General features: G+C 44.1%; 1 protein-coding gene across 10 annotated transcripts; it reads left to right on the top strand.

Moving 5' to 3' along the window:
• Positions 1–33,495: 33,495 nt before the first annotated feature.
• On the top strand, positions 33,496–60,427 carry MCUR1 (mitochondrial calcium uniporter regulator 1). Of its 10 annotated transcripts, none has more exons than XM_043590783.1 (9): positions 33,496–34,078; positions 42,021–42,158; positions 45,624–45,727; positions 46,472–46,573; positions 48,056–48,097; positions 48,904–48,975; positions 52,967–53,020; positions 54,327–54,441; positions 55,749–59,241. In XM_043590783.1, exons 1-9 carry the CDS (start codon positions 33,640–33,642, stop codon positions 55,802–55,804), a joined length of 1,122 nt encoding a protein of 373 aa, XP_043446718.1. In that variant the 5' UTR covers positions 33,496–33,639; the 3' UTR covers positions 55,805–59,241. The 10 variants fall into 10 exon arrangements, with proteins under 10 accessions (XP_043446718.1, XP_043446724.1, XP_043446729.1 ...); XM_043590784.1 differs by lacking the exon at positions 55,749–59,241 and adding an exon at positions 59,456–60,427 and having other exon boundaries at positions 33,510–34,078; XM_043590782.1 differs by having other exon boundaries at positions 33,510–34,078; positions 56,007–59,241.
• The last annotated feature ends 734 nt before the right edge of the window (positions 60,428–61,161 follow it).

Raw genomic sequence — 61,161 nt, forward strand, 5'->3', positions numbered from 1 at the left:
AGCAGTGGGCCAGCCTGCCTCCCACCATTTGGCACAGCAAGGACACAAGAGTGCCCTTCCCCAGAAAGAAGTCAGCCATGAGCCTTTTTCTTATCGGGATCCACTAAACAAAAGAATCCAAACAGCAAAAAGCCTGGCCGTTCAGGCGGTGGCAGGAGCTAAGCAGAGGTGCAAACAATCCGACCGGAGCCAACTCTCCAATGTCAGAGAATTGTTCAGTGGAGAGTCCCCCCCACTGCTCTCAAAAACAAACAAATCGATTTTAAAATCCTTGAAGCCCAAGACAGCCAGCATTTGGATACAGCCATTCAGCTGGCCTCAAAGGCCAGTCCATGGGAGTCAGAAAAGCAGGGACCACGTTCTTTTGGTGCAATCTTTAGGATTTTTCTATATACAAGATCATGTCATTTTCAAACAGAGACACTTTTACTTCTTCCTTTCTGATCTGAACGACTTTTACCTCTTTTTCTTGCCTGATTGCCCTGGCTAGGACTTCCAGAACTACGTTGAATAGGAGCAGTGAGAGTGGACATCCTTGTCTTGTTTTGTTTTTTGTTTTTTGTTTTTTTTAATTTATTTTTTATTTTTTTTTCAACGTTTATTCATTTTTCGGACAGAGAGAGATAGAGCATGAACGGGGGAGGGGCAGAGAGAGAGGGAGACACAGAATCGGAAACAGGCTCCAGGCTCCGAGCCATCAGCCCAGAGCCCGACGCGGGCTCGAACTCACGGACCGCGAGATCGTGACCTGGCTGAAGTCGGACGCTTAACCGACTGTGCCACCCAGGCGCCCCTCTTGTTTTTTATCTTAGAGTAAGAGTTCCAAACCTTTCACCATGAAATGCCATGTTGGCTTTGAGCTTTTCATATACAGCCTTTATTATGTTGAGGTATATTTCTTCTATATCCAATTTGTTGAGATTTTTTTTATTCGTGAAAGAATATTGAATACTGTCAAAGGTTTTTTATGTATCTGTTGAGATAACTATATGATTTTTATTGTTCGTTCTCTTAAGTTGATGAATCATAATTATTGATTTGCATATGTTAAACCATCCTTGAATTGTAGGGATGAATCCCACTTGATAATGACGCATGATCCTTTTCATATGCTATTGGATTTAGTTTGCTAGTATTTTGTTGAGACTCCTTGCATCTGTTTTCTTCAGGGATATGGCCTGTAGTTTTCTTTTCTTGTAGTGTCCTTATCTGGCTTTGTTCTCATCATAATGCTGGCCCCATAAGAAGAGTTTGAGAGTATTCCCTCCTTTTCAATATTTTGGAAGAGTTTGAGAAGGATTGCTTGCTGTTCATTTTTCTTTAAATGTTTGGTAGAATTCACCAATGAAAGAAGCTGGCCTGAGATCTTTTCCACTGGGAGGAGGATAGCTCTATCATTTAGGTGCTAGGTGATCCAGGCTAAGTGATCCAGGGTACTTTAGCTCGAACAATTGCTAAGCTTCACAATTTTTACTTCAATGAGTACACTTTGGCTAAAGTCTTATTTAGCACAGTTTGTCAATCCAAAATTGAATTCAGAATTTAAATGTCTACAGGGCTACACAAATTCCTGGCACAGCGCATACAGGACCAGCTGTGACTGGCTAAAAATTCATCACAAAATAGCTAACAGCCCTCCAAAATCCAAATATTCACCTGCAAGGCAAGCAGGAGGGCAGGTGCTAGAGATGCTAGAAGCTTCCGTGACGACCCAAACACACACTGGATCCAGGGTCCTCCTGGGCACGTAGTAAGAATTGTAATGTTTTCAAAGTTATGGATCGCTACGTTCTTCCAGGAACACTTGTCAGAAAAGTCCTCAAAGAGGGGCATCGATGTCAGTTTTGAATTCACAAAGCCGCTTCCGAAGCACTCTGAGCTTTTCTGCCATCTACAATGCAAGCGCTAGGCAGAGACGATCCCTCTTGTCATGAAAGAGTTGCCAAATTACCTGGGATTTCGCACTCTGAGACCTAAAGACATACCAGCAGAAACATACATGTGCTGGGGCATCTGGGTGGCTCAGCTAGTGAACTGTCCGACTCGATTCTGGCTCAGGTCGTGATCTCATGGTTGGTGAGTGCAGCGCAGAGCCTGCTTGGGATGCTCTCTCTCCCTCTCTGCCCTTCCCTGCTTGTCTTTTCTCTCAAAAATAAATAAACTTTATTTTTAAAAAAAGAAATATACACGTGCAATGGTAAGTACAGTAAAACCTTGGTTTGCGAGCATCATTCGTTCTGGACACATGCTTGTAATCCAAAGCGCTCATATATCAAAATGAATTTCAAGAACCGTTGGCTTAGTTGTGACCATGTGATGTTCAGCATCATGTGCGACTCGTATGGCAAGACGTGGCTCGTTTATCAAGTTAACATTTATTAGAAATGTTTGTTCGTCTTGTGGAACACTCAAAGAACAAGTTCCTCGCAGTCTAAGGTTTTCCTGTATTTGTATTTTCATTGGGTGAACAGGTCGGTAGTTAAAGAGTCAATAAAATAGGTGGTCTGTCGGAAAGGAAGCTCAAAAGTTAAAATGGGTCCCACGTATTGTGAGCAACGTTATAACTCCAAAATGAACCTAAAGAAATAGAAAGTGCGTTTGTAAAATAGGCCAGAGTGGTTGAAACATCATCTTATATTCTTTGTTCTACAGTTTTTCTAAGGATTACACAAGTATTATTCTTCAGACTGGTAATACTATCACATCTTTTTTTTTTTTAATGTTTATTTTTGAAGAAGAGAGACAGAGTGTGAGTGGGGGAGGGGCAGAGAGAGAGGGAGACACAGAATCCGAAGCAGGCTCCAGGCTCCGAGCCGTCAGCCCAGAGCCCGACACGGGGCTCGAACTCACAAACCGCGAGATCATGACCTGAGCCGAAGTCGGACGCGTAACCGACTGAGCCACCCAGGCGCCTCGTTTTTTGTTTTTGCGTTTCTTTTGGTTTTTTTACGTCTTTCTTTATCAGTGGTGCGTATCATCAGGAGATAAGTTTTGCAAGCGTACGTAGTTTGAGCAATGCCTAAGCAGAGATGTGAATTTGCGGTATATGCGGGCGGAATAAGTGGATAGGTGTCCTGTAACTTGAGGGTCACAGAAATTGTATGTTGAAGTCCTAACTGCCAGTGCCTTAGAATGTGACTGTGATTGGAGATGGGGCTTTAAAGAGGTGTTTAGCGTTAAATGAGGTCAGATATGAATGGGTTCTAATCCAAAAGGCCTGGTGTCCTTATCAGAAGAGGCAGAGATCCCAGGAATGCACACACACACAGAAGAAAGGCCGGGTGAGGACACAGCTCTGAGAAGGCAGTCATCAACAAGCCAAGAAAAGAGACTTGGAAGAAACCGAACCTTCTAACACCTTGATCTTGGACTTTGAGCTTAAAGAACTGCGAGCAAATAAATTTCTGCTGTTTAAGACACCTGGTCTGTAGTATTTTCGTAGGGCAGCCCAAGCTAGCCAATACAGAAAGCCAGACTTCTTTCTGCCAAACAGCATCTCCATTCTGTCTGAAATTCCATCATCATAAATTCCTTTATATGAGCAGCAACTTATTTCATTTATTCACCAATCGTCTTCACCATCATCACCATCATCATCATCACCATCATCACCATCATCATCATCACCATCACCTTGTCTCTGTCAGGCACAATGTTATGCACTAACAATACGATGGGCAGCACGTAAGACACGGCTCCTGCCCTCTTGAAGGATAATAGACAAAAGGGTGATTATAATAACGTGGTAAGTGCAATGATATAGGATGAACACGATCACGGAAGTGCAGATGTGGGGCACTTCATTAGACTGGGGTGGTCCGGGAGGGCTTCTAGAGGAGTAGGAGACATCAGGCTGAGTGGGGGAAGGACTAATCCAGGAATAAAGGTCAGGAAATGAGAATTGATGGTGTATCATTGCACAGCGAAAGGGTGGGAGGGGACACAGTGGTAAAAGAGGAAGCTGAGGGGTGGGGGTAGAGAGTGATTGGGTCATCCAAGGAGTTTTCTGTGTGTGTGTTTTAAAATGCTTATTTATTTATTTATTTTGAGAGAGAGAGCAGGGGAGGGGCAGAGCAAGAGGAAGAGAGAGATTCCGAAGCAGGCTCTGAGCTGTCAGCGCAGAGGCCATCACCCGGCTCGATCTCACGAATCCTGAGATCGTCTCAGATCAGATTGTATCAATCCTGAGCCAAAATCAGATCTCATGAATCGTGGGATCGTGACCTGAGCCAAAATCAAGAGTCAGATGCTTACCCGCCTGAGCCACCCAGGCGCTCCATCCTAGGAGTTTTGACCCTCTACAAAGAGCAATGGGGAGCCATTGCAGGATCTAAAGCAAATGCATAAAAAAAATTTAAAAAAAAATTTGTTTTGCACAGAACTATCTGGCTGTAGAGTGGATTCGATGGAAGACAGGTTGCAGATGGAGAATCAGTTAGTGATGATGTGGTGACGTGAGGAGACCAAACCCAGGGCGCTTTCGGGAAATAGGGTGCAGAAGCATGGTGGCCTCTCAGAGGGAAACCATTGTGAGGACACAGAGGACCTCCCCAGCGTGAGCCACAGTTGACGGGCGGAAAGCAAGAAGACTTTGCCGTCAGTGGTGAAGTAAATGGAAGAGTCATTTGGGAGACTGGGTGGAGGGTGGTCCCCTTCCCAGAGAAAGGAGTAAAGCCCTGAGCGGCTGGATTCAGAACAAGGTAAGCACTTGCTCAGTGATGAGGCCAGTTAGCGTAGCTCCAAGCTAGGGAAAGAAATACGGCTGTGTTTTTGGCACCTTTTAATTGGAGATAAATGTTAACATTTTGGAGAAGATTCAAAGAGCCATTAAGAAGAGAACTAGCAAAATTATAAAACCAGTAAGTATTGTTTCCAGAAGCTGAAACAATACTCTGCTCCATAATGACAGGGAGGAAAAACAAAGTGTCCAAGGGGAGATTTACAAAGGCCAAAAGAAACGCTCCAAAGAGGAGAAAGGCATTTCTTTCGGTCACCAAGTATAAGCGGCTTGTTTTAATCAGCCAAAGTCTGAAGTTACAAGAGAGGGAAATATTGATATCAGTCATGAAAATATAATCTGTAAAGTGGAAACGTAACTATTGTGTTTAAGGAGACTACTTGTACGTTATTCTGTGGAATAGGTGTGTCTTTGGAAAGATATTGTGCCAAACTCCAAAAAAGAGAGGAAGAGACCGGAAGTGAGGGCACAGAACACCTTTCTAAAGAGGCAGAAACTGAAGGAAACAACAGAGGGAAGAGAAGGAGGAGGAGAAGGAGGAGGAAGGGGTAGGAAGTAGGAGGGGGAGGGGGAGGAGGGCAGGAGGGAGGGGAGGAGGGGGACCCGCACACTCACACACATACGCAGACTCCTACACAAACTCCCCATAGGTGCACACAGACGCCTCACATGCACACACAGCCGCTCTCACACACACATCCTCCCTGCTCACGAACAGACATGCTCATACACACACACGCACACACACACACACATGCTCGGACGTCCACACGAGTATCTTCGCATGCACACTCAGCCAGAAGGAGGAATTTCAAGGGCTTGCTAGCCAGAAGTAGCTGGACCACTCAGAGCCTCAAAATCAGTTTGTTACTGTTTTCCGTAACTACTATGAATTCAAGTGGGAAGCCAAGGAAACACCTGTTAACTATACTTGGAGAGAAAAAAAATTAGTGACCCAATCAGAATGCACCATCTCAATTTTTTTGAGAGAGAGAGAGACAGAGAGAGAGCACACAAGTAGGGAAGGGTCAGAGAGAGAGAATCTCAAGCAGGCTTCACAATGAGCACAGAGCCTGACACGGGGCTGGATCCTGTGACCCTGGGATCATGACATGAGCTGAAATCAGGAGTCGGACACACAATGGACAGACAGAGCCACCCAGGCGCCCTGCATCATCTTAATTTTAATTTCCAACTAGCAAGGGTCCTGAACCTTTCTCTTTAAAAGTCTCTCCCACGACTAGCCAAACCACCGGCTCTCCCTAGCGGAGAATACATGATAATGCTATTTGTGCCGGGGTGAGGGGGGTGGGGTGGATCCTTCTGGGGCTCTGCTTAAAGGAGCAGTGAGCCAGAGCAATGAGCCAGCATTGCCCAGGAATCAGACCCAGTCTGCTCACTAGGGAGCTGATCCTGTAATACCTCTGGATAACAGAAAAAGTTTTTGAAAAGAACATATTTTTATTTTATCACTGTAAATTTCTTCTTTGAAGTTAAGATCCTTTTTATGGTATAAACAACTCTGTCGCCCCCAGAAATATTTATTGAGGGACTCTACATATTGTTCCCTGGGACTTTCTTCCATTCTGGAGCTTATATCCCATTGGAGGGGAGAAGGGGGAGGAGACAAAAATCAAATGAATATGAAAAATATGCAGTAGGTCAGATGGTGGTAAGTCCGTGATAAAAACTTAGAAGAAAGGGTACAGATAAGCATCTCAGTTCTTTCTTCTGAGGTGGTTCTCCATCTTCTTGAGGTATATCTTTTAGAAATTCCCTTAACAAGGATCTGTTGGTAATAAATTCTCAGTGTTTATCAGAATCGTCTATATTTCAGCCTTCTTATTAAAGAATGGCTTTGCAGAGTATGCAGCTCTAGGTTGATAATTATTTTCCTCTAACACTTTCTTTATATTGTTTCCTTCTCCTCTGGCTAACCGCCTCCCCCCCTTCCCTCTTCCCCTCTCCCCCCCTCCCCACTCTTGGTTCCTCCCCTAGCAGTCTAAATTTGTTCTTTGTTGTGTAATCCATGGTTTCTCTCCGGCTACTTTAAGAATTTTGTGTTGTCTTGGATGCTTTACAACTTTATTACCATATGTCTAGTTGCAGATTTCCTTTTATTTACCATTCCCAGAAATGTGTCTTTTCAATGATCCCGTTTTCAACTTTGTTAATGTATTCCTTTATCGTTTCTTCATTTTCCGTGTCATTATTTGCCTCTTCTGAGTTTTGCTTCCTGAATTTTCAGCTTTTCTTTTTAAGACTAAAAATCTCTCATGAGATACCTCTTTAGTTATAGGCTTTCAGCTTAGTATTATCATTCCATGGTTGATATTTTTAAAATACCTATTGTGCTTTCTTCATTAATTCGTTGTGAGGTGTTTAGAAATGTATTTTGTAACTTTCTAAATGTATGGAGTTTTCAGTTGTTCTTGTTGATTTCTAACTTAATTTCACTGTCGTCAGAAAACGTGACCTTTAGGCGCCTGGGTGGCTCAGTCGGTTAAACTCTGACTTTGGCTCAGGTCATGATCTCACTGTTTGTGGGTTTGAGCCCCATGTCGGGCTCTGTGCTGACATATCAGAGCCTGGAGCCTGCTTCGGATTCTGTGTCTAACCTCTCTCTCTGCCCCTCCCCCTCTCATGCTCTCGCGCTCTCTCTCTCTCTCTCTCTCTCAAAAATAAATAAACATTAAAAAAGAAAATGTGATCTTTGAAATTTGTCAAGATGGCCTTTATGGCCCCTTCATGGCCAATTTCTGTGTAAGTGTTCTTGTAAAAAATATTTCTATTCTCCAATTCATGGATGCAAGACTTTATAATGTGTCAGAATATTGTTAGTAGTATTTTTGAAATCTTCCGTCCCTATTGATTTTTTGATCTCCCAGAAGTGAAAAGGGTTACATTAATATAGCTCCGCGGGCAGGCGGATTTGTCCATTTCTCCTAATGGCTTTTTCCTTTGTGTATCAAAGGAAATGAAGCGCACACAACACGAGTATTGTTATTTCTTTCCGGTAAATGTTTTATCCTGATGGAGAGACCCTCTTTCGGTCTCGTAACCCTTTCTGCCTTAAAGTCTGGTTTTTGGACCAGCTGGCTACGGCAGCTTTCCTTGCGTGAGTCCTGGAACCCAGCCTCTCCAAGTGCTGATTATACAATAGTTACTGTCCAACGGGGGTCCTTGAACTGACTCTAAGGATTCTCGGGTCGCAGGGTTCTTGGTGGAGTGTTTCTTCTCGGTAACTGGGTAACTGATCATGACTTTGCTCCCAGGAGCTCCGCCCAATTCCCCGCCCCCGCCCCCAGCCCTAGGGGCGGGCGGGTAAACAATTGAAAGCTAGTGGTTGTTGACAATGTTTCAGACCCTTCCGGGGATTTCAGATGCGTAAATCGTAGTTTCATCTAGCGGTGAACGTGTGCCGCTTGGGCCTCCCGCCGTCCAGGTGTCCGCGCCCCGCCCCCACCCCCACGCCGGGCACCTGCTCCTGTCCTCACCTGGTCCCGACACCGTGAGCTGTGAGCCGCTGCGGACATGGCCCTGGGAGCAGTGGGTGGGCCTCCAGTGCTCAGTGGCCTGTGCTCCGGGGACCACCAAGGGGTGGGACCCCGCACAGCAGTGCGGGGGACCTCCGTTGCCTCGGCACTCAGAGCTCCTGCTCCAGGAGAGCAGTGAGGAGAATTCCTCCGTGGTGGTCACTTCTCCTCGACAGTCCTTGCCCTCCCCGGTCGTTGGTGGTCCAGCCACCTACTTCACAGCCTCTTCATTCTCCTGGGACCCCAGAGCCTGGGGGGTAGATAATTAACCCTTGCCTGAGATGTGGCAGGCAGGTGAGCGCCCCCCTCCTCACCAGAAGGGCAGGGCAGGGGGAAGGGATTATTGCCATCATCAACTCTGATCCCCCGGAAGAAAAGCCACCTGCCCTCTCCTCCACCTCTTTATCTCTCTCTCTCTCACACACACACACACACACACGCACACACACCCCCAAGAAAAGAAGGTGAACCAGTTTTCCTCTTTTTTCTCGACTTTGCCCCATCAGGACAAAGTCTCTGCCCACAGCTCTAGAGGCTGGAAGTCCCAGATCAAGGGGTCAATGGGTTCCTCTCCTTGCCGGTAAGTGGCCGCTTTCTCCCTGTGTCCTCTCAACGTCTGTCCTCTGTACACAAGCACCCCTTAGGCTGTGGCCACACTAAATACGTGCCAACCATCTGTTGCCCATATTTAAGCCCCCTTCTCCCCCCCCATCACAAATATTGGTGTGAAGTTCCTTAACTGCTTCAAATGGGTTCCATAAACCCGTTTCCAGTGGATGAGCGCTGGTCAATAACATGTGGGAGTTGGGGCTGGGGGGAGGGAGATAAACCCTCCTCTTACAACAGGAGTAGCTCCACTCATGCAAAGAGACTGAGCCACAAGTAGACACCCGAGACTAAAATGTCCCTGGAATCACCCTCACCGGAAGTAAAGGGAAACCATGAAAGCAGGAGCCAGGGTGCCGGAGTTGGCTGAGCCCCAAGACCTCACCTTGGATTACGCGGGCTCACTGCACATTTTTCTGCCTGATAAGCATTAATGAGAGTTATCTCAGGAAGCATTCCACCAAAGTAAAACTCATAGCAGTTTGGCCCCCAGCGCGATTCCTCCTGGATATTTCTTCCCTACTTTTTGCTTCTTGCTGAACTTCGGGAGCAAAACAGAAGCTTGCCTGTCACACCCATCCCAACACCGTAGCTGAATAGGGTTTGTTTTCCGTGTATCCTCGTGGAGTCTCGTAAAGCACAATGAACGGCTGTGATGCCAATTCACTTCTGCACGGCGATGCATTTTCTAGCTCAGTCCGTCTCGTGCTGTTTCTTTCACCACTGCCCAGAGCTACTGGCTTCTTTTACGCAAGAGCCTCTCTCAGGCAACCGATCCCAAGTTGATTGGAATCCGCACACCCTCGTGCCAGTTAAAAGGGAAGGGATGCCTCACATCTATTAGGATGGCTACCACCAAAAAAACTTGGAAAACAACTGGTGTTGGCGAGGCTGTGGAGCGGTTCGTGAGTTCGAGCCCCGCGTCAGGCTCTGGGCCGACGGCCCGGAGCCTGGAGCCTGTTTCGGATTCTGTGTCTCCCTCTCTCTCTGACCCTCCCCCGTTCATGCTCTGTCTCTCTCTGTCTCAAAAATAAATAGACGTTAAAAAAAATTAAAAAAAAAAAGAAGAAGAGAGGAGAAAATGGGGAGTTATTGTTCAATGGTTACAGAGGGTCAATTTTGCAAGATGGGTAAGAGTGCTGGAAAGGGATGGTCGTGATGGCTGCAGGACAACGTTAATGTACTTCATGTCACCGAATCGCACACTGAAACATGGTCACGGTGGCAGATTTTATGTTGTGTGTGTTTTTATCATAATGTTTCCACTGAGGAAAAAAAATCAATAATCGAAGATATACATTTTCAAATGGAATATCTTTTTTTTTTAATTTTTTTTTCAACGTTTATTTATTTTTGGGACAGAGAGAGACAGAGCATGAATGGGGGAGGGGCAGAGAGAGAGGGAGACACAGAATCGGAAACAGGCTACGGGCTCTGAGCCATCAGCCCAGAGCCTGATGCGGGGCTCGAACTCACGGACCGCGAGATCGTGACCTGGCTGAAGTCGGACGCTTAACCGACTGTGCCACCCAGGCGCCCCTGGAATATCTTTTAAAAGAGAAGGAATGAAGTCAAGGATGGGATGGGGGCCGGGAGAGGCAGCAGTATCTGTCAAGCTTTGTTATGTGGCTGCAGTTAGAGGTTGCAAGTCAAATGACTTTTTTAGCCTGCAACAAATTACCCTTGTCGAAAGGGTTGTATCAAAACATCAATCACCCCTTTCACAGTTCCAAGGACGATACATCACCCAAGTTTGTCTCTCCTTTTCCTTTGCCTCTTTAAGCACACACATCGGCGTAAATCTTACCTTATCCAAACCCATTCACATTCCAATTCATGTACATCCCACTGGATGGCAGGTGCATGTAAACTGGTCAGAACAGGCCATTTGTAACATGGAGAGTGAGAGGAAGATGTTTGACCAGCCATTTGTCAGTTGGGTCAAAACATTGCCTTAGAACTAAGAAACGTGGTTTTTATGGCTTAGGAATATTTTCTTTTATTTTTTAAATTTTTTTAAGGTTTATTTATTTTTGAGAGAGAGAGTGTGCGTGATCAGGGGAGGAGCAGAGAGAGGGAGACACAGAATCCGAAGCTGGCTCCAGGCTCTGAGCTGTCAGCACAGAGCTCCGTGCAGGGCTTGAACTCACAAACCGTGAGATCGTGACCTGAGCTTGAAGACAACTTTCTGAGAAACTCATTCAACTCATTCTAAAGTCGTCCAAAAATTCATGGGCTGTAAGAATGGTATAATACACAGCAATGAAAAGTAATAAATTAGGACAATATATATTGATCTGAAGGTCTGTCCAAGGTATGATGCTAAGTGGGAAAAGAAAATCAAACTACAAAGTAATAAGACTAGTATGATTCCATTTTTGGAAAAGTCTCAATGAATATGGTATATAAATTATAATTTTTGACCATAGACAACATAGGGAATCTCAAACCTGAATTATAAACCCCTCTATAGCTAACTTCATTAAAGTAATTAATATTGTCATAACTTTTTTAACCAACAAGAATTTTTTTTTAAGTTTTAATGTGGAAAAGTTTTCCGTGGAATATAATGTAGGCATCAAGCAACTTTTGGACTTACGACATAATATTAAGATGCAAAATTAAGTTACTAGATGCTTGAGCCACTTAGGAAAATAATTAAGTAGATAGATTAAAGAGCCTCTATATTTTCCTTGCCTTGCTTATACAACTCAAAATATTTTCAAAGAGTTCAACTAAATTTAGTGTGTAAATACAGCCAAAATTTCCAAAGATCTATTTTTTGGAGAGGGAAAAAAAAAAACAGATACCAAGGAACCATTTCTTGATTTTGTTGTTTTGGAGGATGGTTCAACTTGCTAGAATTATATTAATTTTGGATACTGTGAGTTTCAGCGATCTGGAGCATTCAAAATGTCCTACCATAGGCAGGACTATGGTAGAATGAATACAATAAATGAAGTATATTAATAAATGAATAAAATAATTGAAGTAGAAGCAGACATAAGAGAATCTCAATTTCTTTACTAACAAGACAGTAAGCAAGGATCAGAAGTATGTAATTATTTTGGAATTATTCAAAATGCACGTGTTTGTTACCCACTTTGTCAATTCTTGAGATTTGCCTCAAAATTTTTAAAAGTTTTTATTTATTTATTTTTGAGAGAGAGCTGGCATGCACAATGGGGGGAGGGGCAGAGTGAGGGGGAGAGAGGATCTGAAGCAGGCTGCGTGCGGGACAACAGAGAGCCCCATGTGGGGCTTGAACTCACAAACCGTGAGATCATGACCTGAGCTGAAGGCAGACATTTAACCAACTGAGCCACCCAGATGCCCTGAGATTTGCCTCAAATTTTGAGCAAATTAGACTCTGTACTAAAACAATTAAATTCTGAACAAATTGGTGGTCCCATTACATCTGTAATTGCTATATAATCATTTTTTTAAAAATCTCTGGGGGCGCCTGGGTGGCGCAGTCGGTTAAGCGTCCGACTTCAGCCAGGTCACGATCTCGCGGTCCGTGAGTTCGAGCCCCGCGTCGGGCTCTGGGCTGATGGCTCAGAGCCTGGAGCCTGTTTCCGATTCTGTGTCTCCCTCTCTCTCTGCCCCTCCCCCATTCATGCTCTGTCTCTCTCTGTCCCAAAATAAATGAAAACATTGAAAAAAAAATTAAAAAAAAAAATCTCTGAATCAATAAAAGACTAAAAGTTCTCCTGTTGTTTGGATTAACAGTAATACTTAAAATTTTTTTATTGTATTGGCACAAGAACAGACACTCAGATCAATGGAACAGAATAGAGAACCCAGAAATGGACCCACAAACGTATGGCCAACTAATCTTGGACAAAGCAGGAAAGAATATCCGATGGAATAAAGACAGTCTCTTCAGCAAGTGGTGCTGGGAAAACTGGATAGAGACATGCAGAAGAATGAACCTGGACCACTTTCTTACACCATACACAAAAATAAACTCAAAATGGATGAAAGACCTCAATGTAAGACAGGAAACCATCAAAATCCTCAAGGAGAAAGCAGGCAAAAACCTCTTTGACCTTGGCCACAGCAACTTCTTACTCAACATGTCTCCAGAGGCAAGGGAAACAAAAGCAAAAATGGAACTACTGGGACCTCATCAAAATAAAAAGCTTCTGCACAGCGAAGCAAGCAATCAGCAAAACTAAAAGGCAACTGACAGAATGGGAGAAAATATTTGCAAATGACATACCAGGTAAAGGGTTAGTATCCAAAACCTACAAAGAACTTATCAAACTCAACACCCAAAAAACAAATAATCCAGTGATGAAATGGGCAAAAGACATGAATAGACACTTCTCCAAAGAAGACATCCAGATGGCCAACCGACACATGAAAAAATGCTCCACATCACTCATCATCGGGGAAATACAAATCAACACCACAATGAGATACCACCTTACACCTGTCAGAATGGCTCACATGAACAACTCAGGCAACGACAGATGTTGGCGAGGATGCAGAGAGAGAGGATCTCTTTTGCTTTGCTGGTAGGAATGCAAGCTGGTGCAGCCACTCTGGAAAACAGTATGGAGGTTCCTCAAAAAACTAAAAATAGAACTACCCTATGACCCAGCAATGGCACTACTAGGCATTTATCCAAGGGATACAGGTGTGCTGTTTCGAAGGGACACGTGCACCCCCAGGTTTATAGCAGCGCTATCGACAATAGCCAAAGTATGGAAAGAGCCCAAATGTCCATCGATGGATGAACAGATAAAGAAGATGTGGTATATATATATATATATATATATATATATATATACACACACACACATACACAATAGAGTATTGCTTGGCAATCAAAAGGAATGAAATCTTACCATTTGCAACTACGTGGATGGAACTGGAGGGTTTTCTGCTAAGTGAACTTAGTCAGAGAAAGACAAAAATCATATGGCTTCACTCATATGAGGACTTTAAGAGACAAAACAGATGAACATAAGGGAAGGGAAACAAAAATGTAAAAACAGGGAGGGGGACAAAACAAAAGAGACTCATAAATATGGAGAACAAACTGAAGGTTGCTGGAGGGGTTGTGGGAGGGGGGAATGGGTTAAATGGGTAAGGGTCATTAAGGAATCTACTGAAATCATTGCTTCACTATATGCTAACTAATTTGGATATAAATTTTAAAAAATAAAAAATAAAGTTAAATTTAAAAAAATTTATTATTTATTTTATAAATTATTTCTTATTACTTAAATACTAATGGGAAAATCTTACTGAGCATTAATGTAATAGCAATAATTTTGCCTCAAAAATTATAATTAGTGGGGTTTTTTAATGTTTATTTATTTATTTTGAGAGAGAGAGAGAGATAGACCATGTGTGGGAGAGGGACAGAAAGAGAGAGGGAGAGACAGAATCTCACCTGACAACACAGAGCTCTGACACAGGACCTAATCTCACAAACCATGAGATCAAGAGCTGAGCCAAAATCAAGAGTTGGACACTTAATCAACCGAGCCACCCAGGCACCCCGATAACTGATGCTTAATAAACTTTATGCTACCTAGAGATATCATATAATCAATTTTTTAAAATAAGAAATAAATTTTATAATAACTATTAAGAAAGCAACATCTTCTGCCTAGAAATGGGGCATAAAATGTCAGTTTTTAAATAAACAAGGAACAGTTCTAAATCCTCCTTTGACAAGCTAATGGTGCAGAAATGTATATTAAAGTTAACATTATCCATAATTCCCTAAACCATACTCAAGATAGTGCTGATGACATATATATATCTCTACTCCAAGAAAATGGGTGGCAAGTCCAATGTGAGGAATTTAGATCAATACAAATGAAAAATCTTATAACTTAATAATTACCAATATAATTACACCTTCATGTAGCATTAATCAAAAGCAATATTTTCAGGGGCGCCTGGCTGGTCAGTCAAAAGAACATGTGATTCTCAGGGTGCCTGGGTGGCTCAGTTGGTTAAGCGTCTGACTTGGGCTCAGGTCATGATTTCATGGTTTGTGAGTTCAAGCCCCACGTCAGGCTCTGTGCTGACAGCCTGGAGCCTGCTTCAGATTTTGTCTCCCTCTCTCTCTGCTCCTCCCCCCCCTCCCTCCCTCTCAAAAATTAACATAAGAGCATGCGACTCTTGATCTCGGAGTCATGAGTTTGAGCCCCACGTTGGAAATGGCGATTACGTAAACATTTTTTTAAAGAATATAAAATAGTGTGCTGTTAAGCTCTCCCAATTGCTTCAGTTTTAGATAAAAAGTTATCAAAACTCATCTACAAGTAAAGAAAACAGAATGCACTAGAGCAGCAGTTCTCACTCGGGAACTTGTTAAAAACACAAGTTCCTACCCACCCCATCCCTTGACCTGCCGAATCAGAGGGGAGTCGGGTCTGGCGATCTGTTTTTTTAACAAGCTCTCCAGTGATTCGGATGCATGCTACAATTGGGGAACCACTGGATAAACAAAAATAATCCAAAATTATTTATAAAAAACTATCCCATAGGACAATAGCCAAAAACAGCACTTCTCAGCATAGAAACCCAATGGTTGAAAAAAAATGAATAAATTGTTGGTATTTTCCTAACGCCACACAATACCAAAAGCCGTTGTTGCGTTAGAATACTGGCTTTAATTTGTTGTTTTCAGATTTGAAGTTTCAGAATTTGATCATGTAATGATGTATTCCATCAAATAATGCTATTTGTTTATTAGTAAAGTGATGTGCATATATTCAGTCAACCTAAGCTTGCTCAGCTGTGCAAGGGGTTGTGGGAGAATATTACTCAGCAATTGGAAATTACTTTGACTGAGGACCCATTTAGCTAATCATGCTACTGACCAACTCTTCACCTCCTTTAAACCAATGGTCACAACTCTCATACCCCAAGTGGAGGGATACCTCTTTTATGATTAATTGTAACAGCTAGCTAATGACCTCCTACAGCCAGGATTCTTTCATTCTCTCCAAATTTACCCGCGTTTTTTTCAAGTTAGAGGTCCCTTCATGTGTTTTCTTTTTTTAATGTTTATTTATTTTTGAGAGAGAGAGCGGTCGAGCTTGAGCGGGGGTGGGGCAGAGAGAGAGGGAGACACAGAATCCGAAGCAGGCTCCAGGCTCCGAGCTGTCAGCACAGAGCCCGACGAGGGGCTCGAACTCACAAACCGTGAGATCATGACCTGAGCCGAAGTCGGACGCTTAACGGACTGAGCCACCCAGGCACCCCTACAGATCTCTTGATTTGGACCAGAAAGACACTAGTAAAGTAGTGTCTCCAAAGTTGGAAGAAAATACTAGAACATGAATGATTGTAAAGAATAAGAACTGAAACCTTATTAATGTGTAGCATATGGCTTTGCTCTGCCCCAACTGGGCCCACAGGCGGTAAGATCACGTGCTGTATGTAGTAGGTAAGGGATCATGAAGGAAAAGTGGGATTTCTACCACAACAAGGATTTGTAGTAGCCTCATTCACTTTCAGAGAATTGCTGTGAATTACAGTTTACCCGTGCTAGGTAAGTCAAGTCAAGAATTATCTTACGCGAGGCGCCTGAGTGGCTCGGTCAGTTAAGCCTCCGACTCTTGGTGTCGGCTTGGGTCGTGCTATCACAGCTCGTGAGTTCAAGCCCTGCATTGGGTTCTGCACTGACAGTGTGGAGCCTACTTGGAACTCTCCCTCTCTCCCTCTTTCTCTGCTCCTCCCCTGCTCTCATTCTCTCAAAATAAATCAGCTTAAGAAAATTACAGTAAGTTAACTGATCTTTACTTAAGAAGACATCTTTTGTTATGGATAGAATTTGTCATTCCTAAAACCCATGTGTGGGAAGTCCTAACCCCCCCATCTCTCAGGATGTCACCTTACTTGGAGATAGGGTCTTTACAGAGGTAGCCAAGTCGAAGCGAGGCTATTGGTGTGGGCTGTAATCCAACACGACTGCCATTTGTATTACAAGAACTCTGGACATAGCCAAACTCGGAGGGAAGACCATGTAAAGAAGGAGAAGGGAGAAACAGTCCTCTGCCAGCCAAGAAGAAAGGCATAGAACGGATTCTCCCTTACAGCCCCCAGAAGGAACCAACCCTACTGACACCTTGGTTTTAGCTCCAGCCTCCAGACTGTGAGACAACCAATTTCTTTTTATTTAAGCCACTCTGTCTGTGGTATTTTGCTACAGAAGCTTTAGCAAGCTGAAACACCCGCCCACGAGTAAACTTCAGATGAAAGATGCTACTCATGGGGCGCCTGGGGGGCTCAGTGGGTTAAAGTGTTGGGCTCTTGATTTCAGCTCAGGTCATGATCCCACTGCTCATGAGTTCGAGCCCCGAGTCAGGCTCTGCGCTGACAGCACGGAGCTTGCTTGGGATTCTCTCTCTCCCTCTCTCTCTGCCCTTCCTCTACTCACTCATGCGTGCACGCACACGTGCACGTGCACTCTCTCTCTCTCTTTCTCTCAAAATAAATAAATAAACTTTAAAAATTAAAAGACATTAGACCGGGGGCATAACAAGAAAATGACAGAGCTGTTGCTTCCCTTGCACACGGTCTTTATTAGTCATAATTTAAGGTAAAAATAATAATCTTCTAATCAGAGATGACCCCAAAAATGGCCCCTCAAAGAATCAGAATTACCCAAACAATAACAAGAAAGACTTAAAATATGGTTGTTGAAAATTTGGATGATGCTGAGTACTTAAACCTCCAAAACTTCTGAGTCCCCCTCTCCAGGAGAAGCAACCATCCTCCCCGCGTAATGAGGCTGACCCTACCTTGCCTGCTTTTCTGGCAACTGCCCTCCTGCCCCACTCCTCTATCGCACCCCCAAACCCACATGGAGTCGGGGCCCCCCGTGCCCCTCGGGAGCCAATTAAGAAGACAGTTCCAAGAAAAACTGAGTCTCACAGCAAAAGGAAAGGCTGGCTTGTGGAGGTTCTGAACCCTTGGGGAGCGAGTGTGGACACAGATCCCCAAGAGACTTATCCCGAAAGGGAAGAGCTCAGCGCTGACGTCATGTATATGGTGACAATCCTTACCTGCGATTCCTACGCATGGTGCCTACAGTCTCTGCCGCTAGGAGGGACTCTCACTGCCTGCCCACGGGCCTGACTAAAACCTGAAGCCAGGGGCAGACTTGACCCAATGAAGCTGAGATGCCAGAAATTCCTCCCTATCACACTGAGGAAGGAACCCGAGGACCCAAGGAGATAGGAATGTGCAATGGATTTGTGCTCACCGGTCCCTGCTGGTGGCCCTCAGTGGGCCCAGAGGATGTGACTTTCATCAGAGCTTTGAGACATAGAAGAGTGAGAGATTGAGAGAGAGAGAGAGAGAGAGAGAGAGAGGGCCTATCTCTGTGGGAACCTTGATGGAGGCTGTCCTCTGTGTAACACGCATAAATTGAGAGAAGGGTCTGGCTTTGGATTCCAGTTCCACACCTCACCAGCTTAGCAGACACTAAACGGCTCCAAGTCTCGGTTTGCTCATCTTTGTTTTTTTTTATTTTTTATTTTCTTGAGAGAGGCGGCGAGAGAAAGCAGGGGAGGTGCAGAGAGAGAGGGAGAGAGAGAGAAAATCCCAAGCAGGCTCTACGGCCAGCACAAAGCCCCATCTCAGGACCCCGGGATCACGACTGAGCCCGAATCAAGAGTCTGACACTCAAGTGACTGAGTCACGCAGGTGTACTCATCTTTCAACGGGGATAGTGAAACCCTTTGAGGGGGGTGTGTTGACAAATACTCTCATTTGTTTTCATCAGATACGGTAAGACATGCAGACACAGAGATTATTGTAATGAAGAAAGAAGTTTATACTCACAGAGCCCTAGGAACAGGAGGTATGTCACGCAGGGACACATGGAGAAGCACCAGGGACAGTCAGGGGACAGAAGAGGGGTGAGAAGGGAGAGCATAGCTTAGGGCCTCTGTTGGGGTTTTCACAGGAAGGAGTGGGCAAGGCAGGGTACATACGCTGAGTAAGTTTGGGGCTGGGTAGTGTTTGGTTTTTTCCAAGTAAAACCAATACAATATTTTTAATTTATTTTTTAATATGATTTATTGTCAAGTTGGTTTCCATGCAACACCCAGTGCTCATCCCAACAGGTGCCCTCCTCCATGCCCATCACCCGCTTTCCCCTCTCCGCCCTCAGTTTATTCTCAGTATCCAAGAGTTTCTTGTGGTTTGCCTCCCTCCCTCTTTGTAACTTTTCTTTTTCCCCCTTCCCTTCCCGCGTGGTGGGACTGGATAGTTTGAATAACTTCAGCGGGCTCTGGGCTTTAGGAGTGGTCCTTAGTTGTCCCATATCTAGCCCTGGAGTGATTCAGGGCAGGGAAAAATTGGCTTGGTGTTTGAGAATTTGATAGAGGGGATGGTTAGAGTGTTGTGGCACCGGTTGGTTTTTATATCCAAGGCAAGCTCGCAGGGGACTTATTTGCTACCTCTCGGAATTAGCTAGCCCTGGGAGGCCCAGGTGGGAGGCCCCACATGCCAGAGCATCAAGAACACGAAAACATAAAAACAAAAAAACACGTAGTCAATACACAGGGCTACCATGAGATGGAAATGATGCAATCTTTGTAATGTCAAAGAAGAATATATTTTCTTTAAGACAACTAGAGACCAAAGCCTGAGCTCGGAAGAGTCCCGTGTTTCCGTCTGGTCTCTGATCCTTGAACCACACAGGTTACTCTTACACTCAGAGGACGTGGCCTCCCTGCAGGCCCTTCTCAGCTCTTTCTTGGCTCTCTGAGGGGGACTTGGGACATTTCCCCATGCCTCTCACTCAGAAAGTCTTCCCTGGCCCTGTGCCACATCCACTCCGTCCCTGTCACAGCTCATTGTCAGGAGAACCGGCAAGGCCGGCGTGCAGAGGGCACACAGGTGTCCTTCCTGCCCTTTAGAGACTGAATAGACAAACAGACAATGACCAGACCATTCAGAAAATTCAGACTCTGACCCACAACCCGCAGCACCTGCCCAGGAAACCAACCCCTTATCCACAGTGACCAGCCCCGGAAGTCGGCCTGCTCAAAAGCAGACCTTCCGGAAGTCGGACGCAACCTGGGGCAACAATCCGGGAAACCTAACAGTTAGCCCCAAATGGCCAGGACTCGTCTGATAACTGACGGCTTCGCGAAGGTTTGTCCCTGCTTCCAACTCAGGACCAATCAGAATTAACCAAATAGGTATCCCTTTCCAGTCACACAGGAAGCCCCCCCTTGTAGTTACCCTGCCTCCAGCCTCCCGGGGCCAACAGCTTCTGATGAGGACGCACCTGAAGGGGATCCTTTTTCTTACTCTCAAGCTTTCTCATGTCCCTGCCTGTCTTTGAGTGTCTTTCAAAACGCAAGTCAGCAAGGCCGACTCTTTCGCTACAGCAAGCTCTGAATAAATCACCTATGATTTCCTCATGAGGTTGGTCTTTTCCGTACCTCTGATCCCTAAACACATTCAGCTATATTTCCACACAGCCTCCACCGGCAGGCACGGCAGAGCGGACCAGGAATAGGCTCGGAGCCTGCTCATCCACCTTTGGCCCTTCTTCCAGCTTCCAGACATCTTCAGTTCCTCTGGGGAGGGAAAAACAACATGGCACAGCCAACATTCCTCCACGTCTGCTGTTTTTAGGGTGAATACTATGCTCTGAATGCTTAAACGACAGGGCATTCAAAAGCCCAAGACACTTTCAACGACTAACTCTGAGGCAATACTTAAAGGCTACTGTGAAACTCATAAAGCTGAAACTTGACTCTTGTCTTTATATCACGACTGTAACACCCCGAAGGAAGACAATTTAGAATTAACAGACTTAAGTGATAGAGCAATCAAGGGCGACATTTGAGCCTTAACTATCCTAACGTGAGCCAACAAACTTTGAAAAATGTGGTCAGGTAACTGAGGACATATAAATGCTAACTGGATAATTGATGACAGCAAAGAATTCATGCTATTTTTATCACGTATGGTAAGAGTGTTATGTGTGGGTTTTTAAAAAAGAATTATTTTCTTTTAGAAAACAGTGAAATAGGGGCGCCTGGGTGGCTCGGTTAGTCAAGTGTCCCATTTCAGCTCAGGTCACGATCTCACAGTTGGTGAGTTTGAGCCCCACGTCGGGCTCTGTGCTGACAGCTCAAAGCCTAGAGCCTGCTTCAGATCCTGTGTCTCCTTCTCTCTCTGTCCCTCCCCCCCTCCCACTCTGTTTCTCTCTCTCAAAAATAAACAAACATTAAAAAAAATTATATGTTAATCATGCCGTTTTAACCTTGGGGCCTTGCTAACCCAGAGGGACTGCCCCTCCCAGGATTAGCCAAAACCTAGAGACAGTAAATGACTTGCCTGGGAGAGTGCCTTTCAAGTGCAAAGCAGCAATCCAGAGCTCACACATCCCACTACCTTCTTTATCAGACTCACTCCCTCAGGACCAATATTCCCCTGTGGTAATCGCCCCAGGGCAGGTGCAGACAACGCAGGACAACCCTACCCCCAAAGCCCACTGAAATGATTCTAGATAGCCAACCCTAAGCCTGCTTACCCTGCCTTCCTGTTCCTCCCCCATAGAAACCACCATAAAGGCTCTGGCCTACATCTTCCCCTCATTCCCTGCTTCCCCTGAATGGCATACCCTACTCTCTTGGAATCTGTGAATAGAAAAATTATCTTTTCAATGGCAGGCATCTCCTTATCAGGATGAACTCACCGTACTTGAATAATAATAAAACCTCCATTTTAAAACAGAAGTCTATTTTGAAACTCAAAAGCTAAGATCTACTTTTATTTTTCTTTATATTGCGACTGTAACAAGTCTTCCTTAAGGGACTGAATTCGGAATGTCCTGTAGCCCGAGCTGGGTGACACAAGCTGGGTAGAAAAAAAACCCCATATCAGCAATTATCCCATGATAATGATAATAATGATAATTATCTTAAGTGCAGAGTAAGCATCCAGGAAATATTGTTGATTAACCAATTTTGTTTATTACCCAAGTACCTTAAGTAAGCTTTTCTTCGTTAATAGACAAAAATAAGTATGCTTTTATTTTCCTCTCCCCCCTGCCACTGATCAAGTGCCCCTAAGTATTTTTGACAGATTGAAATCCATTTTGATCTACTTACTGTTATATTTGTGGGATTCTTCTTCTATCCTCTATACATGGCTTCACTGATGTCTCAGAAGAGAAAATATTTAAACTATGCTTTCGTGAAAATATATTTATCGAATTTGTGTCGTGCCATTTCTTCCAAAGGAGAAATATTCAAATAAGGAATATTTAAGTTCAAAATAGCTATTCAGATAGATTCATGCAAGATTATTGGTTTTGGTAATTTTTTTTAGCTCCAAAGCTGGCTGAAGAAAGCCATCTAGACATGTTCATTTAGAAATAAGACTTGTATGCTGGAATAAAGGCCTATGTTTACAGATTTAAATATGTACATTTATGTATAATTATGTGAAGTTATAAAGACAAAATATAAAAGTTGTACTGCTGTGATTAAGCAATCTTGCCAATTCCCTAGAAGTGAAAAAGAAAAAAAAGAATGTAAGCATCTCCATTACATAAAATTTAAAGGGTGTATTAGCTTTCTAGGGCTGTTATAACAAGTACCGCTGAAGCCACAGAAATTAATTCTCTCACAGGTCCAGAGGCTAGAAGTTCAAAATCAAGGTGTTGGCAATGTTGGTAGCCCCCAGAAGCCTTGAGTAAGATCTGTTGCGTGTATCTCTCCTAACTTCTAGTGGTTGCCCACAATCCTAAGTGTTCCTTGACTTACAGATATGTCGCTTCAATTTCTGACTTCCCTCCCTCGATGTGTCTTTATTAACATCACCTTCTCTGTGTCTCTCTGTGTCTCTGTGCATTGTTTTTTATAAAGACCCCAGTGATTGGATAAGGACCCACCCTAATCCAGTATGATCCCCTCTTAACCAATTATACCTGCAAGGACCCTATTTCCAAATAAGGTCACATTCCAAGGTTCTGGGAAAACATGAATTTTGGGGAGACACTATTCAACCCAACATCAGGCAGAAATATAGATAAGTGAAAATACCTAGAATCACATTCCATAGCATGGAGATAGGGGCTAGGTCTGTACCTGGAATACAATATAAGATGTGGCATTTATCTGTATGATCTAAAATGAAATCAAATGTGGACTCAGATCCATAGCATCCACTTTTCCACAATTCACCTGCTAAGGACCTCTTCCTCCCACCCTGTTTATCCTAATTTCTAGAAAAATTAGGATCATTTATGTGGTAGGAATGATACCCAAGCGCCAAAGATAGAATGACGGACACAACATGGCCCCTGACCTCATGGACCTTGCCCTCTAATGCAAGAATGGATGTTAAATTGTTACATATATGGTGGAGGTAACAAAATTGTTGATAAATTGTTATCACTCTGCATAGAGGAGATCCCCAAGACCATCGTCACTAGGAAGACTCATAGAACTCATCACATGGTTGTATTCATGGCTGATTTATTACATCAAAATGAATACCAAGTGCAATCAGCAGAGGAAAAAGGCACACGGGGTGAAGTACAGAGGAAACCAGGCACAGGCTTCCAAGGAATCCCTTTGGAATGACACAGGATACGCTTCATTCCCCTAGCGACAGGCTGTGACCACAGATGTGAAGTCTTGTCTACTGGGGAAGCTCATTAGAGACTCTGTGCCCAGGGTCTTTTTTTTTTTTTTTTAATGTGTATTTATTTATTTAGGGGAGAGAGTGTGTGAGCGAGGCAGGGACTGAGAGAGGAAGAGAGAGAATCCCAAACAGACTCCGAGCCATTAAGCGCACAGCCTGATGTGGGGCTCGATCCCACAAACCGTGAGATCATGATCTGAGCCGAGATCAAGAGTGAGTTACTCAACCAACTGAGCTACCCAGGAGCCTCGCCCAGGTCTTTTTAGGGACTGATCATGTAGACAGACTCTGCTTGACATGTGCCAAAATTCCAGACACCCAGAAAGAAAGCAGGTGTTCAGCATAAGCCATATTGTGTATACAAACAGCTTAGGCACAGTGAGCTAGTCTTGTCACTTAGCAATGAGACCCCTCCTGAGATCTAAGTTCCCAGACACCACCCAAGGACCAACCTAGTAAGCAGGACTTTCCAGGGACTACGGTTTAAGCTTGCTCTATTAACTCTTTTCTGCATACCCTGAGACACAGTGGGTCGTGTCCAGGGTCAGCCAAGCTCCCTAGAAGATCCGGATGCCACAGCCCATGGGATCTAAGAGGTCGTTGCCCTGGAGTCCCATCTATCCCACTATGCAGTCACCTTTATCCCTGACAGATTCCCTATTCTTACCTGGAAAAGGCAGCAATGAAAAAGGACAAAATGGAGTAGAAATAGGGAGCAAGGGACTCCTTGTTCTGAGTCCAGCCCAGTTTAGAGGAGCTAATGAATGAAGCAGAAAAGGTAATTGGGAGTGGGGTTGGGGGTGCTCTGGTAGGCCTGCTGGGTCTCTCCTGGGCCTTGCCATGGAGTTGATTTAGTGCACATGTCTCAGACAGGTAATCACGAGCTAGATGAGATGTATTGGTGGTTGTGTGATGATTGATTGTTTTCCTAACATATCGTCTTTGAAACAATGTAACAAAATGGTGCCGATGGCATTATGAGAAATTACACCTGGGACCTAACTATTAGGTCCAAATGGGGTTTGCCATCCTTGAATGTTATTTTGCCTGAGTTTCCAGATGGCAGTTGGGGCTATAGAAGAATTGGTAAATCCCTATGATTTAAAGGACTTGGCCCTGGTTAGGCAGGATTGTATGACCATCAGCCTAGGGCATCTCTGATGAGAAAACTGGGCACTGGGAAAGCCATGCTCACAAAATGCGGTCCATCCTGATGGCTTCTGACCTCTTCACTAATATGGATTTTGTGCTTGCCACACTCACCTTAACATTTATACAGTGTATTGCCAGGTCTCATTCTTTCCAGAACTCAAACCGCATAGGTGGTGACACCAGGGAAGTCAGGATCTAGGTAAGCTCCTGGTTACAACTGGCAGAACCTGGAAGTGAATCAATATGCAGAGGCATTGAAATGACATTGATAAGCACTTGGAGGCAGCAGCGAGATTTCCAAGCTTGGTTTTTGTCAATTATCAGAATGAGAAGAAGTAGATTGTAGTATTATTCACTAAGGAATCAAATGTGTGTGTGTGTGTGTGTGTGTGTGTGTGTGTGTGTGTGTGTATTTTCTTCCTCTGGCAATGTAAAGAAATCTCTCTTCCACTTGTAGAAGAGCTGTGAGTTTCCTTCCAGCATTCATTCTCCCTTTCTTTCTGATAGTACTATAACCCCCAGGTTGTAGTGAGGTTAAGGCCACTCCAAATAAAGACTGTATTTCCCAGACTCTCTTTCAGCTAAGGTTGGCGTTTTAACGATGGTTTGGCCAATGGGATGTAAGCAGAAGTAATGTGTCCAACTTCCAGATCACATCCCTAAATGGAAGAGGCACACTCTTTCCTTTTTCTGCCTGCTTAGAATGCCAGAATGAGAGCAACGCTCTAGGAGGAGTCAACCAGTTCAACACCACAGAGACACAGAACCCTATACTATTCAATTCCATTTGTGGGTTTCTGTTTTACATTTATTTATTTTTGAGGGGGGGGGCAGAGAGAGAAGGAGACACAGAATGCAAAGCAGGCTCCAGGCTCCAAGCTGTCAGCACAGAGCCCGATGTGGGGCTCGAACTCAAGAACTATGAGATCATGACCTGAGCCAAAGTCGGACGCCTAAGTGACTGAGCCACTCGGGCGCCCCATGTGGGTTTCTGTTTTAGATACGGAACCTATACCCTAATAAGTCAATATAGCTAGTGTATGGGGCTTCTCAAGATGCCTTAACAAAATGCCATCGATGGAGTGGCTTAAAGAACAGAAAAACGATTGCTTATACACGTGTTTTATATTTTGTTGGTAAGAAAGTATATTTGTCAAGTGTAAGGGAGGAAAAACTATTTTCCCTTCACCCATCTTCTTTTTTTAAGTCTATTTATTTATTTTGAGAGAGAGACAGTGCGTGTGAGCGCACACACACACACACACACACACACGGATGAGGGGAAGAGAGAATGGGGAGAGAAAAACCCAAGCAGGCTCCACACCATCAGCACAGAGTCTGATGTGGGGCTTGAACTCAAACCATGAGATCATGACCTGAATCAAAGTGGTATGCTTAACCGACTGAGCCACCCAGGCACCCTTAAATTAATACATTAAATTAAATTAAATTAAATTAAATTAAACTTAATTTAATTTAATTTAATTTAATGTTCATTTATTTTTGAGAGAGAGACAGCACACAAGTGGGGGAGGGACAAAGAGAGAGATGAGGGGACACAGAATCCAAAGCAGGTTCCAGATTCCGAGCTGTCAGCACAGAATCCCACAGCGGGGCTCAAACTCACAAACCACGAGGTCATGACCTGAGCTGAAGTCGGACACTTGGTCAACTGAGCCACCCAGGTGCCCCCATCTTAAGTTCTTTGGTTGGAGTCCATCAGTTCAACTGCTAAAAGAAAAGATCTACAAGCGAAAACAGACAAGTTCATTCACAAGTACAGAGGGCACACACAGGAGTGGTCAGAGATGAGGAACACATAGGAGTGGTAGAATTTGGGCTTGTACAGCATCTTAGCAAAGAACAATTATTTTGGGGAGAAGTGGTAAGACAAGCAAAAAGCGCTTTGAGCTTCTAGGGGCAGCAAATTGTGAGAAGGCAAATCTAAGGGGCAGTAATGATGGATAAGGGTAAAAAAGGTTTATTATGTAGGTAGGTTCCTCTGATTCTACTTCTCGGCTGTTACTGATCTAGAGTTCCCTCTGGGGATTAACTTCTTTCTGGTAGAGAAAGGGGAGGGGACACCTTTACAGATCTATGTCCTATGTGTAGGCAAATAGGGGAAAAGCAGAGAACTTTTCTCGTATCGACTTCCTCTCAACTGCCTTCAGTTCGAAACAGTTCTTATGCCGAAGTGGCATATTTTGGCGTGGCATTTATTCTACTAGCCCTCACATAAAAGGAGGTTGGAACATGTTTTATTTAACAGGGTCTTGGCTTGATTTATAACTTCTAAATATCTGGGTATAGAGGTAATGGGTCTTCATTTGTTCTCTTGCTCTGGTCTCTACAAATGTCAGAGGCAGACTACTTATAAGAGTAAGCAAGAGAATGGGTATAGCAAAGACTTAAATGATTCCCAAAGAAGAAGGCTTGAGGTCATACAAGTAAATGCAGGAGGAGTAAAAACAGTAAGTTATTCAAAAGAACAAAATAGATATGGAAAACAAAAGTGATTCAAAATATGGATAGTTGTCCCTGAAATAGAAACTCAGCTGGGCACCTGGTGGCTCAGTCAGTTGAGTGCCTGACTTTGGCTCAGGTCATGATCTTGCAGTCTGTGGGTTCAAGCCCCGAGTTGGGATCTGTGCTGACAGCTCAGAGCCTAGAACTTCCTTCAGATTCTGTGTCTCCTTCTCTCTCTGCCCCCACCCCTCCACTCTCTGTCTCTCTCTCTCTCTCAAAAATAAACATTAAAAAAATTTTTTTTTTAAAATAGAAACTCGGGGCGCCTGGGTGGCGCAGTCGGTTAAGCGTCCGACTTCAGCCAGGTCACGATCTCGCGGTCCGGGAGTTCGAGCCCCGCGTCGGGCTCTGGGCTGATGGCTCAGAGCCTGGAGCCTGTTTCCGATTCTGCGTCTCCCTCTCTCTCTGCCCCTCCCCCGTTCATGCTCTGTCTCTCTCTGTCCCAAAAATAAATAAACGTTGAAAAAAAAAATTTAATAAATAAATAAATAAATAAATAAAAATAGAAACTCAGCCAAGGGATAGGAAAATTATCAAAAATATAGGGAAAAGAAAAGAGAAACTGGTTATGTCTCAACCTTTCCTTCAGTCCTCTAAGTTATCATCATATCGTTCAATGGCAATTCTACTGTCACGTACCTTTCTTTTTTTTTAAGGTTTTATTTTATTTTATCAAAAAAAATTTTTTTAACATGTATTTATTTTTGAGAGACAGAGTGAGACAGAGTGAGACAGAGTGCTAGCCGGGGAGAGGCAGAGAGGGTGGACACAGAACCCGAAGCAGGCTCCGGGCTGTGGGCCTTCAGCACAGAACCTGACGTGGGGCTCAAACTCACGAACTGCCAAATTAAGATCTGAGCCAAAGTGGGACGCTCAACCGACTGAGCCACCCAGGGGCCCCTAAGGTCTTATTTGATTAGTAATCTCTACGCCCAGTGTGAGCCTCGAACCTACAACCTCAAGATGGAGAGTCATATGGTCTACCCTCTCAGCCACCCAGGCCCCCCTGTCATATACCTTTCTTACGCTACCTTACACATTAGTTTCTTATTGCTCCTCCCTCTTAACTTACTGTTTCCTACCTGATAATATTGCGAGAAGGGCTAATGTAGTTAATATTCTATGTAAAATAAGAACAAATGGGCACAGAATGAGTGTCCAAAGGCCTCTGCGTGGCATAAAGGGCTCAGGTTTGACGTGGGTAACTGACGCTACTCAGAGTCACCCTCTGCTTTTGGTTTCAGGGCTATATGCTTCCACTCCGAAATGGCCAGAAATCTGGCTTCCCTAGAAGGGAAGAGGAAGGAAATAGCAAGGAGAACCCCTCTATTTCTGTCAAGTCCCTATCTCAGCACACATTAGAAGCTTCTTTCACTGGGGTTTTTGCCTCTTAGGGAAGCACTAAGGAGAAGCATCTCCCCCTCTCCCCACCCCTGCAACCTACTCACACCCTTCTAACTGAAATGAGTTTCTTGTTAACTATGTAAAGTTAGGTCATTGTTTCGGGGCACCTGGGTGGCTCATTCAGTTAAGCTTCTGACTCTTGATCTCAGCTCAGGTGGTGACCTCACAGCTTGTGTCAACAAGCCCTGTGTTGGACTCTGCACTAACAGCACAAAGTCTGCTTGGGATTCTCTCGCTCCCACTCTCTCTCTCTCTGCCCCTCCCCCCCACATTCTCCCTCCCTCTCTCTCTCTCTCTCTCTCTCAAAAAAATTTTTTTGTTTATTTAAAAATAAAAGAGGGCAATTAGGTGGCACCATCAGTGAAGCATCCAACTCTTGATATCAGTTCAGGTCATGATCTCACCTGCACGTCATGAGATCAAGACCCGCAAGGGGCTCTGCACTGACAGTAAGGAGCCTGCTTGAGATTCTCTCTCTCTGCCTCTCTCTCTCTCTCTCTCTCTCTCTCTCTCTCAAAATAAATAAACATTTAGGTCATCATTTTTTTTACTTTTTAATCCATCCAAAAATGTCTGTCCTTTTATAGGTGTGCTTAGGCCACAGGCTGGCAAACAATGGCCCCTGGGCCACGTCCAGCCCAGCACCTGTTTTTGAAGAAGAAGAACACGTGATAGAGATTGTATGTAAAAAATTGTAAAGTAAAAAATATTTACTATCTGGCGGGCCTGCGGGTGGCTCAGTTGGTTAAGTGTCTGACTTCGGCTCAGGTCACGATCTCGCAGTTCATGAGTTCGAGCCCCACGTAGGACTGCACTGACAGCTCAGAGCCTGGAGCCTGCTTCGGATTCTGTGTCTCCCTCTCTCTCTGCTCCTCCCCCACTCACACCCTGTCTCTGTCTCTGTCTCAAAAATAAATAAACATTAAAAAAAATTTTTTTTAATTGAAGAGAAAAAAACTTTGTTGACCCTGGTTTAGATCACTTACATTTAATGTGATTATTGATATGTTTAGACTTAGGTCTACCATTGTATTATTTGTGTTTAGTTTGTTCCCTTTGTTTGTTTGTTTTTTTTAATCTTCTCTTTCCCCTTTCCTGTCTCTTTTTGAGTTATTTGAACACTTTGTATTATGGCATTTTATCTATCGTGTATTTTAACTCTATCTCTTTGGATAATATATTTATGGGTTGCACTAGGCATTATAATATACATATTAACTTTTCTAAGTCTGTTTAGAATCTATTTAGAATTAATATCTAGCACTTGAACTGCAATATAGAAACCTTACCATCATATAAATACATCATACATTACATATATTATATACATTACATCATGTATATATAATAATGTACACATACGATATATAATGGATATCCATACCCATAACCATTAACCATAAACACTGAAAACCCCACCAGACACTCATAATTTTTGCTTTCAACCATTAAACATATGTTAAAGAATAGAGGAGAAGAATAGTCGATTACATTTATCTAAATATTTACTATTTCTATTGCCCTTCTTTCATTCCTGATGTTACAAGCTTCCTTTTGGCATCATTTCCCTTCTACCTAATGAACTTCCTTTAGCAATTCTTTTAGAACAAATCTGCTGCTAAAAAAAAAGAAAAGAAAAGAAAAGAAAAGAAAAGAAAAGAAAAGAAAGAAAAAAATTGTCTTCGTTCTCTTTCATCTAAGAAGAGGTTTATTTCAACTTCATTCCTGATGGAATTTTTGCTGGGTATAGAATTCTGGGTTGACAAGATAGGCTGGAAGGATGCCAAAGGGGGAAAAACATATCCGTGAACTCAGCATCGGCTTGGTGGCACTTGGACTTTTTGCCTTCACTGACCCGTTTGCTACTATTTATTTTTCAGAGTCCTCAAATACCTGCTCTGGGCTTTGTGTCCAGATTTTATAGCTGCACTGAGTTGAAGAGATAGGGTGGGGTGTGCTAACTACTTCCCCCCTGGAACCAGAATCCTCTCCTCGCCCTTTGTTATTCTTCCATGAGGGAGAAGAGCTAATCTGAGTAGCGGACGCTGATCTCCCCTGGTCAATGTTTACTGGTAAATGAGGTCATTATGGTAAAGGTCACACTTACATGCTCGGCATCTTTGTTTTCTCTTTGACCTGCCGTTCATGAGGCTCCTATTATTAGTCAGGATAGGAGACACAAACCCCGCCGTAGCTGGTATAAACAAAAGCAGTTTGTCGGTTTTTAGAAATAAAAATTTCAGTTTCAGGTTAAGCTAGAACAAGACATTTCTCTTCATCTTGCCGGGCTGTTTTCTCCATAAAGGCTTCAGTCACAGGCCACGTGGTAACCCCAAGAGCTCAAGGTTTAAAACATCCTACACCTAGATATCGACAGAAAATAAGACCTTCTCCTTCCCAATAACTCTTAGAGAAATTCTAGTATCGAAGCTCATTGACTCTTAACCGGTGACATGGCCACGCCTATGGCCTGGAGAGAGGTTGGCCTACCCAAACCACATGGACTGAGCAGGGACCAGCGTCACCCCATGGAAAGCTGAGGTGCTGACACCAAACACAAGAAGGTGCTTTGGAAAGCAAGTAACATGTGTCCCTGCTTTATCCAAGGAAAAGTCGCATCCAACCTGTAATTGGTACTGACATTTGCTAGGCTTCAACCCTATACCAGGCACTGTGCTAGGCACTTTACATATGCCACTGCATTTAATACTGACAATAACGGTTTTTAAAACAACATGGAAAGGTACTCTCAGGGGCGCCTGGGTGGTTCAGTGGGTTAAGCGTCAGACTCTTGCTTTCCGGCTCAGGTCATGATGTCATAGTCATGAGATCAAGCCCTGTGTCAGTCTCTGAACTGAGCGTGGAGCCTGCTTGGGATTCTTTCCCTCCCTCTCCCTCTGCTTCTCTCCCCCTACTCACTTGCATTTTCTCTCTCTCTCTCTCTCTCTCTCTCTCTCTCACTCAAATAATTTTTTTTAAATTTTTTTTAACGTTTATTTATTTTTGAGACGGAGAGAGACAGAGCATAAACGGGGGAGGGTCAGAGACAGGGAGACACAGAATCTGAAACAGGCTCCAGGCTCTGAGCCGTCACCCCAGAGCCCGACGCGGGGCTCGAACTCACGGACCGCGAGATCGTGACCTGAGCTGAAGTCGGACACTTAACCGACTGAGCCACCCAGGCGCCCCGCAAATAATTTTTTTTAAAGGTACTCTGGATATCATTATTCATCAGGAAAATGCACATTAAAATCACAATAAGGTAGCATTCCATTAAGGACTGAAAACATGAAAAGTTGGCAAGGATATGGAAGAACTGAAACTCATCTATTGCTGGTGAGAGTGTAAAGGGGTCTGATTACTCTGGAAAACATTTCGGCATTTTCTGTACAGTTAAATTACACTGAACATATGAATCATCAGTTTGACTCCTAGGTTCTTTCCCAAGGGGATGACGAAGATTTTTGTCATTAACCAAACCCTGCTCAGGTTCCACAGAACTGCTTTCCAACTAGGCCTGACTTTCAGACTTCCCTGTTCCTCTCTGTATGATCCAATTTTAGCAAAACTCCCGATAAATCAATTCAACCAGGACCTTCCATCCTCCATACCTGATCACCCTGATGGGCTGTCGGCAAGAATCCTGTTAGGTTGGTTTAGCCAGAATCCATCTTCTGATGTTTCCTATCCCCACCCTGTTCTGTGGCTATGAATTCCCGTCTGTCCCTGCTGTGTTTGAAGTTGACCCCAATCTCTCTCCCCCACTGCAAAAGTCCACAGTAGTGCTCCCTAACCTATCAAGATAGCCCCCCACCCTTGAATAAAAGTTTTCCTTACTGTGCATCAACAAGTGTCATTGAATAACTTTTTTCCTTTAACAAGGGATAAATGCACATATCCACACAAAGATGTGTATAAGAATGTTTATAACAGCCGTGTTCATAATAGCCCAAAACTGGAAACAAACCGCCACATGCTGTCAATTTATGAACATAAAGGCTGTTGATACACTTTGCTAAATTGCTTTCCCTACCAGTTCTACAAATGTGTAACTCCTACTAACTTCTTATGGAAGTGTCAACTGGCACCTTAACATGTTTAGTTATTTGTATTTTGATAGCTACTTAAACCTTCCTTCCACCCCTTTCAACGCCATATACACTTCTCTCTTACCAGCACTTTACAGCTCTTAAGGCTCATAAAACATGCTTTCCTTCCATGATGTATGTGGACATATGTAAGTGTGTAAGAAAACTCCTGGAGGACAAGGACAACTCACTTTTCTTTCTCTCTCCAAGCCTTGAGCTTTGTGCGTTTCATTCCTTCACTCAGGAAACACCGAGTTCACACAAGAGACCGACCTGTAACCGAGACAGGTGCGCTAGGCATTCAAAAAGTTCACTGAACTGAACACCACTAGTGTCAGATATCCTACGCCAGTAGCTCTCCGTTAACATACAAGCCCCACGTTTTAAATTCCCCAGATTGTGTACTAATCCGAAAACAAAAGCTCTGAAGTTTATCCTTTAAAATGTATTGACTAAGTAAGCGCCGCTCCCTCGGCCCTGTTAATTCCTTAACGTGCACACCACACGCTGGGGGACTTCGGCCAGAAAAATGACCAGGGCGGCCTGGTGGTGCGGGGACTTTTCAAGGGATCCTGAAGGGCGCCACGGTCATTAATTTCTTTGTAAGGACACCAGAACACTGAATACGCAAATCGTGGCAGCCCGGCAGGCAACCCAGATCCCGGAGCGCCCGCCGCCTCCACCCTACTGAGCTGGTCCGGGGCAAGTCACTCTCGCGGTGCCTGGGACCGTGCCCCGCCCCCGGCCCCGCCCCCCGGCCCCGCCCCCTGGCCCCGCCCCGCCTCGGCGCGCGTCCGGAGCCCGGCAGCCCGGCAGCCCGGCAGGAAAGGGCGGGTCGAGGCCGCCGCCCACGCTCGCTCCTGCAGTCTGACACGGGCCGGCGCCGCGCGAGGGGCGGCATGAGCGCGCGCCCGGGCCGGTGACCGCCGTGGCGATGGAGTGCGGCTTCGTCGCGGGCGGGAGGCCGAAGCGCCCTACGGGCCGCCGGCGGCTTCTGCTCTTTCTGCCCTCCGGCCGCTGCGGAAGCCCGGGCGGCCGCGGCGTCCCGGCGCGCCACTGCCTGTCCGCGCTGCCGGGGGCTTTGGGGGCGCTGCGGCCCCGCGCCCCGGCGGCCCGCGGCGGAGCGTCACGTGCCTCCCCGCTGCTCCTCCTCCTGCTCGTGCCCTCCCCGCGCCTGGCCGCCGCCGCCGCCGCCTCCCCGCGTCGGCCCCTCGCGGAGCGGGAGCGGGAGCGCCCGGGGCCCTCCGTGCCCCCGGCCGGTCGCGGCGGCGCTGGGAGGTGCCTGCGGGGCCTCGCCCCGGGCGTCGCCTCGGCCGCGGGCCTCCTCCACCTGTGCCGCGGCCGGGTGGCCCCCGTCGCTTCCTCCAGGAGAGGTGAGGGCCGCGCGGCCGCGGGATGCGGGGGCAGCTCTGGCTTTAACCTCCCGAGCTGGGGCAGGGGGGAGGCTCGGCCACCCACAGGTCGGGTCTGCCGAGGTCGCCGGGCTCCTCTGCTGGGGCGTGGGGACGAAGGTCTGTGTGGTGCCCTGCCCTGGTGACCCGCGGTCGCCTGGCCTTGGCCAGCCGGGAAGAGCCGAATGACGCGGAGTCCCGGGCACCAGGTGTGTGGCGCGCTGTTGGCTCGGGCTGCAGGGAGGACCGCGCGCTGGGCTGGGAGCCGGTGCTCCGGGCTGCGGGGAGCCGCCGCGTGGGCGCCGCTGACTCGTGCGTCCTGTCGCGCCTGGGGTGCGGGCGGCTGCGGGGGTCTGCGAGCTTATTACCATTTTATTTCCGACTCTCATGGATTTTTTTTTTTTAGGTTTATTTATTTTTAAGAGAGACAGTGGGCGGGGGAGGGGCAGGGAGCGAGGGAGACAGAGAATCGGACGCAGGCTCCAGGCTCTGAGCTGTCAGCACAGAGCCCGACTCCCAAGGAACTCACGAACGGTGAGATCTGACCTGAACCACCCAGGCGCCCCCCCCCCCCGTGCCCCCCTACTCTAACGGGTTTATTAACTCCTTAACCACTAGTTGCCTGTTCTGTGTTTCGCACTCTTCTGGGTCCTTGGGATGTATCAATTGACAAAACCTCGGGTCTTCACTCTAGCAGAGGAGATGATACAGCTTGATAGCTTTAACTTACACATACACATATAATTTACATATACGTACATAAATACTGTAGGGGAAAAAAAAAACAGAGGTGGTAAGGGTTAGAAGTGAGGGGGGCCTCCAGCTATGGATTTAAATGGGGTTATCAGAATAGGTTTCATTCAGAAGGTGGCATTTGATTAAATTCTGGAAGGTGAGGGCAGTCACTGCCCTGCATAAAGATTAGGGAAGTCCAAAAACAGGCTCAGTTTACTAGACAGCAAATGGTTGATTACTAGGTCCATCATTTGTGGGCATCTTTATTAATTAGCAAAGGGCAGAAATATCACTTTGGGTGGGCTATACGTATGAGTCGGTAGCCATCAGTAACTACACTGATGGGTATTTATTTATTTATTTATTTATTACGTTTTTCTCAGTAGAAATGCCCTGTGAATGTTGACCGCGTCTAAAATTTGAGAATGCCTGTGGCTGGGGGAGAAACTGATTGGGAGAGGAAGAAAGTGAAGGGAGGAAGCTTTATGTATTAAAGGGTGGAGAAAGAGTCGTGAACTCTGTCAGTGTCCTGCAGTAATTCTGAGTTAGAGATGGCTTTGGTCTTTATTTCAGTGCTTTTGCTGCTTTCTTTCTTTCTTTTTTTCTTTCTTTTTTTTTTTTTTGACAGGCTGGTAACTTGTGATTTATTTTCATTTCATAATTCAAGGTGCTGGGGCAAAGGGGAAGAGCCTTTTCTCATCAGTTTTCTGAGAGTGTGTCAAGGAGGAGGTCCTGTTGGGTTAGTCTCAAAGGATCTCATTCTTCACAGTGAGAACGGATGCCTAACTATGGGGAAACAGACAACACACACTTAAGGAGTGTGTGTGCCCATTAACTAGCAGCATAAGTTTTGGTCCTTTGCCTCCAGCCTCATGCTGGGTTCAGTACCAGAGCTACTGAGACTTGAGGATGTTACGAATAGGAAGTTTGTGCCTGGCTTCCTCCTCTGTTCAAGGCCAACTTTGGGCTGCTTTTGTATGTATTTTTAATATCCTTTTGATGGCCTGATGGTCCCTCCAAAGGAGAATTCCACATGACACTTTAGCATAGCTGCCTTTACTTGCTTCCTGGTTATTGGTAGGAGTTCCCAGTTCTTGGGCCTCACTGTGTTGTCACCATAAAGGAGAAAAAATGAGTCAGAGGTATTCCACATGCCAGAATATTGGTCGTCCTCAGGCTCTGCCCTTTGACAGAAGGCAGGACATGCAGCTTCTGTCAGCAGAGGTTGGCCTGCCAAGTGACAAGTGGCCAGTCCTTTTCTCCACTTTTCAGATGGCAGTACATATTTTGCGACCGAAATAAATTCCAGTTGTTTTCGGACGAGAAAAAAAAAATCTGCAGTATCGAAGTTTGGAATTAGCTCTTGCTTTGAAAGTAGTTGTGATAGTTTAGTGTGTGTGTGTGTGTGTGTGTGTGTGAGAGAGAGAGGTTTTAAATCACACAAGTGATTATTTTTGTTGGTTAAACAAGAAATTCGATACTAGAAAACTCCATCACTCTTCACAAGCCCCCTCTAGACTCCAGTGTTTTCAACTCGCGACCCATGGGACAGTTCAGCACAGTTGAAAGATGGGTGGGGTAACCTCTAGAGAGCCCCGTAAGAGACTCGGTCATTCATTTGTCCACCCCCACTGTTTCTCGAGCTAGGTCTGTTCTGTGTCAGGCAGACATTCGGGGTCTCTTCTCACAGAGGCCACTTTTATCTCAGGACTGGACAGAAAGGATGAAAAAAGACCAGATTTAACTGAGCAACTTAATGTAAAAAAGAAAGATCATTGGTGAAGAGGTGAAAGGAGTTGATTTCAAATTTTCTTTCTAGACAGTCTCATAATCCAGATCATAGAGTTCCCTTAAAAAATTTCTGGCGGTACCTGGGTGGCTCAGTCGGTTAAAGCATCCAACTCTTAATTTCCATTCAGGTTATGATCTCATGGTTCAGGAGATCCAGCCCCACGTCGGGCTCTGTGCTGACAGTGCAGAGCCTGCTTGGGATTCTTTCTCTCCCTCTCTCTCTGCCCCTCCCCTGCTCACACTCTCTGTCTGTCTCAAATAAATAAACATTAAAAGAAAAAAATTATTTCTGGCCTGCAGCATGCCAGGCCTTCTGCTAGATGCTAACAACGCGAACGTGACTAAGACTGGCTGCTCTTGGGATGTTTGGACTAATGGATGATACAGATGTGGGAATAATACAGGGAGTGCTGTGATCGAGCTGTCTGAACTGGGCCGAGAACACAGATAAGGAGCAATCAAGGCTGCCCCCTGCCCTGGGTGGAACTGGCAGACAGAACCATACAGAGTAGTGTAATGCTCTGCCCGGAACTTAGTATGTGCTTAGCAGATTGTAAAATTAAATGAAAAAGCGTAAAAAGGTTTCGTAAAATTTACCAGTTGAAAAAGGGGGGCAGAGCAGACTTAAGGTTGGAGTACCAAGGTTATGTAAGTGCAGGAAACGGAATAGCTTAAGTGGCTGGAAAGAAAGCTGAAAGGGCAAGTGTGGGCTAAATTAGGACAGGCTCTGTATTTGTATGCTTTGCCAACGCCTTTTTTTTTTTTTAAGTTTATTTATTTTGAGAGAGAGAAAAAAATACGAGTGGGGGAGGGGCAGAGAGAGAGGGGAATACAGCAGGCCCTGTGCTGACAGCAAAGAGCCCAGTGCTCATGGGGCTCACACTCATGAACCATGAGATCATGACCTGGGCCGAAGTCGGACACTTCACCAACTGCGCCATCCGGGTGCCCCTTGCCAAGGACCTTATACTGTAGCCTAACAGTTCTCTGAAAGGAAGGGCCTTTTTTTGTTTGTTTAACCCTTAAGCTCACACATACATATGATAGCTGTTGCATTTTGTATTTCATCCGTCTGCAAACCGCGCTTGGTACAAAATGATTATTGGATTTCTTGTACCTGATCCCGACTGAGCCTCTTTCCAAGGTGGGAACCACTGCTGTAGCTTACGGACAAGCATCAGATCTGTGGGGTCCTGTCCACACCACACTTTTGCTTACGTGCAGTTTCCTTTAAAATGTTTGCAGGTGAAGGATTGACTATAGGAGCTGAACTGTCTTTCTAGTCACTTAGGGATCTTACTGAGAAAACCTTTGAACTCTGAGTTAGTAGTGACTGTTCTTTCTTTTACCACCCTTCTCCAAACCTGGCATCGTAGAAAAGTAAGGACAAATATGAGGCAGTATTTTCACACAGCTATGTTTATTACATTTAAATGAAAGGGTTTTTTTTTTTTTAACTTTTTTAACATTTATTTATTTTTAAGAGACAGAGCATGAGCAGGGGAGGGGTAGAAAGAGAGGGAGACACAGAATCCGAAGCAGGCTCCAGGCTCCAAACTATCAGCACAGAGCCCGACACGGGGCTCGAACTCCAACTGTGAGATCATGACCTAAGCCGAAGTCGGACACTCAACCGACTGAGTCACCCAGGCGCCCCTGAAAGGTTTTTTTTTTTTTTATATTGTTCATCTTTTTTTTTTCTTTTGCTGTCAAAGTGTCTTTTATAGTATGATTGTAATAGTAAGGAGCTGTTATGTTTAAATGTCCTTTTTGACAGAATTACTCATTGGCATTGCAATTGTTACATATTTTTTAAAACTATTTTCATGGTTCATGAAATACAAAAGCCAGGGAACTTCGAAACAAGTTTACAAAATGGGTTGGATCTGTGGCTAAATGCACAGAAATTCATAGAAAAGATAATATACAAATTGTTAAGACACCTCTCTCTAAAGATAGGCTTTTACAGAGACATCACAAAGAATGAAAACTATAGACCAATACCTCTTATGGATAAAGACACAAAAATCCTCAGCAAAATACGCAGCAAATCAAATCCAGCACTATGTAAGAAAGGAGTATATACATCGTGACAAAAGGGGATTCTGTCCCAGGAACAGCAGGTTCGTTTAAGATCTGAAAATCAATTCACGTACTGCACCGTATTAAAAAAATAAAGAAGAGAAACCACATGATCATCTCAAAAGACAAAGAATTTGACAACATTCAGCACCCCTTCAGATAAAAAGGTGAAAGGCATCTGTGAAAAACCCACAGCTAACATCATACTTAATAGTGAAAGACGAATACTTTCCCACCAAAGATCAGGAGCAAATCACCATCCATCCAACATTGTACTAGAAGTTCTGACCTGGTCAAGACAAAAGGCATCCAGATAAGAAGTAAAACTATCACTCTTCATAGATGACATAATCTTGTACATAGAAAACTCTAAGGAATTTGCTAAAAAACCATTAGAGCTAATTAACCAGTTCAGCAAGATTGCAGGATACAAGATCAAAATGAAAAATGTAAAAAACAAAAAACAAAAAACAAAAATCAGTTGCATTACTCTACACTAGAATGAACAATCTGAAAAAAATCTAAAAAACAATACCCTTTATAGTAGCATCAAAAAGAATAAAATACTTAGGGATAAATTTAACATAAAAACCCACAAAACTTATATTCCACATGGTTGAAAATCTGTGTTTAACTTCTGACTTCCTGAAACTTTAACTGGTAATAGCTTGGCCAGAAGCTTTACCTAATAGACAGTTGTGTATAATATAATATTTTGTCTATGACGTGTGTTCTATTCCATATACTTATAATAGTGTAAGCTAGAGAAAAGAAAATGTTATTAAGGAAATCATAAAGATGGGGAAATACATTTACAGTACTGTACTATAAAAAATCTGTGTATAAGCGGACCCATGTGGTTAAAACCTGTGTTCAAGTGTCAGCTCTTCTGTGAAACCTACATAACATTATTAAAAAATTAAAGACATAGGGGCGCCTGGGTGGCTCAGTGGGTTAAGCATCTGACTTTGGCTTAGGTCACGATCTCACAGTGCGTGGGTCCGAGCCCTGCGTTGGGCTCTATGCTGACAACTCAAAGCCTAGAGCCTGCTTCAGATTCTATGTCTCCCTCTCTGCCCCTCTCCCACTCGCACTCTGTCTCTGTCTCTCAAAAATAAAGAAACAGTAAAACCAAAAAAAAAAAAAAAAAAAAGAAAAGAAATGGGAAGACATCCTATGTTCATGGATTGAATTTGTACTCCCCCAATTAATATACAGATTTAAAACAATCTCTCTCAAAGTGTCACGTGTCTTCTTTGCAGAAATTGGTAAACTGAACCTAAAATTCATATGGAAATACAAGGGACTCAGAATAGCCAAAGCAATCTGGAAAAAGAACAAAACTAGACGACTCTTCCCTGATATAAAAACTTATACTACAGAGCTACAAGTAGTCAAGAAAATGTGGCATTGGTATAAGGACAAATATAAATCAGTGATATATAATGGAGAACCCAGAGATAAGCCGTTATATTTTCAGCCAATTGATTTTTGACAAATTCCAAGATAATGCTGAAACAACTGGACATCCACACTCAAAAGAAGTTGAACCCTCATCTCACACCACGTAAAAGTTAAATGGATCAAAGACCTAAGTATGAGAGCTGAAATTATAAAACTTTTAGGAAAAAAATACAGGTGTAAATTTTTGTGTCCTGGAATTAGCTAGTGGTTTCTGAGATATGACACCAGAAACACAAGGAACAAAAAATAAATAAATTGGATTTCATTAAAATAAAAACCTATTGCGCTTCAAAAGTCACCGTCGATAAAGTGAAAGCCAGCCCACAGAATGGGAGAGAATATTTCCGTATCATATAAATGATAAGGAACTTTTATCTAAAATGTATAAAGAGCTCTCAACAACCGACTCAATAATAAAAAGATAACCCAATTTTTTTTTTAATGGACGTAGATATTTCTCCAAGGGAGATATACAGATGGCCACTAAGCACATGAAAAGATGCTCAACATGAGGCATCAGGGAAGTGCACATGAAAACCACAATGGACTATCCCTGTGTTTATTGCGGCATTAGTTACAACAGCCGAATGACGGAAGCAGCCCAAGGGTCCATCGGCTGATGAATGGATGGAGAAGATGTGGTATAGATATACATTGGAATATTATTTAGTCATATAAAGGATAAAATCTTGCCATTTGCAAAGACATGGATAGAGCTAGAGAGTACAGTGCTAAGCGAAATAAGTCCTGTGATTTCACTCATATTTGGAATTTAAGAAACAAACAGAGGGGAAAAAAGGTGAGAGAGAGATAAGCCAAGAAACAGACTCTTAATCGTGGAGAACAAGTAAGTAAATACCATAGTTGAAGAGACATCTAAAAAAAATAATAATAAAATAAAATTGCAATGGGATACCACTTTATACCCCCTAGGATGATTATAATAATAATAATAATAATAAACCAATTTCAAGTATTGAGGATGTAGAGAAATTGTATCCGTCAGACACTGCTGTTGGGAATGAAAAATGGCATAGCCCCTTTGGAAAATAGCCTGCCATAACCTCATAAGGTTAAACACAGTCACTAGATGATGCAACAGTTTGAATCCTGGGTATATACCCACGAGAATTGAAAACTGGTTCACACAAAATCTCATACACTAATGTTCCCAGCAGCATCATTCCTAATAGCCAGGAAGTAGAAACAACTCAAACGCCCTTCAACTGATGAGTAGATAAGAAAAAAATTGGTATATTCGTGAAACACAATGTGATTCAGCAATAAAAAGGTATAAAAAGTGCACATAATTACAAGGTGGGTGAACCTTGAAAACCTCACCTAAGTGAAGGAAACCAGTCACAAATACCACATCCCTCATGATCTCTTCCTATGAAATGCCCAGAGTAGGCAAATGCGTAGAGACAGAAAGTAGATAAGGGGTTGCGTGGGGGTCAGGGAGTAGGGAGATTGGGGCGTGATAGCTAAAGGGTATAGGGTTTCTTTTTCGGATGATGGAAATGTTCTAGAGTTAACTGTGGAGAAGGTTGCAGAACTCTGGAATTATAGTAAAAATCGCATTGAACACTTGAAATGGGTGAATTGCATAGTATGTGAATTACATCTCAATAAAGCCGTTTAAAAAAGAGGGGTGCCTGGCTGGCTCATTCAGAAGAGTGCGCGACTCTCGATCTTGGGGTGGTGGGTGTGAGCCCCACTTTAGGTGTAAAGATTACTTTTAAAAAATAAATGTAAAAAAAACCGGGTAGGCTTTTGAGGTATGCCATGTTCTTTCATGGCTTTCCTTTACCACCAGGTCCTGTTTTGAGCTTTATTGTGCTGTCCTTTCTAGAACTAAGCCTGTCTGCTGGAAGCCTGCAGCTGGAACACAGGAGAGATGTGGAGCACAAAAGGAGGGAGTCCACCTCTTGTGGGAACAGGAAGCTCTATTTCGACACCCATGCCTTAGTGTGTTTACTCGAAGAAAATGGTAATCCTTTGTGCCAAGCTCAATGCCACAGAAAAAAAAAAACGCTGTAAAATATGACTTCTCATGATCTTATCTAATTTCTCATATTATTCTTTGACTTGTAAGTCTACAGGTAATCTTTTGGTCACTCTGTGTTTTTTAAGTTCTTATTTTTTGCTTAAGGACATTTTCGCTTCATTGGTACAGTTGAGACTTTTCCCATCCATTTTCTCTCTGTCTGAGAGAAGTGTATTTTAAAAAAATTATTTTAATGTTTATTTATTTTTGAGAGAGAGAGAGAGAGAGAGAGAGCGAGCAGGGGAGGGACAGAGAGAAAGGGAGACCCAGAATCCGAAGCAGGCTCCAGGCTCTGAGCTGTCAGCACAGAGCCCGACACAGGGCTCAAACTCACAAACTGCGAGATCGTGACCTGAGCCGAAGTCGGACGCTTAACTGACCGAGCCACCCAGGCGCCCCAAGAAGTGTATTTTTTATAACATCATTCTAGAAGTACAGCGTTCTAGATAAAAATTTAGACACAAGTTAGCAAAAGTCAGGAATGGTTCCTGTGACAGCTGTCTGTAGCATAGAAGGGGTAGCTTTATTACTATGCATGATGTGTGCTTTGAAGACTTTCATGAAATTAAAATTTTCCTGAGCAGCAATTGCTAATAATTCTAACTTGTGGCATTTTTAAATAGTCTAATATTCTCCCTTATTGCTGTTCATTAACATGAAAGGTAGCTCTAACATATATGACATTTACTGAAAGTGCCTTCAGTACGTAGGTAACATTCTCTTTTATTTATGTTTTATTATTATTTTTTAAATGTTTATTTTTGAGAGAGAGAGAGAGAGAGAGTGTGTGTGTAAGTGGAGGAGGGTCAGAGAGAGAGTGGGGACAGAGGATCTGAAGCGGGCTCCAGGCCCTGTGCTGACAGCTGTGAGCCCGATGTGGGGTTCGAACTCACAAACTATGAGATCGTGACCTGGGCCGCAGTCTGACACTTAACTAACTGAGCCACACAGGCGCCCCACATTCTCTTTTTGTCTCATCTAGACCGACACACCAATTCTCATTCTCTGTACTGTGACCCTTTACTACACTGTGTGGCTGTTTCTCCGGGCTACCCTGTGCTTCACTTGCCCAGGACACGCGATGGTGTGAGTTCTGCTGTGCTTGGGCAGGGGAGTTAGAAGTTCTGGGTTCAAGCTCTGCCCGGGGCCCCGCTGCACAGCCAGGCAGCTCTGTCATTCTTCCCAGTTTCCGTCTCTTCATCTAATCAGTAGCGTCAGCACAATACGAATTCCGAAGATCTTTTTGAGAATTAAAGGAAATACCGTGTACTTGAACGCACTTTGGAGAAACGGTCAAGCACTGTATCATAATTTTCACCACTTTGCTTCTCAGAGTTGAAACGTTAGGCCTTTCTTTCACCAAACTGTCTTTCAGCTCAGAATTTGAAAAAGAAGAGCATAAGTGAGAAGAGAGGCATAAGAATTGTCTTGATAAGCAGAAGTCTTCCTACTTTTTCCTTTTTTGGATGGACCTCGTGTGCTTGCATTGAAAGTAACCCAACGTAAAAAGACACGTTCAAGATAATGGGGAGGTTTCGCTCCACGCAGGTGCGTGGGGTTGCTGAGGAAGCGTCACAAATTTTGCTAAGTGGCAGGGTAGCTGCAGTGGCCTCGAGATGGCCTCAGAGCTACGTCCCGCTAACAGGTGCGGTTTATTTCCCCTCCCCCCGCATACAAGTCGATTTAGTTAGTTTTGATAAATAGAAATTGTTCATGTTTAAAGTGTCTTATTCCGATGGATGTACTTCCTGCTTTTCTTGTTTTCAAACCTTGACCCCTGAGTGTTTGCATCTCTCAAGACCGGTGTTGGGAGGAACCCACTGCAGTGTAGGGCGCGAGGCCTCTTAGAGGAGCGATATGGGTCCGCCATGCCGTAGGGTGAGGCCCAGAAGGACCCGTCCAGGAACGCCCCACCCTCTGTCCTCTTCTCCAAGGCTGTGTCTCCTGCTTGAGAGAAGTTCCGTCCGTCTTGCAGCTTCCCTGACCCTGATCGTGTATTGGTCTGTCCTTCTCACAAAACGTTGATTTGTACTTGGTAACCCGGCAGGTTTTTAGGCCTAACTTCTGCTTTTTCTTATCCCTTTCTCCTCCCACAGCTGCCTATAAATTATAAGGTTGTGCAGTTGATCATCAGCATTAAGTTCTCCTCCGGTTTCTCTTTCTCTTTTACTCATCGCTGCCAAACTAATTATATTTAACTGGGAACCTGTCATAAAGTTTCAAAACTTGCGAGACGCATTTTCATTTTCAAAAAATGGGGAAGGCAGAAAAGAAACAACAAAAAAACTGTCTTGAATCCCAATACCCCAGAGCTAAACAGCATTAACATCTTGGTGGGTAACCTTTTAGATGATTTTTCTAAATGTACATGACCCACGTGTTGAAAATTTAAGGATTTCGTGTAAAGTGAAGGGAGTAGGTCTTTGGAGGTCCTTTTTTGTTTCTTTCAAGTCTTGGCCTTTGGTTTTTAAAAATTTTACTCCCATGCTTCACCTGATCCAAATTGTATCAGTTATAACTTTATTCAGAGTGCCTTTAATTACAATGATCAGTAGATTCTTCCGTAGTTCTTATGGCTGGAAGTGTTTAATAGAAAAAAAATTACTTTCCAGGGACTTGGTTTTAAGCATTTTTATTAGGATTTCCAATGTGAAATGTAAATTACCGTCTACAGTTATTGGAAACAGTAACACTGCTGAGTTGAATGTTTATATAATTTAATTCAGTATCATTTACTGAGTAGCACCTGGCCCCCTCTCCACAAGTAACCCAAGAGACTTGTAGAGGAAACATAAAAGAATGATTTTGTCTTTTTAACCTCAAATAAATTAACAGCTGAATTACTAGTTATCTTTATATGGTCAGTGATTTGACGGATTTATGCAGGTTATAAAACAGTTGAACTTTCCTACTTAGGTAAATTATTCTTTACTAACATGTACGTTTTAAAATTCAGGAAAACATGTCATTCTAGAAAATGTAGACCACACAGAGAAAAAGAAAAATTACCTAGGGTCTTTGTTAAATTACAAAAGCAGTAAACTGCATCTGTAATTTTGAGTCTTGCTTTCCTTCCCTTGACCCCACACTTCAGGCTTCCTCTTTGTCATGAGACATTCTCTGGAAACACGATTTTTGACAGCTGGGTGGGATGTTAGAGGACACCAGCCCAACCCTTTATCTTACTTGGGGAAATAGACTCCGATGTGTCATGCTTGTCCAGAGTGACAGACACATCACAGACTCTGGTCTCTTCACCTCCTGCCACACTGGGCTTTCTGAATTCACTTTCTCCCTTTCTTTGCATTGTCTCCCTTTCTGTGAAGGGTTTTTTTCTGGGTTTTGTTTTGTTTTGTTTTGTGACAAACGGAGTCTCCAGAGTGTGACTGTCTGTGTGTGTTCGCTTAGGGTTTACCACCCAGCAAGCAGAAATCACTGTCTCTGCGTTGGTCAAGATCACCGATGCCAATATGGATATCGTCTACAAGGATATGGTCACCAAGATGCAGCAGGTTAGTTGGGGCACTGTAGCAAATTTAAAGTCTGAAGCTGGGATGTTATTTGTGATATATATTTTTGGATAATAGTCTATTGAAAAGCATATGGTACTTTTTTTTCAATTTCTTTTTTTAATGTTTATTATTTTGAGAGAGAGAGAGACAGAGCACGAGCAGGGGAAGGGCAGAGAGAGAGGGAGACACAGAATCGGAAGCAGGCTCCAGGCTCCGAGGTGTCAGCACAGAGCCCGACACGGGGCTCGAACTCACGAACCGTGAGATCGTGACCCGAGCCGAAGTCAGTCACCCAACCCACTGAGCCACCCAGGCACCTCTGAAAAGCATATGGTACTTTTAACCAGTAGTTGAGAGGCGAATGATTCCAGTGGCATAGAAGATATTTATTTGAAGCTCTTTTGTCCGCCGTTGTAGAATCGTGCTGGAAAACTCACTGTGCTTGAAAACAGACTCTTGCAGTCCACCAACCATACGCAACAAATGGCGATCTGGCCAGCACTGTGGCGGCGTGTTCGTGAGCCGCTGGCCCTCAGACTGCCACCCTTCTAACCGTGGCACGCTTGATGATGATACTGGACTTGGTCTTTACCGTTTTCCTTTCCCCATCGATAGAGCACGGCCTCGCTGCGCTGCTTTTCTCACGTCCGGTTCTTCTGGTTTCTCACAAAGATGATACCAGGTAGGAGGCGGACGTCCTAGGCCCGCCCAGGTTATTGATCTGTTTTGTTTCTCTCTTCCTAGGAGATCACCGTTCAGCAAATCATGTCTCAGATTGCTAATGTGAAAAAAGATATGGTTATTTTGGAGAAGAGTGAATTTTCAGCCCTCAGAGCAGAAAATGAGGTAACACTGAAGAGCCCCTCGTCCTTACAAAATAGTATCGAGACGTTGAGACCCAACACGCAGAGACAAAGTGCACGATAGACGTGTCTTCACCAGGTGCCCGCTACCAGTCAGGTCGAGAAGTAGAATGTTACTGGGACCCCAGAAATCTGCTGACCCCCACCCTGCTAGGAAACCACTAGCCTGGCCTGTGGCACCGTTGGCCAGTTTTGCCTTTTCCAGAACCTCATCCGGGGGAAGCATCCGTTGTGGCTTGCAGCAGCAGATTTTGCTCTTGTCCACTGTCTGTAGGGTCACGTGAATGTGCCACATTATTTTCCTGTGACGTACAGGAGATTGACCCCTGAACAACGTGGGTTGGAACTGAAGAGGTCCACTCACACAGTTCAGTGAATGTGTATCCTCTTCCTTAGGATTTTCTTTACAACATTTCCTGTTCCGGGGCACCTGGGGGGCTCAGTCTGTTCAACTTCCGACTTCAGCTCAGGTCATGATCTCACGGCTTGTGAGTGTGAGCCCCGTGTCGGGCTCTGTGCTGAGGGCTCAGAGCCTGGAGCCTGCTTCCAATTCTGTGTCTCCCTCTCTCTCTGCCCCTCCCCCTGCTCACACTGTTTCTCCCTTTCTCTCTCTCTCAAAAATAAACATTAAAAGATTTTTAATAACATTACCTTTTTAGTGGCTTACTTTATTGTAAGAAGATAGTATATAATACATATAACGTGCAAAATATGTGTCATGTTATTGGTAAGGCTTCCAGTCAACAGTAGGCTATTAGTTAAGTCTTGGGGGAGTCAGAAGTTATATGCAGATTTTTAACTGTGTGTGGGTCAGTGCCCCTAACGCCTGCGTTGTTCAAGGGTCAAGTGCATATTAAAATTGTTTCCAAATTTGGGTTCTCTTGACCAAGTGGTGCTGTAAAGAATCCTGTGGTTTGTAAAGTGCGGCCCGTGCTGTGTTTGCATCCTTCCTTTTGTTTTCAGTCCTCGTTAGAGTTCCGTAGAGGAAGTCCATTTATTACCGCTTCATCCTAGTCTTGTAAGAAGCCTTCTAGCAAAAGATTCCTTCTTTTGCTAGAAAATGGTAAAGTTTGAAACTCTCACACTTGTCCTTGAAATCAGCTTGTTTGAAGGCAGAATTCGTTCAAAGTTGAAGGAGGTATTAAAGAAAGCAGGGCCTCTGGAGGCAAACATGTATGTTGAAAACAATTGCATTATTGATTTTATGTAACTTTCGAAATGAATTAAAACTGATCTCAAGATAGGCACACGCGTGGTCTTACCCTCCTGGCCTGACAGATTTCTGCTGCAGGGGCTGTTCGGGTCACATTTCATTCTGAATGCGGCGAGGTTCGTGTTCAATGAGAAAAGAATCAGGAAAACTCATGCACATACGTGTCCTGATGTGTGTGTTACCAAGTTTTGTGTATTTTTTTTCTAACCTTCTAAGCGTACCCTTGACTTTTTTTTTTTAATGTGTTTTTAGAAAATAAACCTCGAACTACATCGGTTAAAACAACAAGTAATGGTAAGATCCTCGCTCCTGCTTGCTTGTTTGCGCTTACATAAACATAGTAATAAATATAATGTCAGAAGCCCTTTAATTCTATGTTAATTATTTGTGTAATATGTCTCAGAAGTACACATTGGAAGATTTAGCTAAGAACATAGTCACGGAATAAGTTAGTGATGTCTGTAACCAAATTCGTTAAGAAAATTGTGTTCTAGGATGAATCGGATGAATTAAGTCATTTTTAGGTTAAAAAATTCTTAGGTAGCCACTTGGAACCTCTAGATTCTCTTAGAAGAGACTGGCCTTGAAGAATTACCTGTGGTTTTAAATGCTTACTGTGCCAGCTGTATGATTTTTTTCTTTTTTAAGTGGAAAGGACATGGATGTTAAGGAAGAAAAGGTTCTGGTGAGTGTCAGAAAGAAGGCTTTATTTAAACCAGAATTTAGTATTTTCCTTCTTTGAGCCCAACTCTGCTTTCCAGAGTGGTCCGGGGAATGACTTTTGCCACGAATTCCGTAAAGAGATTACACTGGGAATCTTGAGGTTAAAGGTGACAGTAACCCCCCCTGGACTGACTTGAGCATAAAAGGGGATTGTTTGTGTATACGACTGGGGACTCCCAAGACAGGCCTGAGTGCAGCCATGGCTTGGCCAGGGACGGTCCTCCTGTCTCCGTATCTCTGAGAGCCCCTGGCCCCGCCCCGTGCCTCAGCCGTTGGCTCAGGAGAGAACCAGCAGGGTCACCATTCTAGGTTTCGCACTCCAAGGTTCCCCTTTCTCACTGTGGACTTCTTTCTTTCTTTCTTTGCCCTCCTCCTAGGATGAAGTGGTCAAGGTCCGGACAGATACCAAACTAGAGTTCAATCTAGAAAAGAGCAGAGTGAAGGAACTGGTATGTCCTTTCTTTAAAAACCGAGTGCGAATTCATTTCTCCGCAGGATGTGTACTTGGTCAGGTCTGAGTTTATTTACAGCTCAGCAGTGGTGGCACACACTTACCCAGGTATTGTTGGTAGGCAGTTTTCGCTTTAATTCTGTTTTTGGCTTACAGCTTAAATTTGATGCTTTCCAAAATGGCATTAAAATGCAAATTTTGGAGGGATGCCTGGCTAGCTCAGTCCGTAGAGCCTGTGACTCTTGATCTCAGGGACACGAGTCCAGGCCCCACATTGTATGTAGAGATTACTCAAAATCTTTAAAAAATCTTTAAAAAAAAATTTTTTTTAATTAAAATCTTGGTCAAATCAAGTTTGAATCTTATTTCAGAGAGACTAAATTATGTGTTACTTGGATGTTACCAAAGAAACCAAACTCAATCTCGCTCTATTTAATCTGACTTAAACCTCCACGGGTCCTGATTTCTCAAAAGTTAAGTTGATGATCTGTCTTGAATATTAAATTATTAATATCAAATTCTACACTGAAATTCAGGATTAAAAAAATATTTCCATGTAAGCTTTTTTTTTTAAGTTTATTTATTTTTGAGAGAGAGAGAGATGCAGAATCCAAAGCATAGTCTTTTTTTTTTTAATAAAGACATCTTAATGACTTTATTGCATTGTTTTGAAATGCAAATTCTGAATGATTCTTTAAGTTATGTTAAATTGAAACTTGTAATTAGGAAAAGTAGTTGTATACATTTGTTACAAAAAAGATACTAGAGTAAGTAAGCCGACTAGCACTCATACGGCAATTTGTGGGATCACATACGGGGACCCAAGAAAACTGGAAATACGGTTCTGCTGCCCTTGCTTTTTTCAAACACGATGCAGATAAGTACTTTTTCCCCCCTCAGAACTTTCACAGTAATACTTTTTGAAAAGTGTATTATATTGTTATAATCGACATATACAGCATTATATTCATTTCAGGCATACAACATAATGATTTCATATTTGTATACATTGCAAAACCATCACCACTGTGAATCTAGTCACCATCTCTCACCATACATTGTTACAAAATTTTTTTCTTGCCATGAGAACTTTTACGATCTGTTCTCTTAGCGACTTTGAAATATACAATATAGTACAATTACCTGTAGTCACCATGCCTTACGTTACATCCCAGGACTTACAGTGTTTACGACTGTAAGTCTGTACCTTTTGGCCCATTTCACCCACCCTGCAGCTCCCACCTGTGGCAGCCACTAATCTGGTCTCTGTATCTGTTAGCTCAGGTTTTGAGGGGTTTCTTTTTGGTTTGGGGGCAGTTTTTTAGATTCCACATGTAAGAGAGATCATATAGTATTTGTCTTTCTCTTATTTAATCACCCGAGGTCCATCCATGTTGTTCCCAATGGCGGGATTTCCTTCTTTTTATGGCTGAGTAATATTTCATACACACACATATATACGTACACACACACACACCACGTTTTCTTTTTTTCTTTTTTTTGACGTTTATTTTTGAGAGAGAGAGATTGCACAAGTGGGGGAGGAGCAGAGAGAAAAAGAGGAAGACAGAATCTGAAGCAGGCTCCAGGCTCCAAGCTGTCAACACAGAGCGTGACGTGGGGCTTGAACCCACGAACTGTGAGATTATGACCTGAGCCAAAGTCAGATGTTCAACCAACTGAGCCACCCAGGCGCCCCATATATACCACATTTTCTCCATTCACCCATCAGCGGACACTTACCTCTTCCACGTCTCAGTGATTGTACATAATGCTTCCGTGAATATGTTCTAATAAAGATACATGTTGAGTTGCCTCTGGCGATTTTTAAGCCATCCATCTTCTTCAGGCTTTATTTCAATTTGATAGCAGTAGTTAGATAGCGTCTTTATTCTTAGGATAATGAGAAATACGGGGTGCAAAGCATTTTTCACAAACGGAACTGGATACACCTGTAGAAACTGAGTATGCACTTTTGTCCATTGACTTCATGTTTTTCACAGTTTGTAACCAAAATGTGCTGCGATGATAAATGAAGCCAGTACTAAAATGCAAATAGGTACTTAACTTTATTTTAGAACTGTGTCTGGATTTCAAGAGTTGAGCTGAGCCTTGTTGTCCAAAGTAATTATTAGGCCCACGTCACCTGTCTTTCTTGTCTTAAAAAACACGTCTCAACCATGAAGATTAAATCACCTCCTCCCGCTAAAATAGTTGACAATCATTAGCATACAATTAGTCTCTAGAAGAAGAGAAACTCTTTTAATTACATTTGTCCCTATGGGTTATGTACCTAGCAGAAAATCTGAATGCACTTGATTTAGCCCATAGCTAACCAGGTGGGGAAGAAATACATCTAGGAGATGGGAAGATATGGGATTGATAAACATGGGCTAAAGCCAGTGAATTTATGTGATTTATTAGCGCAGCTGAGAAGTGGTTCTCAGTAATCCTTAACTTAGAAGACTCTGAAATGCAGGACAACCGTATATACTGTTTCACAGCTGGCGTGGATTCAGTGTGCATTGGGGAAGATGAGTTATTTGACCCTCCCTTTCCTCGTTTAATAAAGTTATCATTCTGGGGCGCCTGGCTGACTCAGTAGAGCATGCGACCCTTAATCTCAAGGTCTTGAGTTTAAGCCCCACATTGGGCGTGGAGCCTACTTAAAAAATAATAGTAATAAAATTAAAGTTATAATGCTGATTCAAAGATATAACTGGTGGTACTTCCAGCCAGTTTCAAAAGCAGTACAGCCTATAAACTGCTTTGGGGTGCAGGAAGGTGGAATCCCATAGAAGTTATTCTAAAATCCATGGCCATGTCAAGATTTAGGCTTTTTCTTTTCTGTTTAGTCAAGACTGACTTAGGGAAGACTGGAGCCCAAGGGTTGCAGAAAGATCCAGTCCACCCTGCCCTCTTGTGGTGATTTGATGCATAGCTCTTTCCTTTTCTGAAACCTTGACATACAAAGAGGCGATGAGCAGTCTTTGGTCCTAGGCTATTCCTTGATTTGGGGTTTTGGGTTTTGTTGGTTTTGTTTTGTTTTGTTTTGTTTTGTCTTCTTTTTCTTTTCTTTATTTTTTTTTTTCATTTCTGGGCATCACTGGTTTTATACTCTATCCGTCTGGTATTGCCAGGGGAACATTTTATAGCTAGAACGTTTCTAGATACTAGAGCATTGATTTTCTCTCCTATAACAATGTTAAGTTAGGGACGAATTAAAAGCTAATTTTTCACTTAAATTATAGGTTTTCATTAACTCAGTTAAATCCTAATGCCCATTGCTAAGGTGGTATGTCTGAATTTGGTCTCAATGACAACAAAATTGCACTAAATCTTTGCATAAGCATTAATAGCCAAAGGCAAGATACCATTTTGATTCTGGGTAGTGCTAGTCTGTTCCTTTATTAACACTGGATTGTGACAACACCCAAGTGGGTTGTTGTTGTGTAATTAAAACCAACATGTGATGGTTTGTGCATTTCTTGTATCGATGTACTTAAATTGTATCTTTAGGCAACATGTGCGTCACAGAATAATATTCTTTGAAACTACTTTTCCCCCAACTTTATAAAACTCCTATCTTTGTCTAAGCCTCAGCTAGTGACCAATTTTGTAATTGTGAAGGGATAGCTCCCAAACTACATCCTTCCCCACTTTTTTCAACCCTGTCACAACCAAAAGGCATCTGACTCAGCAGCCATGCACATTGGTCCCCTAGTGGGAGGGGTCTAATGACATCACAGCGAAGCGAGCACAGGAGCAGGGGAGAGAGGTAGGGGGTGACAGGGTGATGAAAGGAATCCAGATACTGGAGCAGTGAGTGGCTAGAAATCAGAAAGTTGAGCAAACGCATCTACAGGGGAGGGGCTAGCAGCAGAGGTGATCTCTAGTGTTCTGTGTTCTTGAAAGTACGGAGAATGCAGAAGGAGGAAAGGGAGAAAGGAATAAATCAGAATCTGACCTGGGTTACATGTTTGTTTCAGTATTCGTTGAATGAAAGGAAGCTGCTGGAAATGAGGACAGAAATGGTGGCATTGGTAAGACATGAGACTGACTTTTCTTGATGGTTGTGTCCACCTTTGCTTCATCCCACGCATGGTTACTGTCATTCGTGATGTGTCATAGGGAGGATGCACGCAGGCTCAGCGTCCTAGGGGTTTTCTTTTCAGTACACATGAAATCACCACCTGAACCACTTCTAAGTGAACAGTTCGATGGCATTAGGTACATCCACATCATGACACAACCGTCACTGCCGTCCATCTGCAGAACTCTTGACCACCTGTGGAACTGAAACCACCTGCTACACGCTAGGTCGCCATTCCCTTCTCCCCTGTTCTACTCTCTGTCTCTATGGGTTTGACTACTCTGGGGACCTCATGGAGGTGGAGTCATACGGTGTTTGTCCTTTTGTGACTGGCTGGCTTATTTCACTCAGCACAATGCCCTTAAGTTCATCTGTGTTGTAGCACGTGTCAGAATTGCCCTCCTTTGTAAGGCTGAATAATGTCCCATTATATGGACGTGCCACGTTTGGATTATCCGGTCAGTGGACACTTGGGTTGCTGCCGTCTTTTGGCCATCGTGAATAATGCCGCTATGAACGTGGTTGGACACGTACCTGTTGGAGTCCCTGCTTTCAGTTTTTGGGGTATGCACCCAGAAGTGTGGAGCATCCTGGGGATTTTTTTTTTTTTTTGCAGTTAATAGAATATTTGATTATCTTAATGAAAGTTTAAATCTCAGTGACTGAAGAATAAGGGATGGAGATTTTTTATTTTTTATTTTGTTTTTGAACTTAGGGCACGCATTACTTTTTTTCCCTCCTATGTTACTTGGGACCTCTGAAACTCATAAGACGCTTCCATCAGAGAATAGAATATTCCTCCAGAATATTTTCTACTCATCCAGGCATTTATTTCCTTACTCATTCCCTGAATTGTTAGCCATAAGGAACTACAAGTGATCCTTGAACGATAGAGAGATTAGGGACCCTCCCATGCATCAGAACTCTGCATATAACTTGTGACTCCCCGAGCACTTCACCACCAATAGCCTCCTGTTGACCGGAAGCCTTCCCAGTAACATCAGTAGTCAGTACGTATTCTGTGTGTTGTATGTATTGTATACTGTATTCTTACAGTAAAGTAACAGGAATATTAAAGGCCCTGATCAGTGCACATAGTGTGAGGATAGAAGAACAGAGACCAAAGCCCAGGTCTCCTCAATCTTACCCCAGCTTTCTCTCCGACTGCACCCTGCTGGGGAGGGTCCCTAGGAGGGAGCCATGGGGACAGAGGTATCCCAGCTGGTTTAATGCTGTGACTCTCTCTGTTTTAAAAGCATGCCCAGCAAGATCGGGCTGTCACCCAGACCGACAGGAAGATAGACACCGAGGTCGCTGGCCTCAAAACCATGCTGGAGTCGCACAAGCTTGATAACATTAAATATTTAGCAGGTAAGCTATTTTGTGTCGAAGTCGTTCAGAACAGCTGAAAATACATAGAATTTAGAAAATAAGTCAAAGATGTGCACTCTGTTGATTCTAACACATTTTTTTCACATTTTAACGTCTCTGAAATTAGAAGGCACCTTACAATTTCTAATAGATGGATCATCATACCGTAATTGGCCTTTTTTCCCCTTAGTAGCATAGCGACGTGCTTTACGATGGTCAGAATCTTCAGTTTTGTAAGTTACTCTCATTGAACAGTCGTTACTTACTTGAAAACTTTTTTAGTGAAATTCAAGATAGAACACTTTATGGATGGAGTGAAAGGCTTTTGAACTGTGATCTCTCTGCTTCGGTTGGTCCCACTCCCTGTGAGGAGCTATTTTGGTTTTGTAATTTTTGAGCCCGAAGAGGAAATGAAGACTCACGTGTGAATATAATTAGCCATCCGTTGCAACTCCTATTTAACGTTTTGGATTAATCAGTATTTCAAGTTTCTAGAGCATTTAGAAGTGGAATTTTGTTCATGAAGGTTTAAAGGGTGTGTCCCTGTAATATACATGTATTTTGTGACCACAGAAGTTCTGTGATTCTCAGCTTTCATTAAAAAGTTTTGTTGAGGGGCGCCTGGGTGGCGCAGTCGGTTAAGTGTCCGACTTCAGCCAGGTCACGATCTCGCGGTCCGTGAGTTCGAGCCCCACGTCAGGCTCTGGGCTGATGGCTCGGAGCCTGGAGCCTGTTTCTGATTCTGTGTCTCCCTCTCTCTCTCTGCCCCTCCCCCGTTCATGCTCTGTCTCTCTCTGTCCCAAAAATAAATAAACGTTGAAAAAAAAAAAATTAAAAAAAAAAAAAAGTTTTGTTGAATATTGGATAATTTGTACTTTGAAGATGATGATTTGAAGGAGTGGAGGGGTTTTTTTTGTTTTTTGTTTAACGTTTTTATGTTTATTTTTGAGAGCGTACAAGGAGGGGAGAGGCAGAGAAGGGGGGGGCACAGAGGAGCCAAAGCAGGGTCCACGCTGACAGGAGCGATCCCAATGTGGGGCTCAAACTCACGAACCATGAGATCCTGACCCGAGCCAAAGGCAGACACTCAAGTGCCTGAGCCACCCTGGTGCCCCAAGTAGCGGAGTGTTGTCGTGGGCAGGTGTCTCGTGGAATGTGGCACATTAGCAGACGATCTGAGTTTCTTGCGTTTGCTCATTGTTTTGCTTGGTGGGTAGGTGGATAAACAGCTGTGTTTTCTTAATGAAAAGTTGTTCCTTAAGTAACTGTTAACTAATACTATGCTCGATTTTGTTTTTTTCTTACAGGGTCTGTATTTACGTGCCTAACAGTAGCTCTGGGATTTTATCGCCTGTGGATGTAATAAAGTGTCTGTTTAAAGAAATCCTTATCGTTCTGCCTTAAGAAAACCAGATTGCTGTCCTTCCCCGCCCCCTCCCCCATTTCCAGATTTTAACCCTGGTTTCGATTTAACATGTATTATTTATTTTATGCAGAGTATGGACATAGGACCAAGGAAAGGAGTCAAGAATTTCATAATTGTTCCTTTCGTCTTTTCTGTCTAGTTGGCTTTGTAACGCTGAGCGGTGGTGGACAAAGCGTGGGAGACCCCGCTCAGCTGGACCAGTGAACTTGGTCTAACCTGTGGGACATATCAACAGTAAATATTTGCATAATTCTCCACAATTTTAAATCTTTTGTCAGAGGACGTGGGGGTCTCAGCGTCTTCACTAAGTGCTGAAGAATCACCGAAACTGAACCAAGAGCACCAAATCCTCTTTACCTGAGGACCCGGTCCTTCCCATCAGCCAGTCCCCACATTAGGGTAACTGTGTTTCAGGCCCAGTTGTTTGGGGTGTTAATGATTCCCCTCTCCTGTCCACCCAAAGCAGATTTTTTTCCTCTTCATTTCCATTGTCTTTGTTATTGTCATGGTTATTTTTTACGTGCCTTCCAGCTAGAAAATCTTGTTGCCTAACGGAGTTTTGTAATGGTACTGGGGACTCTCTTTTACCTCCCAGAGTGCTAGGTTTCTCTCCCACCCTCTCACTTAAGTCTCCATGATGTGAGAACCGTAAGGTAACTCCCATTTGTGGCATTGCCTACCTAGAAAACGCGCTAATTCTCGGCATGGAAGTCTAGTTTGTGCAACACGGTCTCCTTCCTTCTGGTCTTCATCTGCTTTGCATGCAAGAGAACCACTCAGTTTTCCTTCCGCAGCAGTATCTAGATCTTTGGATAGCGGATGCACTTTTCACACAAGTCTTTCTTTAATGAATATGCTTGGAAGGTAGAGAACCGTCATGCCGGCTCATCGTCCAAACCTGGGTCTATTCGTTTGGTTGTTCAAGACTTTCTTATACCTACCTTACCTCTGGTTTTTAAAACAAATAAATGCCTAGATACCGACAGGGTCCTTTTAGAGAAGCACGTTCTCATGTTATTTGAATGACTGATGTGGGAGAGGAGAAGCATTTTTAAAAGGAGGACACGGAGACCATGTTTTCCATCTCTCTCCACACGCGTGTGCACACGACCTGGTGCGGTGGAGAAGACAAGTGTCGCTCAAACGGGTGGAATAAATCACCCACCGTCACTGTTGGCAGACAAATTACCTTTGTCCTTTGGATGTCATTTCGAAACCTCCAGAAGTGTAAATCGTTGTCTTTTTTCAAAACATGGGTTTAGCACAGAGATCTGAACTCCAAATAAGCATGAAAATCAAGTACTTTGGCATTGGTGGTATCGGTTTCAAAGTGAATGTAATGTAATCGTTTTCAACTTGATCCAGAATTCTCTCAGCTGCTCCATAAACTACTGTGGCAGTACGTTCTTCCCCTTTCAGGGACGGAGCCCCAGAAAATACTGCACATTTAGCAATTGCCTTAATTATTAAAGATTTAAGTAAATGACATCCCATTAAGACCACGTTTGCCACTACTTAATGTAGATACAACTTTCGTTAATAAGAACTTGGAGAGAGGGCCTGGAGCGCAGACACTCCTCCAAAATGAAAAGAATCCCCAAGAGGCACAAGCACTGTAGGCAGTTACGTTTCAGAGCAAACAGTCACTCGTGTAGGTTAAAAACAAGTGAGGTGACCTTACTTCCCGGTAAAATATGTTTTTAAGTGGCATTCAGTGGGGTGACACTCTTTCATCTGCCAGAAAGTACTCCAAGTGACATCCCCACTGTTTGCAGTAGTGGGCTGCGTCAGGCCCTGGATCCGGGGCCTTGGATTTTGCTGTGGCGTCGTTTGCAGCACAGGACAGCCTCCCCATCCCCGCAACCTTGGGAACAACCAACTCGCCTTTGGGTGGCTCGGGTTGCGTGCGTCCGTGGAGGTTACAAGGGTTCGGGACCGTGTTCTCTTTGTTTGGTCAGAGGTCTTCTATGGGAAAAGCATATGGGCCAGAAATACGAGCATGTCCTCCCCGCTGCTGGCTGGCCCAGGCTTCTGAGAGCAGCGTGACCGTTCCCTGAACTAGCCTGGCTCAGAGGGATTCAGATCACTTGGGGATTTAGGCCTTCGCCTAATTTCTAATCTCAGGAAGGGGGAGGATGCCCGGCCCAACTCGCAGGGAGCCCGTGTCCGGGCCCTGGGGAGTTAACCAGAGCTGAGAGCTGCCAACACGCCCCTGTGGGTACAGGTGCGTGAGCTACGCATGCCCAAGGCAGGGCATCGAACGGACAGGCTCCGTCTCCTTCGAGGCTGCCTCTGCATTCCTGCCTCCTCCCGCCTGCCCTGGTTTTGTTTTTTTTTTTTTTTTAAAGAACCTAAACTCCAAATCGACTCCTTTCCTGCTCCATTAGTAAGCAAAACCTGCCTGTCTCTACGGTTCTTTCCAGGAAACAGCAGTTTGGTCTCGGGGCCGTTCTTACCCCTTCGGCCGGTTTTCCAGCTTCGTCTCTAACAGAACCAAATCCGAATGTATTCATTTTTTCCCTCAAGTACGCCAAGGACCTCAGTTGAGAAGTCAAGTTCGAGAAGAAAGGCTTGACTCAAACCAGACATCTCGCTGGAATTTGTCTCGGGAACACTCTAAAAATAAACACCCTGAGCCACAGCGAGCATGTCCCTGCCTGGGTTGGCCCCGGCTCAGCTCGTGCCCTTCCCTTTGTAGCTGCCCTTAGTGACAGGAGCCTCGCTTCTGTGTCTCAGCCTCCTCCCCGTCCCTGCCTCTGCCTGTGCATTAACCATGTCAGCACCGGCCCAGCATTTCTCTTCCACCCCACCATGCTCCGTCGAATCTGTCGCCGTCCTTTGCGAACGAATCTAGAACCCCCGTCTAGGAAACTTCGGCCTTAACGTACGTGTATCAGATTTGCAGCTTTTCTGACACTAGAGCAAGAACGTGTTAAGCGGAAGCTTTTCCTTCTGTATTCTCTGTGTTTGGGAATGTCGAGCCTTTTGTTGCGCTTCTGTTTTGAAAATACCTGTCCTGCTGAAGATTTACACTCCCGTTCCTCTGATTATAACCCAAATCATTTATTAACCTTTTCGTCACTTAAGCAAACACTCAATTCCATTTTATTGTAGAGTGGGTATGATATCTTTATTGTCTAAAGTAAAATATGTGATTGCTTCTGTGTGACTACCTCTCATTCAGATTTTTCAATGAATGGAGAACTGGAGCAACCTGGGTCTGCACTGTATTTTAACTGTTACTCCCTCCAATTGTATAGGGTAACGGTGTATTACAAGAAAATCTAATACCCCCAAGATTGGGTTTGTATAGACGACAACCTGGAAAGTGCTTATTTGATTCACAAAATAAATTTTTTTATTATTCAAAAGAATCAGCATGCTTGTGTAAAACCCTTTACTTGTTTGAGGGGAAATGAGGTTTTCAAGCTCAAGTTTTAGAAGTATGAGTGTTAGGAATCCAAATCAGGCTAGCCTGAGCAAGAAGGAATCTGCCCTTTTAGCTCACAGGATCCAAGCTCAGGAGGGGCGAGACTCCAATGCCATCAGGCCTCCTCTCTGCACCTCTTACCTCCCCTTTCTCTCCAGGTGGGCAAAACTCTCTCAGACCAGCTTCCTGGTGAAGAACCGGAAAGGCCCAGCACAGGCCCCGAGGCTTGGTGATTGGAGAGCTCACTCCACTGGGACAAAGCCCGGAAGAACGTATCCAAAGCCTGCGGCCAAGGTGGCAGCCGAGCAGGAGGGTGCAGGGAGGGGTGCTGTGGTTCCTTGGGGCAGCTCCTTCCCTGGAGACCCGCTGGGCAAGCGTCCCAGCTCTGGAAGAGGGAGCTCTTCGCGAGTCACTGTGCAGGCGACCTTCAGCGTAACCGCGTCTGCATGCGAGGAAAGCAGACACCTTGGGAAAGCGGACCAGTGAAATAGCTGAGAAATTAATGTTCGGTACCTTTCATGGTCTCCAACCAGAAATCTACCAACGGTAGAGAGTCAAATAAACTGGGCTTGAGGATGAGCCTTAAAGTTGCTAAAAAGCCTCCAATGATTTGCAGACTCGGCCTCCGTGTTTCCAGAGCGGGTGGGGGGCGTCCATCCACCTGGTCCTGCTCTCACATGCACGCGGTGCGGCAAAACGAAAGCCTTGGCTTTGCCTCCGGCCTTTGATGTCCTCCAAAATAAGAACGTTGCCTCGAAGGATGGCATTTTCCAGAAACAGCTTTCTTTCTGGAATCGAAGACTCCGCCTTTCCCCAGGCGAGCTCTGCCACGCATCGTACAGCCAGTGGCGTCTACATTAATTCCGCAGCTTCCACGCGAGGGTCACAGACTGCGGGAGGCTGGGGAGCTTTCGCGGGGGCCACCGCCACCCACAAGGATGTGGGCATCTGCACCTTAACGTCAACAGCTTCGGGTCGCCTCTTCCATGTTACAAGTACGCGCACGACTATTTCTAGGCCAGCACTCTCAGGAGGAAGGAGTTGAGGCTGGGTTGGGTTTTTTTTTAATGTTTACTCATTTTTGAGAGACAGAGAGAGACAGCATGAGTGGGGAAAGGGCAGAGAGAGAGGGAGACACAGAATCCGAAGCAGGCTCCAGGCTCCGAGCTGTCAGCACAGAGCCCGACACGGGGCTCAAACTCACCGCAAGATCATGACCTGACCGGAAGTCAGACGCTCAACCGACTGAGCCACCCAGTTGCCCCGAGGCCTGGGTATTTTATAAGGCCCTAATTTATATTTTTCTCTCCGTTTCATCCTCCCCGTCCCCTATCAGTTCATGATTTGGAAGCTTAAGACCGGCCCAGGGAGCTGCACTCCCAGTTGTAGCTCTGGCCCTTAACTGTCTCTGGAAGATATTACGGTTCTTCCATAGCCACTTGAGAGCCCACGACGTCCGTCCTCCCAGGAGAGAAGAAACAGCTGCTGAGTGGCACCTTGTCCCTTACTGCACGAAAGCCAGCGTCTGTGCCTAACACGGAAGCATTTTTTTATTTCCTTTTTTATAGAAATATAAAAAATATAGTTTGTGGTGTGTGAGCCTCATATCATTCTGAGAGGCGGTGTCCCTGTGGTATCTGTGAAAAAGGGTGATGAGACTTCACGGAGAAAGGATGGAAACCTGCGGGACCAAGGTATTCAGCGAACCCATGAGAGCACTTACGAGTATTTTTTTTTTTACGTCGTAGCGATCAGGTGCTTTCAACGGCAAGTAACATAAAACAAACAGTGGCTTATGCCAGATGACTTTTATAGCTTAATTGAGTCTAGAAATACAGGTGATCCTCAGGGTTGGGTTGGCATG

Source organism: Prionailurus bengalensis, chromosome B2 (genome assembly GCF_016509475.1).
Source record: "Prionailurus bengalensis isolate Pbe53 chromosome B2, Fcat_Pben_1.1_paternal_pri, whole genome shotgun sequence".
NCBI lineage: Eukaryota > Metazoa > Chordata > Mammalia > Carnivora > Felidae > Prionailurus > Prionailurus bengalensis.

What these genes read in the sequence shown, in the direction of transcription:
- MCUR1 (XM_043590782.1), top strand. Translation starts at nt 33,640, where the DNA reads ATGGAGTGCGGCTTCGTCGCGGGCGGGAGGCCGAAGCGCCCTACGGGC. An exon ending in CGTCGCTTCCTCCAGGAGAG is followed by an intron (nt 34,079 to 42,020) that starts GTGAGGGCCGCG and finishes TGTCCTTTCTAG; the next exon opens with AACTAAGCCTGTCTGCTGGA. An exon ending in AGAGCAGAGTGAAGGAACTG is followed by an intron (nt 48,976 to 52,966) that starts GTATGTCCTTTC and finishes TGTTTGTTTCAG; the next exon opens with TATTCGTTGAATGAAAGGAA.